The sequence below is a fragment of the Amphiura filiformis genome, chromosome 17 (genome assembly GCF_039555335.1).
Source record: "Amphiura filiformis chromosome 17, Afil_fr2py, whole genome shotgun sequence".
NCBI classification, from domain to species: Eukaryota; Metazoa; Echinodermata; class Ophiuroidea; order Amphilepidida; family Amphiuridae; genus Amphiura; species Amphiura filiformis.
The window spans coordinates 55,542,127-55,614,215 of record NC_092644.1 but is presented as its reverse complement, the minus strand read 5'-3'; the positions used below and the strand labels follow the sequence as shown (position 1 = coordinate 55,614,215).

At 35.8% G+C, this 72,089-nt stretch overlaps 1 protein-coding gene across 1 annotated transcript; it reads right to left on the bottom strand.

Annotated features, from left to right (window-relative positions):
• Window positions 1-63,111: 63,111 nt before the first annotated feature.
• LOC140138477 (phosphatidylinositol phosphatase PTPRQ-like) lies at window positions 63,112-67,075 on the bottom strand. Its single transcript, XM_072160361.1, has 5 exons — window positions 66,942-67,075; window positions 64,941-65,090; window positions 64,217-64,519; window positions 63,465-63,758; window positions 63,112-63,337 (listed from the first exon to the last, which is right to left on the bottom strand). The coding sequence occupies exons 1-5, from the start codon at window positions 67,027-67,029 to the stop codon at window positions 63,264-63,266; spliced, it is 909 nt and encodes a 302-aa protein (XP_072016462.1). The 5' UTR covers window positions 67,030-67,075; the 3' UTR covers window positions 63,112-63,263.
• Between the last annotated feature and the right edge of the window lie 5,014 nt (window positions 67,076-72,089).

The window sequence follows — 72,089 nt, the reverse complement described above, 5'->3', positions numbered from 1 at the left end:
GCAGAAAGAGTTCATGAGATAATTCAGAGATAACTAAAAGGTAGCAAGTATTGAAGTTGGAAGTTGGAAGTCGAAGGAGTAACATAAAGTAAAGTTCATGGTTAAGTAAACAGAGTACATCGGTGTCCTTTGTCTCGATTTTGTGGGTGTGGGGGTGTGTGTGTACACGACGAACGCATTTGGCTTGTGTTGTTTGTGACGAAGGAGAGGAAAGGTGGACACTCTCTGTGAAGGGTGTCTGCCTTTCTCGTCAAAACCTCATTTAGAGGCATTATGCAGCGCGTATCAAAATAAGGTAAATAGTTTGAAAAATTCAATTAGATTAACATCTTGTCCTGACAAGATCACTGGCGTGTTACCATTAATTAGAAAGTCAATTAAAGTCAATTAACTCCATCCTTTGTCTTGATTTTGTGTGGGTGGGTGGGGGTGTGTGTGGGGGGGGGGGTGTACACGACGAACGCATTTGGCTTGTGTTGTTTTTGACGAAGGAGAGGAAAGGTGGACACTCTCCACAAAACATTACAATATAGTGGTCTTGCAATAATACATTTATGTACAACTGCCTCTATATTTGCTCAAACATGAAATAATGTTGCTGTGAAGGGTGTCTGCCTTTCTCGTCAAAAACTCATTTAGAGGCATTATGCAGCGCGTATCAAAATAAGGTAAATAGTTTGAAAAATTGACGAGATCACTGACGTGTTACCATTAATTAGAAAGTCAATTAAAGTCAATTAAAATCAAAACAACATGGAAATCACATTTTAACCACTTTCTTTTCAAATGGTTGACAGGTGGAAGACTAAGACTATGACATGACCACCATTCATTCCTCTGTTTGCTGATTTCAGCCGTCCTCAACATGGCATTCACACCACGTCTGATGAGAGGTCTGTCTTGCCTTAGGGTGTCAAAGTCTATGAAGTCCATTCATAACCTCATTAATAAACGCAATGTGTTTAATCCAATCAGAGACTAACAGAACAATAACTTTAATATATAATTTACGCGGGTGTTGTCCGCCGTATCTGGACATCGCCTGATTGAGCGTTAGTGTGATTGGTTGCTAGCGGAATTTCCCTAATGGGCTATTCGATTTTTTACAGGGAAAACGAAAGATACAGTAAAAATTTTGTTTTCAAATTTAAAAGAAGAAAATGTGACATAAATTGAATTTAAAAAGTGAAAAGTGGCGGTTATGAATGATGACTTTGCATCAGTTATTTTTCGGGTATTATGAAATATCTAAACAATAGGGCTTACCCTCAAAACAACTGATGCGCAGTCATTAACCTCTAATCAAAGTCGGCGGGTGGACTTGTTAAAACCTTTGATTTCAGATAGCCCACAAGAAGAAATTTAGTGGTGTACGATTTTGATATCTTGGGGGTCTACGTGATGATTCAAAGCAATCACCATGATCACGTGATTTCCAAACAATTCTGCAAGGCGTTCTGTCATTGATTTTAATTGACTTTGCTCAACTGCATCTTTACTCGACTCACAAAAATAGCCACTGTCACAGGCCAGTGATTTTACCGTTGTGGGAGGACAAGATGTTGATTCAGATCAATTAGAGGATTTTGTCCAAATATTTTTTATAAATCTAGTTGCATGTTTCAAACTGTTTAGTATATTTTAATACGCAATGTACTTGTAGATGGGATTAGGGGATTTGCCATTTGGTCTAATACCATTTGGTCTAATATCCGGTTCGTCTACATCCATTTCGTCTAAACCCATTAGGTCTATAACCACTACGTCCAATACTCATTTGGTCCTTTAACCATTTGGTCCGATAACCATTTGGCCCGAAAACCATTTAGTCTCATTATCAATAAGTCTAAAACCATTTAGTCTAACAACTATTTAGTCTAATATCCATTTGGTCTACAACCAATATGTCTAATAACCATTTGGTCTAATACCCATTTGGTCTACAAACCATTTAGTCTTACAAGCATTTAGTTTATTAATAAATAGACGAAATGGTATTAGACTATTAGACCATACGAGTATTAGACCTAACGGTTATTAGACCAAGTGGTTATTAGACCAAATGGTTATTAAAGAATTATTAGACCAAATGGTTATTAGACTATATGGTTAGTAGACATATCGGTTATTAGACCAAACAATATTAGACTAAATGGCCATTAGACTATATGATTATTAGACTAAATGGCAATTAGCCTTTCTGGTAATAGACCAATTGAATATAGACTAAACGGGAATTAGACCAAATGGTATTAGACCAAATGGCAATAGACCTGGAATTATACGGTATATTTCTCTATAAAGCTCAATCTTGTCTTACCCATCGCTATTACAGGTGCAATGTCCAAACGCCTTCGATTATAATGCATCATACTTTACCTGTTTCTTACTACCTTTTGCTGTAACTGGAAAATTACAGTTAGGATATGTTTTGACAGATAATAATCATTTTCGAAGTATTCAAAAATGTCTGCTGTCACTCGCATCAATACGACTGTCACATAATTGAGATAACCTACACCTATGCTGTTTTCAATATATCATCTTTGCATTTGGAAATGCTGATGACAGACAATGGACATATCGATGATGGTAGTAAATAAACCTAATGCCAATCATGGGTGATATTTATACTAACGTCTGTACATGTACATCAACTGCCCAGTGCCAATCTGGGTTGACATTAATACTAGGGTCTTGTAAATCTGCATGCATTAACCCGCATGTACTACGAGCCTGAACCATTATTATTCAACACCGTACCCCTTTAATTAATATGGTCGTATAAGAATCTAATTCACTTTGTAACCTAAAACAAAACACTTTCTGAATACACATCTCCCGACAAGAATAGTTAACATTTTCGACAAGAGATTCATTATTTTCCATCATGCCATTATAAACCGTTTCTAAACCGATGAAGAAGGAAGGAGAAACATGATGAAAGTTAAAGAGAAGACAATGACGAGAATGCGAAAAAGAAAAAGAAGAGGAAGAAAAAGGAAGTTTAATAATGGAATGAAAAGTAATACATTGATAAAATAAATATTTTGTTAAACTTATAATTTGTATGGATGCATATGGATTTATAGGAAATGAACCTAAGAAACAAATAATCGCAGTTAAATTTCCATTGGTCCTTAGGTTAACGCCAATAATCTAATCTAAATTACGTTGGTAATATTATGACTACGTTTGATACCTTTTGCATCGCCTCCTTTAAACATTTAGTTTTACTTTGCAGCATGTTCAACCTTGTAAATGTCTCTATACAATATGTCATTCTTATATACAACATGCTTTCATGTTTCAGACATACCCAACAAGCTCAATGTACAAATAGAATGTTAGTTTTCAGTTACATGATTACTTACCGGCTTTGACATTAGTTTCACAGAGTCCCGCATAAAGTATTTCAACACAATTTAGTATTACACGCTTTCATATTTTTTCAAATAGAGCATTTTCACTTCAATGGAACCAATTTAAAATATAATTACACAAAGATCGGTAATAATTATTATGCCGTATCCGGTGTTTTAGATTTTGAAATAATGTATTCATCTGTTAGTTAAGTAATACGTGTTTGTAATTTGATTTTTCACCTGACTCACGTCATTTAGTCATTATTAATTTAAATTGAACTTTAGTATCGTTGAATATTCTGTGCAAAGTTCTATTATTTTCTTGGTAAAATGATAAACATGAATATGCTACAACCTTGTCATATTTGTGATGTGATCAAGCAAAACAAGTCGGAAGTCGGATATATTGATTTTCAGATATCGCCAAACAAAGAAAATAAAAATTAACAATGCTAAATGGAGTTTTTTTGCAAAATTTAGCTTTGCAAATGCTTTATACAATCATGTAAAAAACAAATTGAATATGCCCGACTTCAGACTGATTTTGCTTCATCACATCACACCGTATATCACATCTTTGCTATTATTTTTTGCTCATTCAATTACCTACACGCATGTTGTTGTTGTTGTTGTTTTATCTTGATTGTTTATTTGTGGACATTTACCATAATTATGTGTATTTAACATCCCCATTACAAATCTTAGTAATTAGTCCATGCTTGTCGAGAATCAGTAAAATTTCTTTGTCGACAATGTTGTCGACAACAGCCCAACAAATCTGTTAGTTCTTGTGCTATGGCTAAAATGGGTTTTTCATATAAAGCATTTTACCCGTACTTGAACACACACAGACTATGACATTTCTTATCAAACTGTTTTGCTAACAACTATAAAAAAACCACGAACTCTTTAGTAAGTGACCTGGTTTATACAATTGAAGTATTAAGCTGGAGCAATTTACAACGGATCGTAAGCCGCAAATTACGCTAATTATGAAAACAAAGTATATTTGATGGTAAGACGAGTCAGAGGAAAGTATATGCCAGCGGTGTTTATACTCATATATTGAGACAAGTCCGGGAGACAAGTAAAACTGATACACAAGAGGTATAAGATGGTGTAAACGAGATATCAATGCTTGATGTAAGCAGGGTTGTCATTTTCATACAATGTGCCCTCGCCTGAAGAGGAAGACATTGTGTAATAGGGCGTACTTGAATCATATTTGATCACAACAATATTAATTTACTTTCAGTTATTTAACTCATCTTATTTTAGTTTATAGAAATCTTGTTTACAGAAGTTCCAAACCCTACTGTATATACACACTGTGAAGCGGATACTAAAATCATATAACTTCCCACAGGACTACCGCATTTGGCGAAGGTCATGTGTGTATCAAATTTGTGAATATCCAATGAGGGTTACAAAATTACTTCTTCCAACAACCTGGTCTCTCAACTAAATTGCCGTATAAAATGAGTTAGAGGTTAAAGGTCAACTGATGTCAAATTTTAAAACAACCTTCAGATTCAACAAACAAGGTGTCAAATTGCTCGTGTTTGCACATAGATTACCAATATGGTTAAATATTTCCGCCAACATCTGCATTCAATTTTGAGTTATAAGCTTTTGTTTCAATCCGAGCGCAAGAAGGGCGTAAATCAAAAATGATAAATCGATCAATATCGATCACTATCACATTTACTTGGTTGATATACAAAATGATTCTTCTTGCCTATACCCATGTACCTGAGAAGTATCAATATTATGGGTTTTTTTGGTTTCCAAATTATCTTATTTAAAAAAGTTTAAACGACCATAAATGCCAAATATGGACTTACGGAATTCTTGCGCTCATGTCTTCAAGTTGTCTCAAACAGCTTGATTTTTGTTTAGATCGGCAGGGATGGGCTTCTCCAAAGGCGTTCCAGTTTCCGGAAAGCTGCCCACGCTAGTGCTTTTCTTCTATTTAGGTCTCCAAAACTATGATAGCCTTATATGATGTGCTTTAGAAAGCGAATTCTGTTACTTTCAAAAGCAAAAGCAATTTACTCGGGCGCTGGCCGCCATATTTGGACATCGCCTAATTGCGCGCTAGTGTGATTGGTTGCTAGCGGTATTTTACTAATCGGTTATTCGATTTTTTTACAGGGAAAACGAAAGATACACTTAAAATTATATTTTGTTTTCAAATTTAAAAGAAGAAAATGTGGCTAAATGGAGGTTTTTTTGCAAAATGTAGCTTTGCAAATGCTTTATACCATCTAATCATGTAAAAAAGTAAATTGAATATGCCCGACTTCAGACTGATTTTGCTTGATCACATCATACCGTATATCACATTTGTCGTTGTGGTGGTGGTCGTCGTCGTTTTGTTTTTTCCATCAAACACCCTTTTAAGTTTCCCATCTCTATCGTTGCTATTATTTTTTGCTCATTCAATTAATTCAATTACCTACACGCATGTTGTTGTCGTTGTTTTGTCTTGATTGTTTATTTGTGGGCATTTACCATAATTATGTGTATTTAACATTCCCATTAAAAATCTTAGTAATTAGTCCATGCTTGCCGAGAATCAGTAAAACAATATTTTCGACAACAGCCTTGTTGATAACAGCCCAACAAATCTGTTAGTTCTTGAGTTAAGGCTAAAAAGGGTTTTTCATATAAATCATTTTGCCCGCACATGAACACACAGACAATGAATTTTTTTAAGCTAACAACTATAAAAAAAAAACCCAACACGAACTCCTTAGTGAGTGACCTGGTTTATACAATTTAAGTATTAAGCTGGAGCAATACACCGTAAGCCTCAAATTACGCCAATTATAAAGACAAAGTATACTTTATGGTAAGACGAGTCAGAAGGGAGTATAAGTAAAGATGGTGTAAACGAGATATCAATACTTGATGTAAGGATGTCATTTTCATACCATGTGCCCGCTTCAATAGGAAGAAATTGTGTTATAGGGCGTACTTCAATCATATTTGATCACAACATTACCCTAATGCAAAATGTAGTAAATGTAGCTATTTCGTCAATATTATATTAATTTACTTTCAGTTATTTAACTCATCTTAATTTAGTTTATAGAAATCTTGTTTGTAGAAGTTCCAAGCCCTACTGTTCATACACAAAGGCTTGCGAATACCTAAACCATATAACTGCCTCCAGGACTGAGGCATTTGGCGAAGATCATCAAAATTTTGAGTATCCAATGAGGGTTACAAAACTACTTCTTCCACCGACCTGGTCTCTCAATTAAACTGCCGTATATAGTCAGTTTAAAAATGATCTTAACTGAATTACATGACATTGAATTACATTACAAGTTAAAGCTCCAATCGATTTTTTCCGGACCCTTTAAGGGCTTCGATGATTTTCGAACGCTCTCTTCGGAAGATTCCTTGGGTTTTCTGTGTATTGGTTAATTTGTTGTATTGACAGTGACGACACTTTATTGTGAGCAACTCGGCAACGGATTTACATTTATATTTACATTTATTTAAGACGGAGTTCCAATATATTAAAGGCCCCGCAGGGCAAGAAATCAGTGCGTTACCTTAAGTTATCAACAGCCCGTCGACTTTTTAAACCCCTTAATCTCCCTCATTGTTTTAGACCCTGCCATCTCTCGGGAGCTAATTTATTTATTTAAGCGTCCGTGCATTCCTGTTTGTCAATTTTAACTTGTAATTAAAGTGGTCCAAATCGTCCTAAACAAAAGAGTATGGGGTCCTAAGACGCAGACGAGCAAGAATACGACTCTAAGGTCATTACCTTAAGGTTGCTCTACGGGGCTTTTAAAATATTAAGTCAAGAACTCAACTATGAAAGTGTCTGTCCTTGAGGTTTTTTGTCGATACTGAACAAAAATATCAAGGCCGCAAGGTCGGAGACTGCCATAGTTGAGCTCTTTACTGACGGAGTTCCAATATATTAAAGGCCCCGCAGGGCAAGAAATCAGTGCGTTACCTTAAGTTATCAACAGCCCGTCACCTTTTTAAACCCCTTAATCTCCCTCATTGTTTTAGACCCTGCCATCTCTCGGGGGCTAATTTATAGTTTAAGCTTGTTGGCAATTGTTTTTGAGCGCTAATTATTTCTGTGTAGCCCTGCGGGGCAACCTTGAACAATATTGTTTTTGAGCGCTATTGGTTTTTTACGGAGTGAGGGGGAGGTTAGGAACCAAAGAGATTTTTTGGAGTGAATGCCCCGTGCGCCCTCTTTAATTGCAGATTTGCTATTTTTATATTTCTCGTCGTTATACTCATCAAAGGAATACAATTTTACAGTATAAATTTCCTTACTGTGACTAGAACAATACGACAATCACTGCGTCACACTTAAAACAAAATATTTTTAGCTAAGCTAATATATATTTGATTTGTCTCAAATAAATGCATTCTATATTCCAAATCTTGTGATTCCCAAACATGTTCATTTTTCTTTTAAAACTATTCAGCCATATTAATAAGACGAGAAAATGCACGTCCATGGGGTGTGACACGTGCAAGAAAATTTGACGGCTTAATGAAAAACAACACAATCTCCCTATCGTTGCCTTGAGTTTCGTATAGTTAGGTATGGAACTGGTGTTTTTTTAATTCAATAATACCTTGGTGTGTCCAGATGCTTCTACGTTTTAATATGTAACGAACAAGTAGAAGTATCTTACTGAATATCTTTTTAATGAAAACCCTCCGACAGAAAATAAATTAGCCATACAAAGGCCTATTGTCAATCCTGATTCCACTTGTAAAATTTTGTGACCTAATTCTAAAACTCATTACTTTGCGATGATAAAGGAAACGAGAGACATGAGTGATTGATTTCATATATCAAACCTCTTACATCTCACGTTTGGTAATAATATTGGGCAAATAAGATTCAAACGTACCTACACATTTAAAATAAATGCCTTCCTGTACTTTGTTCAACTTTTGTTCAAAATTGATTTCAAGCAAAAAAGACAAAGAGTATAGACGATGAGAGGACACTTGAGAGCCTGATTTCATATTAATAAAATCTCTTGCATTTCGATTTGGAAATGTATTGAACAAATAAGATACCAATATACCTACCCATCTCAATAGAAGTTTGTTTCATGTACTTTTTTACAACCTGATAGAAATTGATTTTAAGCAAGAAAAGACATTATTAAGTTTTAAAAATAACATTCTGCTCTTTCCTGGGTTTTATTTCGTTTCCCTTTTTTAGCTACATTAATATGGCGATAATACTATCCTTTGAATTGCCTTTGATAAGCGTTGAAAAAATATATGCCAAGTGATTCGTAATTTCCCATCATGTTTCACAATTTACTACTATTCATTTGGGTCTCTATCGTATTTTGCTATCATGTAAGCAAATTTTGTTGTCGGCACCCTCTCATTTTTGGTATTATTCAGTATAGGGCCTATTATAGGCCCACTATTTCTACATTTCCATTGAGCAGCATTTTGGCTTTAACTTTTTGCTTTTCACTATTTTGTACATTATTATGCTGAGTGCATGAAGTTTGTACCACTCTGAATTTTTACCTTGTATAATTTATTATTATTTGTAGTTCTTTGTTTCCAGTTGTAACTTTAGGTCGAGGGCACTGCACCTCACGCTCTGCGTTTAGCAGTGTCCTCATCCATCATCTTGCCCATGTAAGTTTTTCATTGATATTTACCTTTTTCAATGTACACTGTGTATATATTTATATTTATAATTTTCATAATTGTACAATTCATTGTTTATTGTAGCTTGATGAATATTGTTGCTTGTTGCTTGATGAATGGATAAAATAAAATTGATTGATTGATACAAGAAAATATTTGACGAGTTAATTTGAAAATAATTATAATAATACATGTAATAATCTTCCTGTCGGTACCCATCATTGCTTTTAAAGGTTAATTACTTATGGCGTTTTAATGATAATCACCTTTTGATGAGTATGTTTTTTAAGAAAAACCGCCGTTGTGAATGCAATGATTGAAATTAGCCTTACAAATGCCTTTTGTAAATCACGTTCTTACTTGCAGAACGCGAATTTGTGACCAAAATGAAAACATAATTGCTTCACGATAATAAAAGAGGCTTATGCAATTTTATCTCATCTAGATGATAATGCGACACATGAATGATTGAGCTCGTATTAATAAAAATCTCAAGATATGGAAATATATTGAGCAATAAGATTCCAACTCCTTTGTTAGCTACATTAATAAGGCGATAATACGATCCTTTGAATTGCCTTTGATAAGCGTTGAAAACATACAAAAATATTTGAAAATAATTATGATAATAATAACGATGGGCACCGATAGAAAATCGGTGTACATCGTTGCTTTGAGTTAAAAAAAATGTAAAATGTATGTTTTTAAAGAAAAATCGCTGCTGTCAATGCAATAATTGAAATTAGCCTTACAAATGCCTTTTGTAAATCACGTTCTTACTTGCAGAACGCAAATTTGTGACCTAAATGAAAACATAATTGCTTCACGATAATAAAAGAGACTTATGCAATTTGATCTCATCTAGATGATAATGCGACACATGAGTGATTGAGCTTGTATTAATAAAAATCTCAAGATATGGAAATATATTGAGCAATAAGATTCCAACGTAAGCATTTCTTATATTTTGTTCAACTTCGTAAAAATTGATTTTAAGCAAAACAATGGTTATTTTTCTTTCCCCTTTTCTTTGGAATCCATTCAGCCACATTAATCAGATGATTATTTCATTCTTTAATGTTTTTTCATAGCGTTGAAGACGTGCAAGAAAATGAGAATTTGAGTTAAAAAATTGGTGCCTTGGGTTTCCAAGGGGTAGTTACGGATGGAGTTTTTTTTAGATGCTTCTATATATTTCAATTTATAACAATCAAGTGCAACTATTTTAATAACTACGTACGTAGGAAAAATCCAATAAGTATTTGATATTTGACAAAGAACTATTGTCAATTATGTTTTCAGTTGCAGGAATGCAAATTTTGTGACCTAATTCTAAACATGATTGCTTCACAAGAATAGAACATACATACATTTTTATATCATGTAGATGATGATGAGAGAATTGAGTGATTGATTGTTATTAAAAGCCATTGCCTCTCGATTGGAAAATATATTGCCCAAAAAAGATCCAAACGTACCTACACATTTTGATAAAAAGTCTCTTTTTGTACTTTTGTTCAACTTGGTAGGAATTGATTTTAAGCAAGAAAATGATCGGATATTAATAATAATGCGCTGGTTTTTGCTGTTACCAGCCGCAGCTGCGCTTATTTTTAAGGTTACCTAGAAGTATATGGCAATGTAAAAAAGTATGAATTTTATTTCTGACAAGTATTATTATAATTTATATATTTTTAGCATACATTAGTTATATTTCCTGTAAAAGTACCATGAAATTCTATGCAGACTTATAGCGCTAAGTAAATATATGCAACTAGAGTTAGTTTTCAATGTATTCAATGAAAACATTTCGCTGTGAGGATTTCAGTAATAGCTTTGTGAATCAATTATTATTACAGGACTGTTTACAAAAATACGAGCTTCGGGTATCTCAAAACAGTGTGCATTAATGGTATTTTCATTCTATATTATCGCTCAAAGTATACAAATACGTTGGCATTAATAGGTTTTAAATGATTTTACATTCAAACGATACGCTAAAGATATGACCTATAATATTATTAACCAAGCGAGAAGTTGTATCTATTGAAACGTATCGCACAAGAGAATTTCAAAGTCAAATTTCATTAATATTTTAACTTATACCCAACGGTTATTTATATAAATTGACCCCACATTATGTCCATCTATAACCACGTTTAGCTGTATAGATGAAAATCAATAGCCTGACGATTTCTTAATTTCAGTCGTTTCCTGGCGACTATTATATGAATAATTGAATATAATTTACAATTACTAATTTCAAGATGCTAAGTGTTATTATCAAAATATTAAGTTATATATAATGTGAAATATATATACTTCTTAAAGTGTGAATGTTTTAAAACGTTCTTAAGCACTTTACACAGGCTTCTGAACTGTTTAATTTATAATGTTTATGATCAGGTTATTATTAAGAATAAGTGTTCTGAGTCGATGAAGTTGTAGATTGGAAATAACGTTATTTTGGTTCAAACAACATTTAGTTCACCATAAGTATTTGATATTTGACAAATAACTATTGTAAATATTGTTTTCAAATACAGGAACACAACTTTTGTGACCTAATTCTAAACATGATTGCTTCACAAGAATAGAACAGACATACATTTTTATCTGTATATGTATAGCTTAAATCTATCACGGTTTAATTTTAGCCTGACAAAATTTATACTTAAATAAATTTGTTTTCTTCATCTCAAATATCAACTGACAGTGGACACAACCGAATCTTTCGGCAATTCAAAAGACGTAATACAGTAATTGGAAAGCACAAAGGGATCTCAGATTACGCATTATATTGCCTCTGTCAGTTCCAGAGCATATGTGTTACCTATGGTGGTATTTTATTATGCGTACAGTGAGCGAACTATAAACACAACAGCGTAAGAACGTAGTACTCGCAGGTGTTGAAAGTCAAAAATCAATGGATAATTACATTACATATACGAGCACTTTTAAGGAAGTTTATCAGAAACATATTCATGCTGTAGCAAGTTCTACAAGAAATATAATGTTTTTAATTATTGTAGCATGCATTGGATCAGACACTGGTGTTGATTTACATACCTTTCGAAGCAATCTTCCTCAACTGCATCTGTTACTTCCGTTAATTCCCGATCTATTTCCTCGGCAATACTGGCCATAGGCCACATAAAACACATTGATTCCTTGACAAAAGCTTTAAACTGTGGTCCCAACATGCTTGCGGGTTCCAAAGTTTTGCTTTTTTGCAAGCCAAATCTTCTTCTACTTTTTGCCATGATGCTGGGTATGTTTATTTACCTTCTCTGCGTGTTTTTGATACACTACTTGACCAAGAATAGAAAAAACGACGACAGTCTACATGTACATATATAACTCCATCGTACTTAATACTTGAAACCTGTAGAAATATTCTTTACATGCAATACAATTGACAGCTTTTGCAAAATATTCCTCTGATTGTTGTTTTATAACATCAACGCAGTGCTCATCGGCAATCCATTATTGATTCCATAGTTATATTCAGATATCAACATGTGAAATTGAGCCCCGGTGAAGATGTGATCTCCCGCCAAAAATACAAATCCTCACGTCGAAAAAAGCAGACGACGTATGCGAAGCAGGTGTCACTTCTTCCCAGGTGTCACTCACAAGAATATGCGTGGTAAGTAAGCTACAGGGATCAAAAGACGAGTAGCTGTGTTTATTTTAAACATCCAAGTAATTATCTTCCACCGTATTAGAAAAAATATATAATCCTGACATGAGAATTATAGTGTGCAGAGCAGAATGATGTTCGTGCACTACGTATAGCGCGCTATTCTGATATAATCGCTCTCTGTGCTCAACAAAGCATTTAAAAATGTTATGTTCATGGCGCCATTGGATATTTTACAAAACAAAGTCAACACTGACCTGGTTTACACGATTATTTTCTTGATCATCTCTTGATTTTTTCTTGATTATGATACGAACCATTCAAATAATATGAACGTTGGTGTCTATAATATAATTTAATATTATTAGCTTATCATCTATTACTGATTCTTTTAAAGAATTTCCTCCAAATTTAGAGAGCGAAAACAACGCTCCTCACGAATGAAAACGCTTTTAATATATTTGAAAACCTGCTCACGTCCTTATTGTGAGAGGCGGAGAAAGAAAGTACAAGGGTTTATTTTTACAGTTCTCTTAAAGGATCCAGTTGTTCAAGACAACAGATCCGGGAAACGTAATATTGCGTCTTACTTAGATACAGATGTCAAATATGTCTTATTACAGTTTTTCCTTTCGTAAATTATTCTAGGTGAGCCGACATTATTACTTAATACAGTTATATTCTTCTCACAATTTTCAAAAGTCATTAGATAATAAATAATTAAATGATTACCCGTGGTCATAATTATGAGTTTTGTTCATTTTGAAAAACTCCAATTTTTGCATTCCATGCAGAAAACACAGAAATGCAGCCTGTCTTTAAGAGATCCTTATTTTAATTGTCAGGCGATGGATGAAGGTACTCAAGGCACGCCTTGTGTTCTAGGCTTTAGACGGCTACTTCGAGCTCTAAGAGCCATAATGTGTGATTTCCTGCACCAACGCCCACAATTTGTCTGAATTTTCTACTTTTTGCATGATTGTTATGCCCTTATGGTGTAGTCAATACCATGTGAAAAAGTCTGAAGTACTTGAATAACAGTAAAATAATAAAAATTGTTGTAACTTTGTATCCAAAGGTCCTATTGACACGGGGTTTTCACTAATGTGGAACTCTGAATACGCTAATAATGTAAGAAACTCAAAATTGACCTGGGCCTACTTCAGACCGATTTTGCTCTATCGCATCACATATTATCGGAAAACGGTAGGAATTTCTTTCAAAGATCTAATTGGCCAAAACATTGTGTTTTGTCTTTTGTTCTTTAAGTGTGTCTTTCTTTTAGAAAATTGAATTATTTTATGTAATATTATAGTGATATTCTTCTCCATAAAGGTTTCTGATGTCTCATATGAAAATATCATTTTTTTGCAAATCACTAGACAATAAATGATGATCGGGGCCCGGGGATGAATATGAGTTTTGCTAATCTTGAAACACATTAATTTTTGCATCCAATGCAGAAAGCATACACCTGCAGCCTGTCTTTTATCGTAAAATTCTTTCAAAATCTTTCAAAATGAATTTTCAGTTTTTGTTTGTTTTGTTTTATTTCTTCTTTAACCTGGGACACTGAATCAGTTGAAAACACAATTAATCATCTGTTCTTCCTTGAGGCCCAAGGATGGATGAAAGCTACTCAAGGTACGCCATATGTTCCTTCTTTAATGGGTTAACACGGCTACTCCAAGTTCTTAGCATAGTTGTGTTTTGAAAAGCGAGTGGGCGTAAAGGCGTAGGCATCACATAATGATAATGAAGACAAGTTATGTAATCCATTAGCCCAGGAGGTGTAAGAAAAAAGTAGATTTAATCGTAAAAGGTATTCCATTGCATGGGAAGCGAAAAATAGCACGACTGGTATCTCAAGCATTCAACCGTAGAATACGAGACGTTAGCAAATGTTGCGAAATAGTAAATAATAATAATAAAGCAGACATCATTTTAGATATTGCAATATTTTATTTTATGCTACACAGGCGGCGAGTGACATGATAGAGCCGGCAACTTGTGAAACCGCCCGGCCGTATGGCATTTTCCACATACTCGGTTAGTTCTGTGGGGTTCATTATCGAACCCCACCGGTTTTAGCTTGTATTTATATTATTTATTAACATAGAGGCCTATTTGTTTGTGATATTTCAAGCGTTTTAAAATTTCAAAATAATCCCATTCAATTACACGGTTGACGATGAAAACTTACTGAATTTAGAGAATGCACGGCGACCACCACCTGACGCAACACTTTGTCTGTTGACTTGAAAATGAATGGCAGCATAATGATGGATGTATTTGTTTGAATTGTAGATTCAAAAGGAAGCCATCAGCCAAGATGGTGAGTCTAAGGCTAGCTTCAGACTCCGTATTGTACGTACAATATTGTATGTACAATACTTTTCGTGACGTCAAAAAGTATTACACGTGCAATAAATATACGTGCCACGACGAGTTGAATCAGATTAAATAACGCGCTATAACCCTGACGGTTCATTGTTTGCTAAATCCAAGCGAGGTCACCAGAAAATCTATGCAAGAGAAATTTCTACTGCTGCTGATGAAAAATCCTAGAGTGCGTTTGGAGGTTCTTTCTGCACTTTACCAGTAGCCTAATAAATTCATAAAACAATAAAAATCAAATAAAGATTTAGGGCAAATGTTTTTACTCACTGCTCATCTGATCCACTTTCCCAGGAAACTAAATACCGATACTCCTTAGTTTTTCCCTGACTTTCCAGACATAATTATGAGTAAACATCAAATTTTATGTTTACAAAACAATCAAATATATATACATTCTTTTGCATTTTGTACATAAATATTGATATCAATAATGTAGGCCTACAAACATTAAAAAGGGGGCCTAAGAGTATGTCTATTTTCACTCAAATACTAATTCCGCCATGCCCAAACATATCTTATTATGAAATCGTGTAATGGAAGTGGAACCCAAATTCCAATCAAAAATAAAAACAAATTTGTTATCAAATACACTAGGCCTATACATTGTATTATAGGAATTTAATAGATGGTTCATTTTAATAAATAAATAGATTAACACGGGTAATGGACAAGAAATATTTGACAATACCGGATTTACCAGAGAGCCATTGGATAAAGAAATTAATTAAAATTAAAACAAATTAAATGAGAAAATGAAAGCAAAGACATTTGGCGAAGTATTGTTTTAGAATTCGAAGGAGTCCTAAATGTTATCCTGGCCCCAGGACACTGATTAATGTAAATTCGACCCATAGTTATTTTATCTACTTTTGCCAGCATTCAACCTGTTCAATGTGATTTATGCCTATTTTAATAAAATTCCGAAATCTGACGTATCAACGTTGTATCGTGCACAAATTATGATTCGAGACTATTTCATTTGACACGGTTGTATGGATTTCAGAAGATCGGTCCTATAATAGATATCGATTAGAGAATTACAGCAAGAGGCTTTGAGGATGCCGTAATCCTCTTGACCATCAACCAATCAGAGAGACATATTTCAGAATTATGTTCGTATATTTGAAACTCTTTCAACTCTGAAATATATATTTCAAGTAATCTCGTTTCACATTAACACGTTTATGGATGTATTGGGATGATCATAAGTAGGTCTATAACATACACCATCATAACATGCCTCAACGATATCAACATGTAAAAAGCTGTTGCAAATTCATAACACAACGTGTTATAATGTATAATGTTATATGCCAAAACTTTAAAAAACAATGAAAATATCAGTATCAATCAAATCAAAACCAGAATAAATACATAGGCCTACAAATAATACTTAAGAAAACTTAAGACTAAATCAATATATGACTAAATGTCAATATAAATGAATCGCTAAATCAATTAATCAATCAGTAATCAATCAATCAATCAATCAATAAATAAATAAATAAACAAATAAATAAATAAACAAATAAGCCTGAATGGGCCATTTATATTATTATTACAATTTTAATATTATTAATATCGTTAGTATTAATAGGCCTTTTAATATTAAGTACAGTTGACATGAAAGACATGAAAAGATGTTCATCATTCCGTGCACGAACACTCACTAAATTTACCACTCTTAGAAATTTGGCAACTACGTATCAATTAAGCAACCAATGATTGTAGCACAATATATATTTTCCCGGTACATACTATTTATTGCACGTGTAATACTTTTTGACGTCACGAAAAGTATTGTACATACAATATTGTACGTACAATATGGAGTCTGAAGCGCGCTTAAATATTGCAAGTATATTGCGGATAATTCCAACTTATTCTTCATTAGCATACCAATCAGACACTACCGCTGAATATTATTGAAATTTATACGGAAGTGTGTAGTTTCCCTCTCATTTAAAGGGAAGAATTTGAGATGCACTTCTAAGATGGTACTATATTGAGAAAAAGGAAGTCTTATGTAAATTGAATAAAGCTAGACCCATTCCCATGCAATATGATTAAAAGATGCTCGTTCTCATAAAACGTGTTTGGCACAGAACTAAATCTCACTTTATGAAGAGGAAAATGTCAGTATTTTGGGAATTATGCCAAATTTTGTAGCAATATCTTAAACCAAAGGTATCGTTGCTAAGTTGATAATGTGTTTACATGTATTTTAGATGTGCTAAAAATGACTTAATTAAAGTACTCCAACTTTGAACTTGATTTTCTCCGTTTCTTTCTTCTTAATGTACCGGTATTCAAATTGTTGTAACTTTGTAACCAAAGGTCGTATTGACACGGGGTTTTCACTGATGTGGAACTTTGAATACGCTAAAAATATAGAATCTCAAAATTGACCTGGACCTATTTCAGACTGATTTTGCTTGATCGCATCACATATTACCGGAAAACGGTAGGAACACCATTTCTTTCAAAGGCTTCTGATGTCTCATATGAAAATATCATTTTTTTGGCAAATCACTAGATGATCACCCGCGGATGATTATGATTTTTGCTAATCTTGAAACACATTAATTTTTGCATCCAATGCAGAAAGCATACACCTGCAGCCTGTCTTTTATCGTAAGATTCTTTCAAAAACGAATTGTCAGTGGATGGATGAAAGCTACTCAAGGTACGCCTTTATATGTTTCTCCTTTAATGGGGGTTTACACGGCAACTCCAAGTTCCTAGCATAGCAAACGAGTGGGCGTAAAGGCGTAGGCATCACATAATGATAATGAGGACAAGTTATGTAATCCATTAGCCCAGGAGGTGTAAGACAAAAAGTAGGTTTAATCGCAAAGGGTATTCCATGGCATGGGAAGCGAAAAATAGCATGACTGGTATCTCAAGCATTCAACCGTAGAATACGAGACCTAAGCAAATGCTGCGGAATAGCATCAGTGCTAATAATATAATAATAATAATAATAATAATAATAATAATAATAATAATAATAATAATAATAATAATAATAATAATAATAATAATAATAATAATAATAATAATAATTTGTATAATAAAAGGAACAAGTAAACACTGCAATGAGATAGACGAACAGGATTGTTAACTGGTGTAAAAACACTGATTTAACTGCAAAAGTTAATTATACATTATTATACAAATAGCATCACGTAAAATTCACGTTGAGGAAAATACAACAATATACAAACGCCTTGATTAAATATATTACAATGGACAATGGTGGGAGCACTATTTCTTTCAAAGATCTAATTGAATACATGAATTCACAACCCACCGAAGTCCATGGGAAGTGATTTTGAGGGAAAAAAACTGTGTATCATTTTAATTCCTTCAGTTAGATTTACCTGGTCAATATGGTAAGTTTTACGTGCAAATAATAATAGGTAGGTTAAACTGTATTAGGTGTGACGATTAGCATTTCAGGGACTTCGCGGGGGTTCAATTTAAATGCTGGACTTGGGTGGTTTTTTGAATCATATACAAAGACAACAATGTTGGAATGAGATAATACAAAATAAAGCACACAGGTATGTATATTGTTGATAAGCATACTGCCATGTAATATAAACCACGCACTTTCCTTGATTAAACCCTTTTTTTCAAAAGCAACTCTCCAGCAATGAATGTGTTACAAGTGGACTTTTATACATACTGGATTTAAATCAATGTGTTACAAGACTCAAATCATGGATTTGGGTGGTTCTTTCATACATGCTATTTTCACATGCTCAATAGACACAGAGGATGAATTTGAATTGTTCTTTCATACATATGACAGGCCTATGTATAGCAACAATTTCCCATGCTTAACTCAAATTTGGCCAAAGTATGGACTTGGGTGGGTTTTGTATTCATATATTCAATATTGGTAACAACATTGAGTTTCGTCTTCTTTTGTTGCATAAGCGTGTCTTTCTTTTAGAAAATTCAATTATTTGATCAAATGAAATTTAAAAACAAACGTCCAACGCAAAGCAGACATCATTTTAGATATTTCAATATTTTATTTTACGCTACACTTTGTCTGTGGACTTGAAAATGAATGGCAGCATAATGAAATGGATGTATTTGTTGGATTGTACATTCAAAAGGAAGCCGTCAGCCAAGATGGTGAGTCTAAATATATTGTGGATAATTCCAACTTATTCTTCATTAGCATACCAATCAAACACTACTGCTGAATATTATTGAAATTTATACGGAAGTGTGTAGTTTCCCTCTCATTTAAGGGAAGAATTTGAGACAATTCTCTCAAATGCTCTTTAAGATGGTACTATATTGGAAAAAGGAAGTCTCTTAAAATTAAATTGAATAAAGCTAGACCCATTCCCATGTAATCTGATTAAAAGATGCTCGTTCTCATAAAACGTGTTTGGCACAGAGCTATATCTCACTTTATGAAGAGGAAAATGTCAGTATTTTGGGAATTAAGAAGGTAAAAAATTGCATGTAAAAACAAGGACATAATAAAGTATATAAATTAAAAATAAATAAATAAAAGATAAATAATCTGCGAGCACATCAGACACACCAAATTGCATTCTGAATGCAAGGAATGTCCTTTTGATATCAATTTTTAAAAAAAGCGATACAAATTTTATGGTCGATTACCTAATGCAGCCATTAAAGAGTCGGTTCGAATCTAGCTACTCCAGCTATTTGAGTATATAGATGTATGTATCTGAGAGAGTCAAGATAACGCTTTTGGAGGGTCAATATAAAATACCGAGGAGAGTTTAAACTGCCTCACTTTTGCTATTTGAGTATATGAAAGTGTCAAGTATGTATCTGAGAGAGTAAAGATCGTGCTTTTGGAGGGTCAATGTAAATGCCTCACTTTATATCTTAAAGATGTGCAAGTATTAAATGGGGGTCTAGATGTCTCCCTCAGAGGAGTCATGACTCATGAGTCCTGGATGGTGGACCCCTCAGAGGGTCAAATAAGTGGAATGTATGAGGAGTCATGTAAACACTCTCTTAGGTGTCAGGAGTTTGTCCTCGAGACGACTCCAAAAGAGAGTTTCCTATATTGGACTCTTGAAAGAGTCAAGTGGGTAGACTCATGTCAATTCAAATTGAGAGTCGTCTCCAGGACAAACGTAGACTCTTTTGAAAGATCACATCAACACTTTTTCTCTGTGTGTACTTTTATTTTGTGTAATAGTGTATTATTTTTCACACGAAACTCATGTAAATCCTCACACATCTATTATACAATATCAAAAGAAATAACAACAATTTTATGTGCAAAGTAAATACAAAAAGACTTCTTAATGGAATAAATAAAAGACAATTGAGTCTGATTTTGAATATCAATTTTTGTAAGACGGCTAAGCCAACACATCCAATTTCGGCCTATAGAACTATCGGTGCCCGATTAGGTACCGATGACTCTTTACGTCACTCCCTGGAGAAATAACAAATTGTATCAAGCATAAGAAGTAGCAGTTGCATCGTGTTATTGTTTTCATTTAAATAAAAAGCAAATGCACTGTACAAATGTTCAGGGTACAGAGTGTATCAAAATGATTGCTACCCACCAGTTTCAAGTGATTATGGACAAGGCTACCACATCAAAATGCAACCCAGAAGCTACCTTCTTTATAGATGAATGTTGTGGAAGGTCATAAAACTGCAAATTCTGGGCATTTCAAGAAGATCCAATGTTACATATTGAAGAAGCTAACTTGTCAATAAACACAAAAACTGATGGGTACCAAACATTTTGATACACCATGTACGATAAAAAGTGTCATCTGTACCTCTTCAAGCACCGATAGCGCTATAGGACCAAAATGATGTTTTGCCTAAGTTTGATTCTGAGTATTGATTTTTGTAAAAAAAATTTGATTCGCCCACCCTGCCCGGGTAAGGCGGTAGGCCAATTTGTCCCTGCTACAATAAACACAAGTGACGGCCTTACGTCGATTATCTGAAGTCATTTATTTCAGCATTTTAGTGAACCGGGAAACAAATCTGTGGGGTGAGGGTAAGATGAGGGTTAAGATGAGACGAGGGTAAAATTTGCGCTTACCAAGACAGTTAGCATCCTGGACAACCGATTCTTTTGTTATGCAAGGCTCACTCAGTCATATAATGAGGCAATACAAACGATCGAATTTGGTGTTGAAATGAGCTAAATTTTTAGTTACACCTTTTCGATGTAAAATTAATTTTCTCGGCCAAATGAAAAGCAATCATTTTCATTTTTTTCAGTAAATGTCAGGAAAAATTGTAGTGCTTGATACTGTATTTTTTTTCAAATTCTAGTGTTAAACTTAGGCGTGAAATTTAGTCATTTAGTGTACGATTTTAGATTTTGATAGGCTTAAACTCTGCCCGCGAGCCTTTTTTTGGATCAACCTTTTAGCTTTTCAAAGTAAGATAGTTCGCTAATGAAGGATTTTTCCCAACTTTCTAACGCACATCACCGTGAGCGATATATCATAGTTTTGTCAGAATTTGCGTTTTCATTTCACCATTTTTACTGCCGGCTGACCATTTTTCAAAATCAACTCGTGAAATTTAAGGCTAATACTAGCATTGTGGATCGATATCCCTGGGTTTAATAGGAATACCGGCATGGCTACAGTGTTGCTAGAACTTCAATATAGCAAAGAAATTCCCAGGCCTATAGCGCTCCTACTGATCATGTTTAACCAGAACACTCAATTGGGGATTTGGGCTACCAAATCGCTGGTCGGGCAATTTGCTTTCAATGGAAAAGTTTGATTCTGAGTATTGATTTTTGTAAAAAAAATTGATTCGCCCACCCTGCCCGGGTAAGGCGGTAGGCCAATTTGTCCCTGCTACAATAAACACAAGTGACGGCCTTACGTCGAATATCTGAAGTCATTTATTTCAGCATTTTAGTGAACCGGGAAACAAATCTGTGGGGTGAGGGTAAGATGAGGGTTAAGATGAGACGAGGGTAAAATTTGCGCTTACCAAGACAGTTAGCATCCTGGACAACCGATTCTTTTGTTATGCAAGGCTCACTCAGTCATTTAATGAGGCAATACAAACGATCGAATTTGGTGTTGAAATGAGCTAAATTTTTAGTTACACCTTTTCGATGTAAAATTAATTTTCTCGGCCAAATGAAAAGCAATCATTTTCATTTTTTCAGTAAATGTCAGGAAAAATTGTAGTGCTTGATACTGTATTTTTTTTTTTTCAAATTCTAGTGTTAAACTTAGGCGTGAAATTTAGTCATTTAGTGTACGATTTTAGATTTTGATAGGCTTAAACTCTGCCCGCGAGCCTTTTTTGGATCAACCTTTTAGCTTTTCAAAGTAAGATAGTTCGCTAATGAAGGATTTTTCCCAACTTTCTAACGCACATCACCGTGAGCGATATATCATAGTTTTGTCAGAATTTGCGTTTTCATTTCACCATTTTTACTGCCGGCTGACCATTTTTCAAAATCAACTCGTGAAATCTAAGGCTAATACTAGCATTGTGGATCGATATCCCTGGGTTTAATAGGAATACCGGCATGGCTACAGTGTTGCTAGAACTTCAATATAGCAAAGAAATTCCCAGGCCTATAGCGCTCCTACTGATCATGTTTAACCAGAACACTCAATTGGGGATTTGGGCTACCAAATCGCTGGTCGGGCAATTTGCTTTCAATGGAAAAGTTTGATTCTGAGTATTGATTTTTGTAAAAAAAAATGATTCGCCCACCCTGCCCGGGTAAGGCGGTAGGCCAATTTGTCCCTGCTACAATAAGCACAAGTGACGGCCTTACGTCGATTATCTGAAGTCATTTATTTCAGCATTTTAGTGAACCGGGAAACAAATCTGTGGGGTGAGGGTAAGATACTTTTCTGAACTCAATATCTACTGGCTGGTGTAGGCCTATACTTCAGCATCATAAGTATATTGGAAGACCAGTGTTACTGTATCAAAACTCCTCTGTTACTTATAAACCTGAATTACTTGCATGTGGTGACATTCAGGCCAATCCCGGTCCAAACAGTGAAAATGTTCACCCCCCTATTCCTACCAACTGTAAGAAGGAATATTCAAGAGAACAACTCCTACGACTAAACACAAAACCAAACCAACATCTTCCACTGCAAACATGGTCAAACATAACTGCTCTTAATCTAAACCCACGCCCTGTACGTAGAGGGTGTCGTGCCGGTAAGCATGTAAAAGAGCGCTCACAATTACAACCGGAACGTAATGTTTCTGTCCCAGCTCAAGCAAAATTGTGTCTCATTAATACACAGTCCATCAGAAACAAGTCCACTGAGTTTGTTGATCTTGTGCTGGAACATAAGTATGATATCGTTGCAATAACAGAAACCTGGCTGAAAGAAGGAGATGATGTAGTTATTGGAGACATCACTCCCGCAGGTTATACCTTTACTCATATTAGACGTCAAAACAAAACTGGTGGTGGAGTTGGGCTCTTATACAAATCCACTTTTTCAGTTAGTAAGGTCCAGAATGCGGGGACATTTAGATCATTTGAGTCCCTTCAAGCAGAAATCACAAATAATTCTCGTTCACTGAAAATTGTTGTGGTTTATAGACCTGAAAAAATCAAAGACACAAGTGGACATCAGCTACCTTTCAAGGTGTTCTTGGAGGAATTCAGCTCCATGGTTGAGAATTACCAGTTGCATCCTTCAGAAATAATCTTCACTGGAGACTTCAATGTGTGGGTTGATGATCCTGACGACAGCGAATCTAAGCAGTTTATGAATTTACTGACATCTTATGGGTTAAAACAACATGTCACTGAGCCCACTCACATACATGGCCACACTCTAGACTTACTGATTACACGCGAGACTGAATGTGCTTTGTCTAGTGTAGGTGTTCATCCTGCTCTCCGTCTTTCAGATCATTTTATCGTAACTTGTAGTTTGATGTTACAAAAGCCACCTCTTCAGTGGAAAACATTCACAACACGTAATCTAAAAGCTATTGACTTTAATTCTTTTGGTCAAGATATATCTAAGACTCTCTCACAAATTGACTTTGAAAATGATACTGTTGATATTTGTGTTGATAAGTATGAATCTTTGCTGAGTTCCCTTCTTGACGAGTATGCCCCTGCTAAAACGCGTCGTGTTCTTGTCAGGCCTAATACACCGTGGTTCAATGGGGTGATTCGTGAGGCAAAATGTTATAGAAGGGAACTCGAACATAAATGGCGAAAGTCAAAACTTGAAGTTGACCGTCAAATGTATTGTAAACAAAGGCAAGTGGTCAAAGGTATGATTGAGAAGGCAAAATCAGATTACTATTCGTCTTCTGTTGCTCAATGCTCTGGTGATCAAAAGAGCCTTTTTCGTATTGCTAACAATCTGTTGCACAAGAGTAAAGAACCTGTTCTGCCAAGTTGTACTTCTGACCAAATCCTTGCCAACAATTTTTCTGATTTCTTTGTTGGGAAAATTGAAAAAATTCGTACTGGTTTTGATGATCATTGTGAGTTACCAAATGATAACTTAGATATTTCTCAATGTGTTACTCGTTTAACCGAATTTAAACCTACTACCAATGACGAAGTGTTAAAAATGTTGATGAATGCTCCTACAAAGTCATGTGAACTAGACCCTGTACCAACATGGTTGTTGAAAGAATGTGTTCATAAGATTGTTCCTGCTATAACATGTATTATTAATAAATCTATTGTTTCAGGCATTTTTCCTAGTGAACTTAAAATGGCTTACATCAGACCTCTCCTCAAGAAGTCTGGTCTAGATAAAGAGGACCTTAAGAACTTCAGGCCGATTGCTAATTTGCAGTTTCTAGGAAAGATGATAGAACGTGTCGTTTCATCTCAGCTTATGTCTGTCATTTCTGAGCAAAATTTACACGACCCTTTCCAATCTGCCTACAGACCCAATCACAGCATTGAGACTGCCTTGTTGCGTGTTAATAGTGACATACTGCGTGCAATGGATTGTGGACAGATCACAGCTCTTGTATTACTCGATCTTAGTGCTGCATTTGATACCGTAGATCACAACATCCTTTTACACAGACTTGAGAATAACATCGGGGTATCAGGTGCAGCACTGAGATGGTGTGAATCCTACTTAATTGACAGATCTCTTCTTCTAAAGCTGTGGCACTTGACTATTCTGTGCCGCAGGGATCTGTGCTTGGACCACAGTGGTTTTCTATATACACCTCTTCGGTACGTCACATTATACACAAATACCATCTCCAGTATCACATTTACGCGGACGACACCCAGATTTATATTTCATTTGAAGCATCACAGAACGCAGCTGAAAGATCCATTCATCTTCTGGAGTCATGTATTGAGGAAATCCGTCAATGGATGAGAAATAATTATCTCAAGCTTAATGACAACAAGACTGAGTTTATTCTACTTGGCTACTTGGCTCAATACAACAACTCAATAAGATCACAGACTTACAAATTGGAAAATTGACCTGGATAAACAACAAAGGAAATATCGACTATTTCTGCTGGTTGCTCTCGAGATAAAAGTACTGAGTTAGACATTTTCGGAGCATGAAGGGAAAAAGGGTAAAACAAAAACGGAAATTCTGACAAAACTATAACATATAGACCCACACGGTGTGCCTTACAGGGGTGGGAAATATCTTTCTTTAGCAAACTATATTTAGCAAACTTTGAGACGCTAAAACATGAATTCCGTAAAAAGCTCGCGGGCGAATTCAAGGCCTATAAAAATAAAAAATATCACACTAAAAGACACAATTTGATGCTTAATTTTAACACCAGGATTTTAAAAAAAATGTATATCCAAGTACCAAGTTTTTAACTGACATTACTGAAGAAAAAAAAAAAATTATTGCTTTATATTTGACCGAGAAAATTAATTTCATAGCAAAAAGGTGTATCTCTGAATTGTGCTGATTTTAACATGTATCGATCGACTTTTAGCGCGACTAAGCATTTCTAAAGAATCGGTTGTCGAGGTGGCTGACTGAAGAGACAATTGAACACACTGATCAAAGACCTTCAACACGGTCTTTGCTGTGATAATACATGTGTTAATCGGAAGGGATTAACAATGCACATTTGGTTTACAGCATTGAAACAAACATCTTTCAGCACCAATATTTGACTTGACGGCCTCAACAACAATAGAAGAATAATATTGCGCGCCAATTATCTCACTTCTTCTGACATAATGATTACAATATTTGGGTGGGAATCACTTCTGAATCGGTCAATATATTTCAAATGTCTGTTATTGTTTATATTTGTAAACGATATGGCTCAACACCGTATCAACGGGTTTTCGTATTTACATGAAAGACATAATGTTAATACCTCACAAGCTGCGACAAATTTATTGGCTCTACCGCCTTGTACGAATGGTTATGACATTAAATCATCTTTTGAAGTAAGTAATGAAGTAAGAGGTGCAACAAATGTGCAGACTTTCAAGAAAAGATTCAAGGATTTTGAGGATGTACTTAATCTTCAAGAATGGGGGTCTTGAGGGAGAATCAAAGGGGAGAATCATGAGAGGGGAATGCTTAGGGGACACGAGGATCCCCCATTCCCCCAATCCTTTATTACGTGAATAGACGTGATATGTTTTGTTGCGTTTATCTCGCACGGTTCTGTGCATGGCTTGCTTTTTCAAAATCACTTGTTTATTTTAATTCTCTTTTCAGGTATGCTAAATTACTGAGCGATTCTTGAAAATTGCTGATTTATTAAAGACGTGGCTCGTTCCTCAGTAACTAAGGAGTGAAAATTCGACTTTGTATGTATCTTCATTGGCTGACTCTGTAGTGCTGATTCCCCCCCCCCCCCGGGGGGCACTCACATAAGTGGTTGGTAGGCTTACGCATGCGTGACCGAAAAACAAGTAAAAAGGGGTGTGTTTAGGCAAGGCAAGTTACGCGCGTGACGCATTTAGGGTCTAAAAACACTGATTTTCAAGAATACGGGTAAATTTCTGGTAAATTACGAGTCCAAAAAGGGTACACCTTTTTCATTTTACTAGCCAAAACCCATTAGGGGGTAAATTCTTTAGTGGTGTAGGTATTAGGGTGTGTGTGGGGGGGGGGGGGAATTATGGCTTTCAAAAGGGCAATTTTTGACGCATATGAACTCTATATCAAAAAAGTGATTATCATGCAGATTTTAAGGCTCCCACTAGGTGCTTTCTTTACTGTTTATTATAATGGCAAAATTACAACTTCATTGTCCATGCAGTGATGTAATTAAGATGGACAACGTATTCGTAATGTACATAAGACGGTACTTAAGTTTCATATGTCCATTATAGGTTCTTGACCTGCTATTTGTTGCCAATGGAAAGTGTCATTATCGCTCTTAGAACAGGTCAACACAGCTGGCGTAGCCATAACCGCCTAAGTTCAATCATGCACCGTGTACCCTGGTTCAATTGACTAGAAACATCCTGATCAAATATAAAATAAACACCCTTTAAAAAGGGCAGTGTTGTTGCCAAAGTGGTAAGTTGTGGTGGATGTGAAGGGCTGTTGATACTAGTATTTAATACTAAGAATATGCGACATTTAATATTTTATTGACAAGGATATTTTGTGGGGTTTTCCCGTTATTCAATAAAAGCAGAGAGTTCAAGCGTCTCCAGAGGCTCTGCATTAAAGCTCAGGATTAAAACCGAGGATTATACGGCACTATTATATAGTCCCATCGGCTTGTTGCTTGGTGATAATGACCGAAGTCAGATCACCAGCAGAGGCTCTAGCTCTGAATCGAATCGCTTGTGAACATAGGGCATGTCCATTTGCTTTGAAGCCTTTGTAATCATTTGACTCATCTGAATATCCCAATGGAGATTGTTCTGAATTGTGACTCCCGGAAGCTTAGAATCAAGTCGTCTACATAATATGTCCACCGAAGTGGGCATCAATATATAGGAGAGTCATTTGCCACAACATAAAATATTATTGGGCCACAGTTGTCCCCCTGCCGAACTCCACCCCATACAAGGAGAGATGTAAACGACTTAACGTAGATCCTTGCTGTCTGCGTACGATTATTGATCAATTAGTTTGGTGATAGCTACATTATGGTTATACCTGTAGAAAAATCGATGGCACATAAAGAAGCATAATACAATGGCCTGGCTTATCAATTCCCTAAAGGTACTTTGCCAACCAACCAATTAATTCGTGGTGGAACTATTATTCAGAATACCATGTTGTTCGCTTTAAATTATATTCTATTACCCCCACGACCCATTATTCAAAATCGCGCACTGTGTTAAAACGCGTCACGTGAAAGACCATTCATACACTCTTAGCGCGAACTAATCAGAGCAATCGTTAGAAAAATCCAAACCATGCATTAGGCTTGATTCATTCTTGGGCGGATTGATGCATTTATATTTGGTTCTATTTTCCAATACTTTTAGTGATAATTTTGTTATAAAAACAGCAAAAATCACGTGTATTTTTCTTCTCGTGTATGAAATAGGTTAATGAACGCGTATTACCTGTTTCTATAATTAATTAGCAATCAAGTGTCAAGGACAATGAATTTTATGTTCTTCTCGCATCACAGCGCACAGCAAAGCGCGATGCAGTATATTAGCGTCGTTACGCATTCTACGCAACGCTTGGTTACGCGTTCTGCAATACTCGCTATCACTTACGCTTTGGCTGCGCGCAGGCACTCTACCTTGAGGTAAACAACTTGAAAAATGTGGGCAAAAATGTGATATTTTCTCTTTAAATCGCACTATTTTGTGGTAATAGAATAGAAATAAAGGGTTCGGCATTATCCTTTACACGCAAATAATGTGTCCTCGGCAGTAAAAACGTTTAAATAATGGGTTCGGCTGCGCCTCACCTATTATTTACGTTTTTACTGCCTCGGACACATTATTTGCGTGTAAAGATAATGCATTACCCTTTATTTCTTAAATATAAACTACGCAAAAAAGGTTCTTTGTGGTTAGGAAATTTACCCAGAAATAATTAAAATCTAGTAACTAATTTTGTACGTGTGCTAAATAATCGCATGCGGGGGATTGTCCTGCGCATTTTGACACCTCAATCACTACCCTACGATACTCCTGAGAAAAGATATGAATGTTTAAGTACCAAGAGGTCGACAAATAAAAATGGCAAAGAAGCCTATTCAATGGTTTTAGAGCTGTTGCGGACCATGCCGTACAAAAAATATCATGTTATCAATTGGAAAGATGCCCAAGTCCTGGAGAAAGAATGTAATTCGGCAGCCCGCCGTATCCGTGAAGCAATCTGGATAAGGAAGAGAGCAACGAACACCATGAACAGAGACGAGGGGGCCCATTACCTTAGTCATGTGTACGATCCACTTCTGGACGCTGGTGCGCCCTCTGTTGGTGTACAGAAGTCGGAAAAACATCACTCTGAAGATGACCATCGTCTTAGACCGTCGAAACTATCAGGTCAGTAAAACAAATTGGTTTTGTCAAGATGAAATATTGTATTTGGTTTTAGAGCTGATTCACTGATCCAAGACGGTTTCATTATTCCCGCCTTTTCAATTTGAATTTAAAGCATTTTCCTTGATGCATGTTGAATAATCATTTGCTTATTGTGCAGATGAATGATCAAAGACAAAGGGGAGTGGGTACTAAGACATTTACGTTTTGAGAGATGGGTTTGGAAAAATGATTCAAAACAGGTCATGATTACAGCAGTTTGGAAGATACTGTATGTTCAATATGTGATCAAAACAGAAGGAATTGAAACACTTGAGTGGCCCTCCAGAAGCCCTGATCTTAACCCCTTGGAGAACCTTTGGGATCAGGTCAAGAGACGAGTCAACAAGAAGATAATGACTGATACAACTCTGGTGGGATTGCGTCGCATCGTTATTAACAGGTGGAATGGGATTGAGCAAGGTAACATTCGACGCCTCGTTAGGAGCATGAGACGCCGCGTGGCTACTGTAAGGGAAGCCAACGGTGGAAACACAAAGTACTGAAAGAAAAAGGGATTAATCTCAAGTTAAGTTGGAAGCCGCAGTACGAAATGTGCTCAGCAAGTAAACAAAAAATGTTATCTGCATGTTTGTTGTGTTTGTTGTGTTTTTTATGCTGAAAACTTGAATAGGCCTTTTTGCAATTTTCATATCTTTTCTCAAGAGTGTCGTAGGGTAGTGATTGAGATGTCAAAATGCGCAGGACATTCACCGCATGCGATTATTTAGCATATGTACAAAATTCGTCGCTAGATTTTAATAGTGGGTAAATTTTCTTACCATAAAGAAACCTTTTTTTCGTAGTGTATATGTAGAGAAGTCTCCTAAGGTCCAGTCAGCCAAGTGTATTTCACAAATTCGTGGCAAACAACTTTGTGAGATTTTTATGCACCTGTTTATCAAGAGTCTAGGCATTTCAACCTCATGGACTAGTTTTGACAATTGAGGAAGTTTTCAAAATTAAAAATTGAGGAAGTTTTCCGAACATGAATTGAAAATGTAAGTAAGTGGCATTGTTTGTTCAAGTGCATTTTTTTTTACAAATTTGTACGAGTCTCGATCTAAGTTAAGACCTTTCCGAGCTATACTTCGATATATAGATGGGAAAAAGTTGGGACAATAAGACGGCAAATGTACAATATTTTAATAATTCCTACAAGATCCCCTAAATCTATTATAGAAGATTATGTTTTGGTCCTAGTAAGATTTTAAAACCTGTATATGTCCTTTCCCTGTGTTATTAGTTCTCGAGCCTTCAATGTTGTTTTCATGATATATCTGCTTACGTATTTTGCGTTTTATTCCATTGCGAGTTGTATCGTACCTGGTCATCACGCTAGTAATCTTTACCGCGTTCATCCTTCATGTGTTTCAACTGCAAGGTTTATCATTTAATGATAAAGGTATGGAGTGCGTGTTGTACTCCAACAATAGCGGCCCGAGGTCTTGCACAGGTCACAGTGAAACAAGCTTGATAGGAAACGGCGATCTGACGGGGCTGTTATTTTTATTGGAAGGGGCGGGACACAGTGTCCACAGCAGATAAATAATTATTTTTTCCCAGCACGAATAACGTGGAATTGTGTGTGTGTAATAACGCCACCAAGTGCCACTTTACCAAATATACTGAACTACAGGTATATACTCCGTGGGTGAGCGACGGTAGCTCGCTTTTTCGAACGCAAGAAAAGAAGTCCTATCTGATTGGCTAGAAACCGATCACTATCGCTCAGCGATGTGGTACAAGCTACTTATTTAATTACATTTATATCAATATCCTATTATTGACACAGAAAATAAAGAAAGTTGTATAGTGAATGCTACATTGTACTATAAAATTGACAACCTCATTTAAATACAATCTATAGCCAGCGAAATCAATGCTGTTAGCACGTGCGGTCTGAATGGACTATTTGACTTATGCATGGTGGTGTCTTTTGATATAACCATATTCCTAAACAGTTGAATATATCATTATTATCGTAGGATTTAAAAACCTTTCGGTGGAATTGCAGTTAATATATGTGTTGAAAGAACACGATAATCGTATCTTAGTTAATTAAAAATAATTATTTGATATCAGAAGGACATTCTTCGTATTCAGAATGCAATTCGATATGTCTGATGTGCTCTAATGTCCCACAACAAATACTGTCCAAAGGTTCATACCTCACCCCTTAATTGAAAACCCAAACTGGCAACAAATTGAATTTTCTTGTGTTGGCAACATCAAAGAGGGTAATATGACTCATAAGAATCAGCAGATCGTAAAAACGTGTCAGCTAATAATTGGAAACGCTTTGGTATCTCATAGCTTCTCTTATAGTTCCGGTGATGTTCTTAGCCTGTGTCGCTCGGCCTACCTCAAACAAAATCACCGTGCGCAGCTGTTGAAGAACTAAAGGATCAACCTATTATCCCGGCAATTTGTGACACGAAGATATAGGGATGATGACGCTGTGGGGGAGGGGTTCTTGAATATTCCCGACTTGTCACTATTGTAGCGGAACCGGCCTTCGGTATTAGCGATCGGCATATTTAAGGCTTATGATGCGGTGGGTGAACTGACCATAACGTACATGACATCGGTAAATGAATCACACTCATGTTCACACGGATATTGAGAACAATAGGTTCACAACATTTATTAGGCTGGCTCCGGGATGAGCGGAGAGCGACGGTTTGGATGTGTCGGAGCGAGACAGAGGCTCAGTGTCTAGTCATCAATCAACCACACTCACTGCTACAGACGGACTGGCCACACTTTGTCTGACTGACTCGAACAGACGGTCGGGCCCGGGCGGACTGGCCCGACCGATCTGGCCTGGGGTGCCCTTGGACCCCGCTTATTCGCTGTCGGAGACGTGAAGTCACATTGGTGACCCTGGACCGTTATCACGCTTTCATGAGAACCATAATGGCGGTATTAAAGGGGCATTTCGTGATCCACAGCCTCATCCCCCCACTTTTCCCAAAAAAAGTTGAGATTTTTACACCACTGGATACCTCTGGCTACATAATGTTTATGTACCAAATATTTCTTGCAGATTAATTCGTTTAGCAAAAATATCGCCAAATTTGAATTTCGTTCTGGTGCACCAGAACGAAATTACAACACATTGTCTATGGAGCAGTGTAATACACATAATCATGCATAACTCGCAAACGCAAAATCGGAATCAACTGAAATTTTGGAAATAAGCTTTTTTCGTGGATATCTACTGAAAAATGTCATAAAAAGAGGATGCTAGGATCACGAAATCCTCCTGTAATGTGTAGAATTTTTAGATCAAATTTTTAAATTACCAGTCATATTGAAGACCTACAACCTCATGATTTCAACAAAAGCTTACTAGCAGGTGAAACCCATAAGAAATGGCGGAAACTCTTGATTTTCAAACTGCAGAACATCGACGTGTACAGTGTAGATAGCGTTGTTATGCAAACCACTTGATCCATCACTACGGAAGTAGTTTTTTATTCTTTGTTTATATATTTCCGTTTTGTCTATTTTTCTTCTTTCTTCCATTCAACTTAGTCCCGCATAATTATACATTTTCCAGCTTTTTTACTCAATTTAACACATATTTACCGGTGAAGCAATCGCGTCCATCGCGAGCAAACCAGTGCGTCCACAGCCGTTGTGTAAAGCCAGTCGCAGGGCCATTTAACTTTGACGCGTTATTATTAAAGTGTACGCTATATAGCATGTATTTTGATAAATACCTACAAGAAAAGCTTTTAACATAATATAAAAACAAATACTGTCCGTAACTTTCCAAAATATATGATAAAGGCCCATAAACATACTTTTTTGTTATGAATTGAGATAAAAAAAAAAAACATGTAAAAAAAAAAAAAAAAAAAACCCAATATTTTAAGACAAAAACTTGCCGGGATGAAAAGGGTATTTTACAAAACAGAAAAAATACCAACAAGCAGGAAGCTACGTGACAACCATCATTAAACCTTTTTAATTTTAATCCTACTATTTGGCACAAAGAGAAATCGATAGATAAAGGTTGTAATTACTTGTCTGGCTAAAAATGAGAATGTTTGACGCGTTAAGGTATGTCACACGTAAAAAGCACAGGAGTGGACAAAATGGAATTGTAAAGATATTTTCAATCCAATTTATTTGTAAATTGCCCAAGATGATTGGCTGCATATAATACCATACATTTCAAATCCCAAGTTTTACACGGGAAAGATATTAAGCATACCCAAGAGTGCGACGATCACTTTTGTACAGGTAGCGTTAATAATTTGACCTTTACCGGAAAACGCGTATGTTGGCCCTCCGACTGTAAGAACGAACAAACTAACGAAATGCAGGGCAGAGGTATTGCCTGAGCCGCTAAAAATAATATGTAAATTCATGTCAATTCTGGCGGCGCGCTGAGATGATAGATGATGATTATATATCTATTATTAGGCCTCTTTTAATCCCATACTGAACTATTTGGCATTTCAATGTGTGAAAATTGTTTCAGTAATGACCAGAACGACTGTTTAAATGTAGTCTAACTCCTGCATCTGTTATTACCCTTACCCATGTTACTAAGGAAATCGACGAGAGATGGATAGTTATCAACCCGGTTCTGTTAGACTATGAATTCATCAAATATTTGTGGTAAATATTATATGTCCCAATCGGATTGAAACGCTTCTCCGCGGCACATCTAAACCACACAAACGCATAAGTTAAAGACACTTAAGAGTTTTAAGAGCTCTATATTTAAAAGTAAATAGTTAAGTACTTCTGTTGGCGTTGAAAGGGTTCATGACACTCCATCCAAATACAATTTATTTCGTATTCATGAATAAAATTATTTATTTAAGAAGTTATACAATAGTGAATATTGTCCACACGCGAAAGTGTTTACCTGTGAAGTTCAAGGATTAAAACTTGTTGTTGTATTTAACTGATTATTCAATCTAACGTCAATGCGGATGTATTGTGCAATAATTGCACGCCATAGCAGTGATATGTTGCAGTTATTGAAGGCCTTTGCACAACAATAGCGCAGTTCTTTGAAGAGACGTGCAAGGGTATACGAGGTTTATTTGGTTGAAGCAGCCAAAAATCGATTTTCATTATCTAAATCAACATATTATTGAAAAATAACACTTTGATGTTTTGCAAAAGTTGACTCTGCAAATCATATACTTTGAAAACGTGTTTGATTTATTGTTGTAAATGAGTTATGTACGTTTTACAAATGTGTTGTTGTTTCAGCCCTATTTATAACATAACTCAAGAACCACCTACAAAAGTATATCTGTGATATTTGAATTATTCTACACACTCGCTACGAAATGATCAATAACATTTTTGCCAAAGCTCACTACCATTTGCAAGATGCTGTGAATTACCAAATCGCAACAATTTAAAATAATTGAATGAAATAAAGATGAATGAATAAATGAATGAATGAATGAATGAATGAATGAATGAATGAATGAGTGAATGAATGAGTGAATGAATGAATGAATGAATGAATGAATGAATGAATGAATGACTGAATGAATGAATGAATGAATGAATGAATGAATGAATGAATGAATGAATGAATGAATGAATGAATGAATGAAATAGTCGCTAACCTTAATATAAGAATAAACCTGCTCTGACCTCAGGTGGCAGTTTCATATCGATCATATTTTTTCTTCCATACTATGATGGAAGTTGTAATAAACTCCGATAGAAACGATATCTTTACAAAAAACATTAATTATGAACTGTACCAATGACGATGCATAATTTATTATGATGCCACTATACTATGAATATTTCATTACATTGGTAAAATATTATCGCATGTACACTGAGTAATTTAATTTGGTCATTTTACTTTGACCAAAAATATGTCGTCTACCCTTAAGATTCAACAAACCTTGCATATGTCTTCGAAGCACTACACTATTGTTGTGCAAAGGGCTTCAACGAGGTAATCATGGTAGTGGCGCTTTTCCCAACAAAAAGCGCTGTAGCTCATTGGGTAAAAACCAATCGCTGTCGCTCAGCTATGTAGTGTTTATTTAGCTTTAGATGTTATGATTGCTTTTCCTTTTTTTAACCGTTGATTTTTGGCTTCTGAACAAAAGAGAAACGAAAACATAACTTGAAACGAGCGACTGTTATATTTTGATACCAGTATATAACTACTCAAATATATCTATTTTGAGTAGTTTAATAACGAAACACGATATACTTTGCTACACACAACCAGGATAGCAAACTCTGTGAGTATAGTAGGTAATCGTTATTTCATTATTCACACTATGATATGAGCAGATTAGTCGTGTTATTGGTTGACGATAAGGTTTAGGAGACATCGAAAGAGAGTAGAGACCTAGATTAGAAGTGCGTTCTTTGATCGTGGAAAAAGAGACGGATGAATATGTTCTATGGATTAGTTTACCAGAAATGTTTATTTATTTATTTTTAATCTTCCAGCTTTAAAATTCATTATTGAGATGAAAGCTATTAACGGTTTACATTACACTACGACTGATTTTTGCTATATTTGTAACACTTGTTCCAACTCAAACTTGATTGGAATCAGGCGAAATTTGGTGTGCTTGTATGTCAACAGACCAACTTTGAATTAATGCCTGAATTAAGACATTAGAATCCCAAATAGAGCTCAACAGTTAAGAGGCCAAAAAGCTTAGTGGACTTTCTTTCATTTGCCACATTATTTCGGTTTTGGCAGCTTGAATTTGTTCAGTTCCCTTCAGATTTTGCTCTTTTCTACATAGGCCAGCATGCTTTTTGTGTTAGAGGCTTTTAGCCTGGTTTGAACATTTTGCTTGAGCCTGGTTGTAGCTAAATTTGTCGCCGAGTGGAGCGACCACATAAGTAATCAAATAAACAACATGATTTTGCAAGAGGGAAAATAATATTATATAACCCATCCTTTTTACATATTTCTGATACAAGGTGTCCCAATAAAAACAGAACCCTCATTGCGCCCTCTTTTTATCCTATTTCTAAAAAGTTGATCAAATGTATTTTGGCATGTGAAGAAACATTAAAACGTTAGCTTCATTCTGTCCACGGATGAGGTTTGGCTATATCAAAGATTAAAATGAAACACCCGGTTAATGACATGGAAAGATAATAACATAAAGCTTTGGAACGCATTCACAAAGATCATCAGCTAGCATTCGCCCAGTAACATGGTAAACGACGCACAAGGAGGGTACGTTGTGCAATTGATGCAATTAGGAACATTCAGAATGCAATTCGATATGTCTGATGTGCTCTAATGTCCCACAATAAATACTGTCCACACGTTCATACCCCTTCCCTTAAAGCCATATTATAACATTTGCTGAGGAGGACGCCCTCACTGATTTTTTTAATTCATTTTTTACACGATTAAATTGTACTTTATTAAACCAATATAGCCTGCAAAAATCAAGACTCTAGGTGCTGTAGTTTTGTCAAAATCCGAGATTTTGAATAAAACGCCGGATTCGGCGCTTTATTATTACGATGGAATTATTAGTCGAACGCACACACGATGTTCATAACACACAGTACGTACACGGCGTGCGGGACGGTGATATACACAACAAAAGGTCGTACTATAACATGACCGAAGGAGTGGTACGTATTGGCGACATGTGCGCTGGTAGTAAATTCCAATTTTCTTTGCTTTGCCGTAGTTGTTCGGCTCAAAAATAAAAGGGGATATATCTGACAGTAAAAGCTAACATTTTATGGAAAAAAGAAATGCTAATCTATTTTGTTTGAAAATGTTATAATATGGCTTTAAGTAAGACAAGGATTAGGGGTAAAGCAGGATACGACAAGGATACGGCAAATATATGAAGGGTTGAAAGTCCAAGTCCAGTTTTCATCAAACGAGTTTAAAACTTGATTTAAATGAAGACACGGGTTGATTGGATTTAATGTGATGCGAATGCGATAGACTGTCAGTTGAGTTCCTGCTGAAGGGAAAACTAGAAATGTCAATGAAATGGGAACACTTCAAAAAATGAACAAACAAAAAGATTAACGACAAATACATCCAATGGACATTTTGCGCTGAAAAAGGACAGAGGCTACAAGGTCACATCCTTTGTGACGCTAAACGTCTAGAGTGTCCATTAATCTCATTCGCGCGTCCATTTTGGGAACAGTTCGTGTTCTAGATCTAGATTAGAGAATGAGCGATATTTTTAGAAATCGTTTTGAGATTTAGGTCAGATTAAAAGATGCTGCAAATTGCATAATATATGTCATGCCTTTCTTCATCTTTTAATATATACTAGCGGGATACCCGCGCTTCGCGTGGGTCCCGATAGATGGGAGCGTTCACCATAACAGGAATAATTACTAGACTGAACAGGTAGAATCATTGAAAAGGTACATCTTATTTTTCTAAACCTGTCTCTTACACTTTCTTTTTTTATAGTTTCCTTTGCTTAGCTTGTGATTTTCCGTTTCCATGTTATTAATTTATTTAACCTCGTTCCCATTATTTTCTAAATCTGTTCTTTCTTACATTTCCCTTTAGCTTCTTTGTTTATTTGCTGCTTGTGATTTCCCGTTTCCATGTTTTTTATTTAATTCTGTTCTCATTTTTTTAGCTTCTTTTTTCTTACATTTCCTGATTAGTTTCTTTCCTTCTTTGTTTCGTTCCCGTTTCATTTAGTTACTTTAACCCGTTGGCCTATTACTCGTACTTTTTTGTCCTCATTTTAATTTTCTTTTTCTTTATAGTACCGCTTCATGTTGTTTATACAACAAACATCTTTTCCCGTATTTATTACGTCCTCTCATAGCGTGTCTGCGGACGTGTTCACCCGTTATCATAATCCCGTGACCCGTCCATGTACCTTTTTGTCCTTTATTTTTCCTTCTTTCCGTATTATCATGTCCACTGGTCTCTGGCTCACAGTAGCGTGGCTCTGCGCCGTTTACGCGCCCATTGGCGTAGTTCGCATTACGCACGAGGCGCCGACGCGCTGCTGGCCAGCTGCAGTGACGCGTAGGCCGACAACCGATTTTCATAACAAAAAACCCGTTTTTGCCCATATTTTCACTGTTTTTGCAGCCAATTCTTGACCGTTTTCAACCAAATAAAGTTTAACACGTTCCCGTATATTCTTCGATCTCCCGTATGAATTTGGCGACATTTGGATTGAAACTGACGGAGCCTTTATAGGCATACATAGATACATAGATACATACATACATAGATACAACATTCCCCTATTTATAGTAAGATAATTATTCATTTTCAGGTCAAAGGTCAAAAGGATCACGACCTAAGGTCAAATGGATCACGACCTGATAAAGTCACTCACTCGCTGATGAAAGATGGAGTACCATCTGAAAATTCCGAGATAGGAATTATTCCTTGTGTTTGGATCAAAAGTTTAAATCAAAATCATGATATAATTATATTATATCAAAGTGAATGCGTGATCTTGTAGAAGACTTTATTTGAAACATGTATTATAGTATTACGTAGTAGCCAACTTTTAGAACGGACAAATTGTCAATATGGTACAAACTATCGCCGGGGTGTACGTGTGAGGGTATATGCGGGGTGTATGTATATATTTTGAGGGTGCGTCGGGTGTGGGCTGGGGTTTTTGAGTAAATGTTGTGGCTTACTCCACCATATGTAGTAGTAGCAATTACAAAATGATGATTAAGTTAAGTGCAGGTCAATTCTCGTGGTGCGATGAAATTTTATGGTAGGTGAGGCTGCAATATGCATATATATTTATTATTAGACCTCTTTAAGCCCCGTACCCAAACATTGATCAACTATTTTGCATTTTAGCGTGGGAATTGAGACGAAGACGAATCAATTCGCATCTCACTAAAATGGTCTTTTAAATGGTAAATACACAATAGGTTGTCCCAAAACGTATGTTTAAGTCAATAGCTGTTTGACATTACAAATACTGATATGCTTAAAATTAATAGACAACCATTCTCTTAGCACCCACAACGTATACATACGACTTCTTGTACACCTATGTACATATTTGGGCTTTACACATCTCGATAAATATGTTCTAGCGAATGGCAAATATGATATATATTCAAAAACATCCATCTTCATTCAAACGCTGTTAATAATGTATATAATGAACGGAAGCAAATTCCGTTTAGGTACTTCAAAAAGATTTATTATTTCTTTTATATCGGCTATCATTAAAGCATTATAGCATTATTATATTTTGTCAACTATTTTGGACCAGAAATGGTATGAACTTCAGGTAAGCAATGGTTGCGGACATTATCAGAAAGAATATTATATATATTATGTTCAGGGGTTTCATTTACCTACTAGTATAACTCCTGGATTATTTATCATACTACTCATGGTAAAAAATGGAAACAAAAGAACGAGAGATGAGTTCAATACGCTCACTTAAGTTTATCATGTTCTTTCAACACATACATTCAAATGCAAGCCTTACAATTGGTTTCTTTAGAAACCAAAAATGACGGGAGCTATTCATCATTTTCTACCCCGGTATTCAAAGATCTATCGTCTGAATATCAAATAGCAGATACACCACTCTACGCTAGTACACAATTCGGTCGCCCAATTTCCCTAGCCCACCTGTATTAAAGGAAAAGAGCGCAAGCGGTTACTTCAAATTATCTCATATTTTATTATTTTATTGTCCGCTCAACAATGTAGGATTTTTATTCTGTTTGGTCGTAATAGGGTAGTTATCATTGATTAGGAGCGAATAGAAATGTCAACTCAACTATTTTGTATATTGTTACATATCCGCGTGCAAAGCAGATACACGTGCATTGATTTAGTTTCCCTGCCTGTCCAATACAATTATTTACCAGGCGTTGTCGCTGTGCTACATTTGTTGTTTCTTGTTTCGTTTAATTTGTCTACTTATGCACATCGATTTTCATCACTTAATCAAGTGTATTTCTGGGTCATGTTGATCCCTATTGTTCTTGCAAGTTTAACTCTTTGGGTCTTGGAATTCGTTATATTTAGCTGTCAAACTCTGCATTTATTTATTATGTATATGTATATTGTAATAAAAATTATCATTTGCTTTCTTGGACTTGGGCTTTTTAAATGTGTTAAAAATAACATTTATGTGCCACAAGTTGAGACCCTTTTTAATGACATACTGTTTTCATAGCTGAAATCTTATGTACAGGTATGTGGAAGCATACATTGATGGTAAGCATAAAGAACATATATATATGACAATGACCTGAACCTAAAGTCAATATTTATGGTGTACTAGAAGATATACATGTGTAACAATTAGTGCCTATTTTCTCAATCTGAGGACCACAAAACCAAACAGAGTTTGAAAAGGCTTAATTAGTGCTAATAGAGGCCGTCAGCCTTTCGCCATCTTGTGGGTACAAATGATACGCGGGATTCTGCGTCGGACACTACGCGCAGGGCGCAGCTTGCCACGCAGCTGTTATCACGCATCACCACAGTGATTTTGCTGTTCACGCATGGAGATCGAACGACCATCGCAGCCTGTACCCACAAGATGGCGGTATATGACGTCATGCTGACGGCCTCTATTAGTTAATTGAATACTTGAATTGAATACTTGCTATACCTGTTTTCAGTCATACATAATTATATATTCCAAACCAGGAAGAATAGAATATCTCTTTGTTTGCCACTTTTAGACTACCCAGCAAACACAAAACGTTTTCGACATCATTCGCAAAAGGTTATAAAAGGTTGTCAGAAAACGTTTAAATGTCGGGTTATATAAAGGGTATATTAAGAGTATAAAACGTTTTCTTTACCTTAAAAACATTTTTGATAATCTACTGCTCAGCAAACAAAAATGTTTTACAGAAAACGTTTAAATGTCGGGTTATATAAAGGGTATAAAAACGTTTTAATAACATTCCAAAAACATTCTTGAAAACTTGATACAAAACATTCTAAACAGAATGTTATTTTGGGGTTGAAAAAATATTTTGCGAAAAATGTTTGCCCAAAATATTTGCAATAACGTTTTAAAAACGTTTTCATGACCTTTATATAACCCGACATTTAAATGTTATTAAAAGGTTTTGAAAAGAACATTTTAAGAACATTTCTGTGTTTGCTGGGTTCAAATATTTTAACATAATGTTATTTAAGTATTGACAAAATATTTGGTAAAAATGTTTGCAAAAATAGTTTACAATAACATTTTTTGAAAACATTTAAAAAATATTGTTGTAGTGTGTTTTCATACAAAACGTTTTAAAACGTTATCATGACCTTTATATAACCCGACATTTTAATGTTATTAAAACGTTTTACCTAAACCAAAAGCCAAAATATAACTTATTTAAAACGTTTTTAAAACGTGTTTGTGTTTGCTGGGTAGTTGATTGCAATTCTGAAAATTGACTGTATTACATAGAAACATATGCAAAAAGGTATGAACGAGCCTGTAAAATAATCATGGATTTTAGTTTCAAATCAACATACAAGAAGAAAAAGTATGTCATCAAAATGTTTATGAACTTTTCCACAGACTTTCTGTACCGTGTCCACACATTCCTGCAAGTTCTTTAGCTTAATTGATCTAAAATTAATCAGCATCATTGGAAAATCCTGGTTTTGGTGTAAAATTAAAAAGAAAGAACTAAGCTATAAGACAAGGTGTATAGGTGTATTCATCTTCATTTTGAAAATATCATTATTTCATTTTTTCCAAGAAAAATATCACACCGTCACCTTGTTCCAAATATAAGACACATGGCCATGTATGTATTCGTCGTATCAAAAAATTTCTCCTTGGAGTACTGGCTTCAATAGAAACACGATATACTTTGCTACTCACAGCCAGGATGGCACACTTGTTGAACACATCAATTCGTTATTTCATTATTCACACCATGAGCCGTGTGTTATGTTGACAAAAAGGTTTAGGAGACATCGAGGGTTTGTAGAGACCTACATTTCAAGTACGTTCTCTGATAGCGGAAAACAGAGACGGTTCAATATTTTCTACGGTTTAATTTACCAATGTTTATTCATCTTTTTAATCCTAGCGGAGTCTAAATTCAACTTAATCAAATTCAGATTATAAAGTTGAAAGTGATTAAAGGCATAATGAACGATTTCAATCAAATTCTAATTTAGTTATTCCTTTACACAAAATGCTGATAGTAATAACTGTCAGGAAATGTTTCTGTCCCTATTGATAAAGCCGAAATAACAAGGTAGAGTGAAAGAAACTCCACTGTCTATGTTGGCTGTTGAATATGGAGTGCTATGGGGGACATGTGTAAACATTACAAATATATGTTATACATTATGGCTTCAACGTTTTGCTCCGATCGAGACAGGACCTCTTAACGTTAAGAGGTTATCCGTGTTCTATAAGTTGCATATCCTATCAACGACTGCTATACCTTGTTTAGGACTTTCAAAAGAAGTACCTGCATGTGCAACCATGACTGTTTCAAAATAGCCCGTCAAGAGTCATGCAGGTAACTCCGAGGTCATGCATTGAATTGTTTTGAATAAGGAATACTACGGGAATCAGTGCCTCATTTCAAATATATAGTTTTAGTTTTGGTTTTGGTTTTGGTCACGTGGTTTCCTATTGTCCTGCCTAACCACTTGAATCATAAGATATCGAACTCATTGTTTCTACCTTTTGTTTAAAACCGAACATTTGTGTCAGTCAGTTTCGGTTTTGGTTTCAGTTTCTTATAAGTGGTGTGGATCGTAAAATTATTTGATTTGAAGTTACCTACTCTAAGTATACAAAAGAAATGTTTAAATTTCGCAGTGCAATATTCACGAGCAGAGAAGTCGAACAAAGCAGTCTACATTTGAAAGCATTGATTTAGTTTGAAAGCATTGACTTGAGACTACGAATTAGCCTAAGCTGATTTCACTGTGAAAATATATAGACCATCGAAATATTTCCACATACATTACAATAGGCACTTGACAGATTATGACTTCAGTGTTATAAACACTATTATACACAACTCTATTTATGTGCATGTCGCATGACGGAAGATCAATATCATAGAAAGCTGGTTTAAACTAACTTGTATTCAATTTATTTATTGGAGAATAGAGAGAGAGAGAAATAGAAGAGATCGCCAGGGAAAGAGGGTATGTGTGTGTGATGGGGAGGTGATGAGGGAAAGGGAGAAAGAGAAACAGAGGGAGAGAGCATTGGAAGTGGGAAGGGAAGGAGGGGGGAGGGGGGCTCAAGAGTGGAGTGGAATAATAGGGAAGAGTCGATATCGAGTGTGGGGAGGGGGAGGAGGAGGTTATATATAGGTGGCGGAGGAACATAGGTAAGAGGTATGGGTTGTGCTTTCCGGGGAATAATCTAATTCATAATCAAATCATCTACATCATCATGCATCGTTTATATTTCAGACAAATAAACAAAACACCCCCACCCCCACCCCTCAATATATGCACATGATGTCTATGCATAACTTATCAAACGAATCTCGGAACTCGGGTGTAATTTTATGGTGTCATGGAAGTGTGCCACATACGGCAGAGAGCATCAAAAGTCGTCCGCGTTGATAGATATCGATAATGAAAATGTTAGCACAATAGGCTATTATATACGTATGGTTATAGGCCATTATACTTTGATTATATATACCCTCTTGTGTCCTCCCAGCACAATAGTGTTATGATTGCATACCAGTTCATCTCCACATTTTAATCCCTTGATTTTTGGTTTCTGAACAATAGAGAAACCAAAACTATATATTTGAAATGAGGGAGTGCCTTTTGTTAGAAGTCACACATGAGTAAAGTGGATAACCTCTATTATGTTTTCTTAGGATAGTACACGTAGAAAACGCATGGTTTCAGTATTCATAAATTATTCAATCAATGCCACAAAAAAACACAGTGAGTCTCCGGTGAATGATTCTTTGCTGTTAATGTAATCGGTATGGGAACAGCAGGTCAAGAAATCAAATATACATGTATAATACTTGAGTGCTTCATCCTATTACGATATTTCAAGTTTAACCTAGATAACACGTTTATTGAATGCAAGTGCAGTTGAAAGAGTTGCTCGGTAAACAACTAAATAAATAATGTATACATCATATCAGATAGTTTGGGTGATTTTCTTAATTAGCATGTTGTGGTATACTATAAACACCATTATTCTATATTGGCCTTGGTATTGGTATATGCGTCTGTTCTATCCAGTGATATCAAAATAAGTATATATTTATAAGATGACCCATGCGCCAAGACGGCGAAATGTATATGGGGAGGGGGGGGGCATCAAAGTCGAACCAGATCACCAGATGTTTTTCCGTTGGATGAAAAATGTACATGAATTTCCTTTCCCCTTTCCATATTTGTTAGCACGCTTATAGAGACTAGGCTTGTTTGAGCTTGTCCCGTCAGGACACAAGTGTGTGACCGCTCGAAACTACAATAAAAATAAACAAAGATACAGGTGAAGAGCTTTGTTGCAAAACCCCATACATCCACTTGCCCACTAAGGAGGGGGAAATGGGAGTGCCCAGGAGTGGGATATTAAAGTTTGAGAGAGCAAGGATAGATTGAGGGGAGAGGAAGGGCGAGAATATGGAGATGGGAGGGGAGGGGAGAGAGAGATAGAGAAGGAGGGTAATGAAAGAAAGATTGGTGTTTCATTACCGTACGCTTTGTGTTGTAAAATAGAAATATGAAATTGACAAAGCTAACGTTAACTTTAATAATTGATCATTTATTTAATAATATGGGCCTAATATCATAAGAATCTTTAATCGAAACATTACATCGAGTTTAAAAATAATATGATAAGGGGATTAGCGCTGGCTCCCGATGTAGCAAACTCTCTATTAAATACTCGTAAAATCTTGCTTCTGCTTTATTACAAGCTCATAAATACGCCCAATAAGATGCTACGATTTGTTCTAGATCTCGCCTCAGTGGTGCACATCGACTAGACTTACCTCAGTGTGTAAGAAAACCAACTCCCTGTTATAAAACCAGGGATAGCCAATTTGATATTATTCTTCCAATGGTCGAGGAGCCACAACAGACAGGGGGCGAAGCGATATTTGGCACAGATGTTTTTGGGCACCGTTTCTATTCAAAAGCAATAATATGATTAGAACTAATTCCAGTTCCGTGAAGCGGCCAACATATCAATTTGTTAGCGCTCTTTAAGCAAAGTCATTGTTCATTGAATTTACAACCGTATGACATAACAGGCGAAACTAGTAACTTTTCACAAGATTTGCAATTTAAAGAGAATTGGTCATTGCTCATTGAATGAAATGAAGCTAGTATAATGAATAATGCAAGTGTGCTCTTTCATTTAATGACATAAAATCTAAACAATATTGTAAGGATCACTCGGGGTTCTGACTTTGACATACATTTTGCCCAAAAATTGTGCTTGAATAGGTCGTTTTCAACAGATTTACCACATTCGCCTTGATATAAACATTGAATTGCGTTATCTGTTGACGTAATGAAAAAAGTGTTTTCAGGGGAAGTGTTAGCTTTCGTTCGGTATAAAAAAATCTGATTGAATAAAGAGAACATTCAAATCACAGATCCACTAGTCGCCAGCTAGAAGCTTATACAGCTCTTATGATGCTATGCACTCAACCGTGTAGTGTAAACAAAGACTGTGTAGAGACAATTCATTGCTTGCTTGGAAGCTCTTGGACGAAATTGTGTGCTCAGGTGTATCGAGGTGGAAACTGTGCATAGATGGTTATAAGAGATAAGGGGCAGGGGCAAACGATTTTATGCAGAGCATTTTGAGAATTCAAAACCCTTGGGTACACATAAATATTGCACAGCCCCTAATTATTCCTATAATTGTAAATGTAAATTGTGTATTATGTATTATGTATGTTATAAAGCTTTCTCTATGCAATATTAGATTTTTTAATTCTAAATTTTTGATATTCATGCATACAAGTGAATAGAATTGAAGAGATCAGGGTGGAAAATCATTTGGGTGTTACCAACCTCCTTCGTTAGAAATGGATTAAAGGTAAAGCAGGCTGCGACACTCGATTTCAAGTGTTATTTAAGGGCTGGGGTATGAACGTTTGGACAGTATTTATTGTGGGACATTAGAGCCCATCAGACATATCGAATTGCATTCTGAATACGAAGAATGTCATTCTGATATCAAATAATTTAGATTTTTGAAATTCGCAATTTAATACACATTTTATGGCAAATCATTAAAATTGATATTTTTGATATTTAACAGTACTTGAAGTAAACTTTATAAATCTGATGATTTATACTTAAAGTGTATGTAGGTGGGATGAAAAGCCAACGATCAATTGAAAATTTTGACCTTTCATATTGAAGATATGGATTTTTTCCCAAAACACCAAAAAAATTAGGTCTTTTGGGAAAAAAATCCATATCTTCAATATGAAAGGTCAAAATTTTCAATTGACCGTCGGCTTTTCCTCCCTGCTACATACACTTTAAGAATATGTCATTAGATTTATATAATTTACTTCGAGGACTGTTATATATCAAAAATTTGACAAATATCAAATTTTTATGATTTGTCATAAAATTTGTATTATATTGTGATTTTAAAAAATGAAAATTATTTGATATCAGAAAGACATGCTTCGTATTCAGAATGCAATTCGATAGGTCTGAGGTGCTCTCATGTCCCACAAAAAATACTGTCGAAACGCAATAAACGCTCATTTTAGATCCCTTAATTCGTAGTGACTTTAAATTTTGATCTAATTGCCTGAAAGGGATTAGTGATCCTTTTAAAATTTGATCATTGATGAAAGTGAATATCTCGGGCAAAAAAAAAGAAAAAAAAGATAGCTGAACTAAACCGTTAACACTCGTTTAATCAATTCTATGAAAATAAAATGCTAATGATATAATTATTTTAAATTTCAAACACACGTCATCATTAATAATGAAGTGCCAGAAAAACTCGTCAGAGCTCAGTATAATTTAAAATTCCCTTTTATACTCTACACAAACGCTTAAAAACAACACATCACCAGTTTATTATCAGGGAATATTTATCGTGAAGTTCCTTTTGGGAACAGATTGCTTGTGTGAAAACGTGGGCAAAAGAACGAGATGACATTGACACCTTTTTCTGACAGGACACTAAAACTAGCGTAAACCACACGAAAGTTGGTAATTTAGGTGAGGTAGGTTTGCAATTTCAATTTGTAAGTTACATGCATGTTGAGGCACATAGTATAATGGCAGGAGACCTGTGCAACAACGTCTACACAGTAAAATCGCTGGCGGCGCCAGGATTTGCTTGGGTTGTTTTTGGGTGGGGGCAAAGTGAATTTAGGGGGAGGGGGAAAAATTGTGGCAAAAGTGGACATTTTTGTTATTTTAATGCGGGAAACTGGGGGGGGGGGAGGATTCTGACTGGAAGGAATCCTTTCTTGGCCTGCTTGGCGCTGCCACTGAGTAAAATAAATGTATGTCTTAATCAAGTTGTTTAAAAATGTAAACAACCTGTGGAATTTAAACAACCGCTGATTAACGGATGAACTAAAAAATCATGATTTCAACAACCAGGGTTGTTTAAGAAAGAATATTGTATTAGTTGTTTAAAAAAAAGGTTGCTTAAATTATATGCGTTGTTTAAAAAAGAAAAACAAAAGATTTTTAAATTGTCTGGGTTGTTCAAAGATGGTCGTTTAAATGTTGGGTGTTCATTGATGATTGCTTAAAGTGGTTGCTGTTGATGTTGATTGACTGTGCATTAGATTTGCAAGTGCACACTGTTATAATTATGCTGGTCAGTCGGGTTGTCTGTGCCTCGCACTTCTTCATCACCTATTGTGGATCATCCCGTATAAACCAGTATCTGGAATTGTACAAAAGAGCATAACATTTTTTATTTTTTATTTTCAGAACTTACTCAAGCTAAATATTTTTTCTATGAATCTGAGGTTGCATGACCTCAAAAGATTGTTTGGGATGTGCTTAGTCATACCATGCTTACCAAGCACCCGTATTTAGCCTGCAAAAACACATTTGACATCGTACCAGAATTGGCTCAGATCATCGAATGGTGCGCATGGCTGTATTAAAAGCTGCCATTCTACATGTTCTAGCCCGCCAGGAGGCCCGCTGGCGAGTAGTATTATTGACAGAGACGGTTTGTTAATCCAGCACTGGACCAGTGTTAGATCGTACTCAAGCTCAGTGAAATGATAAATATTTATGAAATTAGTTATTTATTTGTATACCGAGCAACCATAGTCAAGTACTACCTTTCAACAAGTGTTGTCTAGCTTTATTTATTATTAATATGGAATATACTGATTGCATGTTGAACACAAAATAATACTGCAAATTTCTATTTTATTATTCACACCATGAGCCGGTTTTGTTAAGGAAAGAGACAGCGAGGGTATGTAGAGACCTAGGACGTCTATTAATTCAAGTGCGTATACTCTGATAGAAGACTTGTAGATAAGGGATTAATATAATATAATATGATTCTTTTCTATGACTTAGTTTACCAGATGTGTTTATTTATTTATTCCTAATTTGGCTTTCAAATTCAGTTGATTGACATTAAAGCCACGAACGTTTCGCGTTTTAGACATGTTGTCTTCATTTTAATCTTCACATCAGATATTGCTTATAATTATAGCAATAAAATAATCCGATTGTCCTCAATACGGATTTCTTGAAATGTGGTTACCATTGGTTACGGATTAATAACATGTGGAAACCATTTGGTTTCAGTATTTATAAATTATGGAATTAATCACATCAAAAACCCATAATAACGTTGAATGATTCTACTTTAGTACCGACATTATCGGGTATTTTTTGAATGTATTGATTGACTATAATACTTTTGCGTAGTTATTGTGCATAAGTAGAGTTTAATGTCAAATATTATAGGTCCTAAAAACTTTATTGAAGATTTTCATCTTTGACAAAACAAAATGTATGTTTAATACGTATATTAGTTATTTCATTGATAACATTTTCCTTAGTTTTTTTATCCATAAATAATCACAAAGTATTACTTGTGTACAAAATAAGCGTTCGTATGTCCAGATTCAATTAATTTATGTAAAAAAAAAAAAGAAAAAAGCGCAGTGATTTATAGTGCTCTACGCACAGGCACAACGCCTAGACGTTGATCCACAAGCTTCTGCACACTTTACAGGTTGTCGCTGACCACTATGGTCCCACATCATTCCATAAACCATTAACAACAATTCAGGGACTTTGCTGCTACAAATAACCTTCGCAACCAGGATCAGCTCCCCGAGACAACGAGACAAGGGAATTTCAAGCTAACCCAATCTCATGGATCTTAATAACAGGAGGAAATATTTGTTTTGCTTGCCAATGTATTTCAAATTCTTATGCATGATGCAGTCATGTCTACAGTAGAATTCATCTCGACCTTTGCAGGACTTAACCCCATTAAAAGCTATTAAACCAAGATAACACTCATTGAAACAGCTCAACTGATTAAATCGGATCTTCTCTGGTTGTGCACAAGTGACTGTTTTCATGTGTGATATCGCAATAAAGCTGGTATTCATAGCTTCAGTTGGGTAACCGATTATAAAGGAAACGTAAGGAAACAATGTTATGTGTGGCTTTGTTCACGAAATCAGACAATGTCGTGCTTTTTGTAAACCAGCATTCTTGAAAATGAGCAACATAATGATTTTTGACTTAACACGGTTTAGAAATAATTTCTTCATATTTTTGGTGTTATCTGTCGTTTACATGTCCTTCCTAAAACACAAAAGTACGACCCTCTCCAAACACCTAAATTAGCTAAAAATTTAGGACATGTTACAAAACCTTATTTTCTAGAACCTATTTAGAATAATTTAAATGTAGCTTTTACCGGTTTTTTTGTGGCATCCTTCAGAAGTGAGCGGTCCGATACCAATATTTTCGGTCAAATCTCCATTCAAATAACACGGGGAGTTGGCTAGCTATGCCTTGCCCTCACTCATATTTTACAAAAGTACGACCATTTCTGAACATCTAACCTAGCTGTAATTTTAGGTCATGTTAGAGAAATATATTTGCTAGAAGTTTTGGAGAATAAATAAAATATTGGCTGGTTATTTTTCACACAGTGATGTTAACTAGGCAAGTGTCCATTCTCCCAACATACATCATTTGTAGGGGTCACGCGTCAATGGTGAGAGCACTGTGTATTGTGTATAGGAAAACGGACAGTAACTGCAGTATGGTCTTTCATTTCAGCAATTGGATTGTAAACACTCGCCATCTTGACAATTTGCTTTTTAAAAATCATATCACCCCAAAAACCGATAGTTTTAAATATACCATCAGTGTCAATTTTCCCTGTCTTTGGAATGCACTTCCAGCGTCCATCAGGGATCAGTTTATTATGCATAAAAATACGAGTCCATTCAAAAGCCACCTTAAAACATTTTATTGAAATGACTATGCAAGAGCTGGAGCTGGACTCCTAAATTTTATGTTATTGTTGATGAAATATGTGTAATATGGTAATTATTTATTATAAATGTGCAATATTTAATACTTATGTTTTGAGTTCACTTGTCTCGGTGGGTGGAGGGTCATAACGCTCGGGTGATAGTGTTCGCCGCTCCTGGCTCGCCTACCGGGACAATATTTTATAATTTTTATTTTATGACATGCTTTGTATGTGTATTTTTGATGTATTTTAGTCAGTTATGTTGTGTTGTGATGTGCCCTGAGTAATTTAATTTGATTATCTTTGTTTACAATTAAAATCTATTTCATGAGACATTTTAGGGATTCCCCTCTCAGCAAATTGAATGGATAGCTGGGAATTCCCCCTTTTCAGTGTGTTGCACAATTGGAAAGTCCCCTGAGATTGTAAAGTGAAAGTGATGTCATGGAATTCCCCTAAGGAAGTGATGTAATGAGAAAGGTTAATGTTATAATTAAGGCTTGGGAATACCCAAGATCACAATTGGCTATTAATACCCCGGAGGGGGTTCTCCCTGGTTGAAGGTATACGGGGATGTGCCACGGTTTTGGGGTACCTTTTCAGCAATTTTGGTATATCGATGGGTGGGTTTTCAGTGGAGACCAATGCGCCCAATTAGGCGCATTTGGGCAAAAGTGCCCCTAAAAGCACCCAATTAGGGCAAATTTGGGTGCTTTTTGGGTACTTTTTGTGGAAAATTGGTATACTGATGGGTGGCAAAAACAACAAAAAGTAGGTATAGAGAAAGTCAGCATCCGAAAGTCTGCGTGGCACATCCCCGTAAAATTTTTTTCGAAGAACCCCCCCGGATTAATACTGGGGTTTTCCCCGTGCTTGATATATAAGAGAATGTAAACATAATCTTCACAGTTGATAGTGTTGATCTGGGCTAGCTAGCTAATATGCTTACAGTCTAATTCCTTCAACGAAAGGAAATTTCAAACCAGAAATATATTTTGTAGTTAATGTACTACTACCTGCCAGTGTTGTCGGAGAAGATCTAGAATACGTCAAAGAACGTACCTCTTCCAAGAAAGAAATATATATTCTTCTGTCGACTTGTGGAAGTCTGGTTTATGCATAGATTATCTAAATATGATGATCTATGGTTTTTGATCTTCAAGAAGAAGAATGCTGGCTAAGTACTAATAAGTTAAATTAATCATTGTGATCGTGTGATTATTTTATATGTGCATTTGTTGTCATATATTGTACCAACCATATACTACTTTCAATTAAAGACTTAGATTTTGTTAGCTTAAGGATACGATACATGATTTACCGACAAGTGACTCATTTCGGAATGCGATCATGAATTTTGAAGAAAAAAAAAGTTTCCACAGGCTTCGTTGGGATTCGAACCACCGATTCGTAACTTCCTTTGTTTACGCGTCTAGCGCTTTACCGCTCGTCCACGGTGGCAGTTGAGTGGAGGAGTGTAATGATAAATGATAAATCTCATAATACCATCTTTAGCCTTTTGTTTACTAAAAAAAGACGCGTTTTGTAAAGATAGATTAGCCGTTTTGTGCATAAAGAGCACGAACGTTTGGGAAAGGTTTCAAACAAATAATAAAGACACTGATGTGATGATGAGATTGCGTAAGTCGGGAAATATCTGCGTCGCAATGTTTTGATTTGGTTTTAGGAATGTGACCTTAAAATTGACGACTTCATGACATTATCATTCGAAATCAACAAAAGATATTTAAACAGTATATGGCCTCATTCTTTCTCTAGAATGTTTTGTACATGTATGTGAAATAGCTTCAACAATGGTTCGCCGCATGACCTAAAAAAGGGCGAGAGGTACCATATTTACCGATTCAGGGTAAATTTAAAATTGATATAAAACGTTTGTTTTTGATCGATTACAAAAATTAATTTTTGTCATATAAAGAAATTGTGTCTGGCGTGAATTACACTACAGTTTTTTATTCTTAGGGCTCTTTAACTTCTTTAACTCACTCAATCATGTATATGACCAGCTATTACAAAGAACTACACCCTCTGGAGATGAGAGTAGGAGTGTTGCTGGTTCATCACATTACTGATGAAGTCTTCCGTAGGAAGATAAAACGTCTAAAAACGTGAGTAATCAAGTGGATTTGTAAAGCACAATTTACCAATAATACAGGGGGTATTGTTGGTTGAAGCAGCAAAAAAAAAATCGATTTTCATTATTTTACTCAATGTATTACTGAAAAATAACGCTTCGATGTTTTGCAAAAGTTCATTCTATAAATCATACAATTTGAAAACGTGCTTGATTTTTGCCAAAGCTCACTACCATTCGCAAGATGCTGTGAACTATAGAAATGTGTTTTATACTCTACCCATTCAGTACTTATGAAACATGATTTTATGCGAGCTTATTATCAGGAAATGTGTCATCGTGAAGTGTCCTTTGGGAATGGATAATATGTGTGAAAAATGTGAGCAACTGAACGAGGCGACATTGACACCTACTTTCCTCATATGCATGGACTCGTATGGTAAATGCGTCTCGGTCGACACAAAAACTAGTGCAAACCACATTAGTCTCGGTCCCAGCCGATTTATGCTCCTTCGTCGCTAAACAAACCGGTTGGCGACAACATCAACTCATTAAAAAACTGAGTTAAATTTTGGCTGTCAATCAGCACTGGACTTCAGCGCATGCAGCGGTTGATGGACAGCTATGCGGTTACATAAATCCACCATGATGCACTTATGGTCCACGGCAAACCCGATTCGACCTTTGTGGCATTAAACCCAGTTAACAGGAAATTAATCCAGTAAATCGATTCAGTAAAGCAAAAAGCTCATGCATTCGATCACTAAGGCTGCGTTCACATAGAAGTATACTATTCGGGTATACGGTGCACGTTTTGCAGGTGCACGCGTATAGCTCAAATCGAGCAAGGCAATTTCATAGCACCGGGTCACATAAGGCTACGATCAGATAGAAGTATACTATTCGGGTATACGGTGCACGTTTTGCAGGTGCACGCGTATAGCTTAAATCGGGCAATGTAATTTCATAGTACCGGGTCACATAAGGCACTATTCGAAAAGGCCGTATACCATGTATACCTGCGTATAGTATAGTATAGTGGGAATCGTGTGTGCTCGATTTTAGTGCAGCGTATACCGTCCTAATTTTAAAACTAAACCATATGTGGGTAAATTCATTTTCATCTAATTCTGCACATTATGACACCTCATTCAATGCAATGTGACCTCCAGAAGTAAAGTTACAAGCATTTGATTAGACGAAGAAAATTGGTAAACTGACCTACAAATGTATACTGCTATTAGCTATACGAAATACGCTCATTTGACCAGGCTGAGTTCACATAGTATACTCCTATATGAACTCAGCCTGATCGAATGAGCGTATTTCGTATAGCGAATACCGTATACCGTATACTTCTATGTGAACTCAGCCTTACGGCAACCAGCTTCGAGCGATCCCCCCAGCTGCAGCGTGTTTAAACTTTAATTTGCATAGAGGTTGTGCGTGAAATTATTGATTGGCTCCAAACAAAGGATTTGAACCGGTGTCCTTCACTGTAAATGGCGCAGTGCAGTCCATTCAATCAAATGTTGTCATCAACCTATTTGATCGCAGTGCATTGTTATGTGTGTGAGACGAACTGTCGCGGTTGATTGCAATCAAACCAACGATGTCTTATGTATTACTTTGTTCCGTGATGAAAATAGTGATGTTTTATTTAATCACTCTCGAAAAATTTATTTCTTTCGTAGGCCTATTACTTTGTTTTGTGATGAAAATCGTGATGTTTTATTTCATCACGCTCTAAAACAAACGATTTCTTATGTATTACTTTGTTTCGTGATGAAAACCGCGATGTTTTATTTCATCATCACGCTCTAAAACAAACGATTTCTTATGCATTATATTTGTTTTGTGATGAAAATCGTGATGTTTTATTTCATCACGCTCTAAACAATAATTATAGTTGTTACATGCATTTTAATAAAAAAATTTTATTAAAACAGTATGTTGTTTAGAAAAAATGTAGAAAGTGATGATGATGATGATGATGATGATGATGATGATGATGATGATGATGATGATGATGATGATGATGATGATGATGAGGGTGGCAAAATCACCAGTTCGGCAGAAGTTTTGGAGGGATTTAGGGTCCGATCCCCGGGTCCGATCCCCGTTCGTTTCTCTATGCGTTGTGGCCGGTAATAATCCTGCAGGCGTCTTATGTACGATCGTTCGACGTCCGACAAATGACCGGCGAATCCGTCCAATGTGGCGCAAGCAGGGACGTCGAACCTATTAGAAAAGTTGCGGGCTGGTGTCTGAAAGGGATGTGGCCCCCGCAGTTAAACATAAATAAAACAAATATTATGATATTATAAACCAAAATATCAAAATCTGACATTAAAAAGAAAAGAAAAGAAAAGGCGACCCTGGTTTTTTTCAGATTTTTGTGTCGGTCGATAGGCTCTAAGGGCAAGTCATTTTTTTTAAAAACCTGATGCAAGACGGGGTTCATTACCTACACGTCTCAGCCACAGTGCATTTGCGGCAAGGAATTCAAGTACGCCAAATGTCTGAAAATTGACATTGTTTTTATGGGACACATTGTATTACGTGCATAAAATAGTCAACATGGTCACGTATGCTCAAAGTTACTATTGCGCGAACATGCATACTTGCCCAAAAGGTATTTAAAAATATGCATATTTTCATTAGCCTGAACAAATTATGCATGCTTTCATAAGCCTGCACAAAATTATTATAATGTTATTCGCATATCGTATCCGTTCTCTTCACCAGTTAAAAGTTGATACAAACATTTCCACAAGAGCTTATGAGACCTATTCTACTTTGAAAAGGAGACAAAACAAACGGCTAGAATAAAACCCGCCCGTTTATATATCATAATTATGGATACATGTGATGTTGGTTATTCAAAGTGGATTTGAATTTCGAAATTTCAAATAACACTAAAACATTATTTATTCAATTGGTGAAACAACGCACTTTATTTGCTAACCAAGCGTCATAACCCGGCATAGATTTTACGGCTGCAATCCCATTAAAGTAAATGCAATTCAAAAACAATGCAAAGAAATAGCATAAACCACAATAAGGAGAGGCTGGACTCCCTATACCGTTACGTGTGCGCATTAATGGCGTGGACAGTTATGGGGAATATATTGTGGGGTGATATTCGGGTCCTTGCCGGCGGTACGCCAACGAACGAAACGTGATAATCGCAATGAGTGCATGGCCAGTCTCTGGTGCATGGCGCCATGAAGCGTGTCAAATATCTCGCAAGCACCGACTAGCATCGGGTGCATTTCGAGAAACACACGAATATCCCCAATTTTTGCCCCAAGCATAGTGCAGTTATGTTGCACAGCAAACATTATTCGACCTTTGCAGTACTTAAACCTTGTTAACAGGAAATTACTCCAGCAAAATCAATCAATAAAGTCTAGCCCATCCTCCACAATGGTGGACTGCACTTATGCCCAGATATGGCACTTGCCAATCAATAATCACCCACTTGAAATCCCCTGGCTCGCTCCACTGACCAAAGTTATGGACAGATATGGGAGCAGTTTTTGCTGTTATTTGTCACTTACATATCAGGGAGGTACGAACATTTGCAGATGCCCCACCTAGTCAGTTTTTAGCCTACATGTAATATATACATTATTCTTGATTGACAGCAAGTACAAAAAATATCCGTCAAATGGTTTAGCTTTAATGCCCTCCATGCTCTTCGGAAGAGAGCGGTCCACAAGTGAGTGAAAGACACTAAAAGTTGCATTCGATTACACAGGGAATTTTGGAGGCCATGCGTGCCCTTTCTTACTAAATCACCAAAGTCCGGATTTTTCCAATCATCTAAATTAGCTAAAAATTTAGGCGATCTTAAAAAACCATATTGTCTAGAATTTCATAAAGTACAATAAATATTGGCCGGTCATGTTTACACATTGACGCTAACTAGGCAATGCCCTATACCTATAACATTCACTGTTTGTAGAGGTCACGCGTCAATGGTGAGAGCACTGTGTATTGTGTATAGGAAAATGAAGAGTAACTGCAGTATGGCGTGTATCAAGACGTTGGTCTAGTGTGCATGTAAACTACCAATAATTTCCCAAAAAATTAAATAATCAAAACAAACAAAACACATTCGATCAAATGAATTTAAATAAATAAATAAATAAATAAATAAATAAATAAATAAATAAATAAATAAATAAATAAATAAATAAATAAAATAAATAACAAAAGACGACAAAATAGTTCGTCATTCATGGTAGTAAGTTTATCGGGGAGAGATAATTATTGATAACAAAATAACAACGTATAAGTGGGTAAACCAAACAAAGAGAGCCAGACATCTATCCTCTGTCAAATGATCGAGAATATTGCCAAAAATCCAAATGCCTATGGTTTGTAAACGTACTGAGGGCGCTATTGCAAAACACGTTAAAAGTCAGGCGGCGTAGGAAGCGCGACACGTGACGTACGAGGCTGGCGAAGATACAGGGCTGACAGCCCCATTCAAAATACACGGTTAGCAATTGCAAATGGAAAATTAACATACTTGCAATGTGGTACATTGTCGTACCCCAACGGTTTTAGAGTCAGATAATTTTGCTTTGACACCACATAACAAATTTAGAATTGTTTGTCAAGATTTCATGATTATGTGTTAATCCAATGGCGAACTCAAAATTGGCGATATCGCTTCCTACGCCGCATGTTAAAAGTCTGATAACAAGGTTGCATAGTTCTAGTCCAATAAAACAGTACTCGATCTCAGTCACGTGACTGAGATTGAGTCAGTGAGTACTGTTTTATTGGACTAGAACTATGAAACCTTGTTATAATTTTCAATAACAGTACTGATGAACATGTTCAGTAACGTTAAAAGTCTTCAAATAACTTTGAGCATAAGCAATTAAATTTATCTTGAACAAGATAACAGTTATGAAATGTTTTTAATGTCGGGCAGTTTTTGACAAGAATGAGACTAATAAAACATTACACATGTTATAAAACTACAGAAAATTTGCTATGTATACGCTTTAAGGTCATCTTAATTAATTTAATAGTTTGTATCAAAGCCGTTCCCAATTTGAAAATCTGAAGCGGAATGAGGGTTTGTTAAAGGACTGTTTTTTTGTTATTTTAATTTCTTTTTATCTGTCGGATGATCTTTTGAAGAGTTATATTGAGATTTACGATTTAGGCTATATCCACGTCTGAGACGTGATATTTTTGTGTCAACTAAAGAAACTAAATTTACTCAATCCAGCGGGAATAACCCAAAAGTGGGCGATTGTAATAATGTGTGCGGGAGCTGTGAGACAAACTATTAAATTAAGATGGCCTAATATAACAAGAGAACCTAAAATAATTTATTTAGAGGTTTGATATAACACCAATAGAATAATGTAAAGAGCTTAATTTAATATTTCCACCCGCCCAACCTCATGTCCTACATTTTTAGCACATTGGAATCCCCCAATGTACAAATTACGTGCTCACGACCTACAATAAGTGCAATACAATGACACACATATACTTATTCTGTGACTTTCACGGAAATAGCTTGATGATATATTGGAGAGATCCTACATTCTTTTATAGGAAATACACCAAATTAGGCACAGATGTACAGCTTACAACGCTGAATAATTCTTGATATGGGATTAAGTAAAACCGTTGTTAATTTACCGCCGGTAAATTAAAATTGGCGGTAAATTGCCGGCATTTCAAATGATGAAATTCGCGCACCGCAATAATTATTTTCAAAACTGCCGCCAAAGAAAGAATAGTTTAAGGTCACTCAAGCGTAACAAATCCTTTATTCCATACAAGGATATTTTTGTAACATCATAAATAATCGATAGATATCGACTATTTAGTAGAAGTAAGAGCAGGACACAACAAATATACTGCATATAACATTTTTACAAATAACGTTGTGCAGAACGGTTAGTAATTTTACATGTTTTCAAAATAGGTAGTTTTGTCAAAACCTTTTTACGCAATATCCTATAACTTCTATTAGGAACGTCCAATCTCTAAAATCTAAAATTCCTAAGAAAGCTAAATATATGTAAATTTTGTAATTTAAAACAATACTACCAATAGTACTGCTCTGTGTACCTAACAAAATTCCACTTTGCCGGTATAAATCATTCTAGGACACCCTGTACTATGAATCCGTGCTAGATATTGCTCGCGTACAAAACGCACAAAGGGCCTAGTAACAACTAGCAAGCAGGTACATTGGATTTTTGCGTTAAAATGCTTAACCCTAGAATTACGAAGAGGGTGGGAGTAGTACCAACAAAAGCAATATACGGGATATAAAATAAAAAGGTAAAGAAAACCAAAGTATATACAGCTCACCATATCCTTAAAACTTATGTACGAAACTAGTGATTGTAACACATTAATTAAAACAAAGACAAAAACAACACCAGATTACGCCAGATTTTAAAAGATTTCACACCACCGAATAGAAATCTAGTTGGGCTTTGGTCCGTTTGCTTTACGATATACGGGCTAAGTTAAGAATTACAATAAGCAGAAATCGGCATGATTTTAGCGTTCAATTGAAAGATTTAAGTGATTTGGAACTGTATTGTTAACTAAACTAATTAATGTCTATATATGAAATTATTATAACTATCATTTTGAGGCAAAAGCTGTTTACAATTTTTGCTGAACCATGAAATGGTATCAGCCTATATGAGTGAATGTTACTTACTAGCTTACTAGCTTACTTACTAACTGACTAACCATTTGGTCTGAAATGGACATATCTCTAAATGTTACGAAGGTATGACCCCATGAGTGGTGTCATATGAAAGAGGAAAACATAAAGAATATAATAAAAAATATTTCCAAACGTCAGAGGTCATCCAGGGGTCATAGGGGTCAAAAAAGGTCATTTTAGCCGAAAATGCTCTGATTGAGCTTAAATTTAAATGCAATGATCCTTATGACATTCTAAACATGTTTAAAACATTTAAAAGTTATTTAAGGTCATTAAGGGGTCATAAAGGGGTCAAAGGTCAAGGTTTCCAAAATGCTCCAATTGAGCTGAAATTTAAATGCAATGATCCTTATGACAGTGTAAACATTTAAAAAATATTTTAAAATTCATTTAAGGTCATTAAGGGGTCATAAAGGGGTCAAAGGTCAAGTTTTTCAAAATGTTCCAATTGAGCTGAAATTTATATGCAATGATCCTTATGACATTCTAAACATTTTAAAAACATTTAAAGATTCATTTAAGGTCATTAAGGGGTCATAAAGGGGTCAAAGTTTTCGAAAATGCTCCGATTGAGCTGAAATTTTAAAGCATTGATCCTTATGACATTCCAAACATGTTTAAAATATTTTAAAATTCATTTAAGGTCATTAAGGGGCAATAAAGGGTCAAATATCAAGTTTTCAAAATGCTTCAATTGAGCTGAAATTTAAATGCAATACTGCCGAAGCCACATGGTTCAGATATGGTGCGGTTATCGCTCTAGTTTCTCTTCATTGATATAATGGTTGTTGTAAAGCAAATCTGCAAACAGAGAACAGAAAAAGAAAAGTGCTTAAATCATACATTTAAAAAATGAAGTAACGTTGTTAAATGTTAATTTAACGTTATACTACATGGGCCTAAGCTACTTGTATTCCCCCTTTAAATAATGGCCATTATTCAAAAACGAGCTCTTGTACAGAATTTATTTCTGCACATTTTGACACCTCATTTGTAGCAATTGACTAAATATTGACGTCACAACGTATATTGAAATCAATGTAACCCAAGATTTGAAAGTTGCTGTAAATTCTATTGATTTGTATTCGGTATAATGGAAGGAAATCTGTGTAGTGGTAGCTGAGTGTTTTTGTATTGTGTTAAGTGTAACTTTCAAATCTGGACCTCACTACATTGCATTGACCGGTGTTTTATTGTGAGATAATGAGGTGTCAAAATGTGCAGAAATAAATTCTGCTTCCAACACATTTTATAGATTGGTAATACAATAACCTGTGTTTGAATAATGGCCATTATTTAAAGGGGGTAATTACTTTTTTTGAGATGTTTAACAGAGTGCACTTTAATACTAGGAAACATGTTTAACTTTTTTTAGGAGATTATCTTCAAAAGGCTATCAAAATATTGTCACATTTCAATTTCAGCTTTCATTGTATCAGAAAGATGATGGGAGATGTGTGCGAAAGCAACAAAGGACCAAAAACAAAAACGGAGAAAAGTATTTACATCTTTAACAAAGGATGGATCAGAGGTTACCAAAACATACAGGCACTATTGCAGAAGTATTCTGATAAACTAAATTGGAGAATATAAATGAATTTTGGATTAGCATGGCCATGACGGCAGGGTCATTTAATTTGGGAAAAATTTGATAAACTCAGCTATGTTTCAACAAGCCTGGGAACTTTTACTAACATCAACGAAACATAGCTTCAATCAGTTACAATTTAATGGAACACAACATAATTGCAGGATATCATACCAACATAAAGGATGGGCATGTCATCTTTCCAGACGATAAGATGATACAGAACAGCAAAAGAATTAGGTACTAGTTATGATTACCCCTGTATATCCTAAACATAGACAAATATGTAAATATAAAACCAGCAGCCAGTACCTTGTACCCTTTAGCACTGTTTTAAGATCTCATGTATTAAAATCGGTTGAGAATTAAAAATTATAAGAACTAAAGTAACTCGGACAAAGTACTGACGCCATTTTTTCGAGGCAGCCAAATGGACTATTAATAGATAGATTTTTCCATAAAACGATAGCAACTTACTGGTTCATATCAATAGGAAAAGATTGCGGTGGTTGGGCATAATTGTCATAGTACCCTAATTGCCAGGATGGATTAGGGAACGTTATCTGGGGCTGGAAATTTTGTGGACGGGATTGCTGAAACCCACGGCGCCGACGAAGACACACACAAGCAGCAAAACCCACTCCAGTAGCTGTCACTGCAATTACTGATGCAATGAGTGATATAGCAATAATTATAACTCCACCATCTAAGGAATGAATACAATGAAATTAGAATAACATTAGAAATTAGACAAACAATTATTATATTTAAATTATTTTAATATTTTAAAAGAGCGACATAATATCGATAACGTAACCTCTTCAAGTTAAACCTCATTTTTACAAAGTGAATTATTTCATATAAATATGTACCTAAGTTATCTTCAGGTTCGGGTTGAAGATCACATCTTTCGCCACCATATCCACGTTGACATCTTTAAAAAATAACAAGAAAAGAGAGTTTAAGAAAAAAAATAACGACTTTCTAGAATAAGCTGGGACAGTTGTCCAAATTATCTGCTATACAGGTACCAACCCATTCTGGTCTATTATACCACTTTTACTGTTGTTTATCTGAGGAATCAATAAATGTCAAGATTTACTGAAGTTTAACAGCTTTAGAAACAAAAACGGGATGTGAATGATGAGAATAGCTGACTTGCAAGACGATGATCGTAAAATTGATACTAGTAGATAAAAAATATTTAAGAAATTGAATGTGCACTCTCCTTACCTGCAAAAGCTTTCGGCAATGTAGATGTCAGAATAACAAGTACCTCCATTTAGGCAAAATTTATCTGGACAGAGCCCTAAATTATATAAATAACAGAACAGTACGACAGTGAAATTAGAATTGCATAAAAAATTCTTATTTTAAATATCTTAATATTTAATTGAACGACATAATATCGGTACCGTAATCTCTTCAAGTCAAAGCTCGTTTAAAATAAACTTTCATATGTACCTAAGATATCTGCAGGATCAGGTTCATTATCACATCTAGCGCCACCATATCCGGATTGACATCTTTGAAAACACAAGTCAAGAAAGTTTGAACATGTCATATATTACAATGTTTAATATTGCATTATTATAAGGAGATATTGAAGTTTCTGACTTTCCCCAACATCACTCTGGTCTAAAGTGAGCTCGGTTAATAAAGGATGTCAGAACTACCAGCTATGCTAAGTAGAACCACTGGGTCTTTCTTATTACCCCTTTACGTTTTACTGTTGTTTATTTGAGGCAACAATAACTATCGAGATTTACTATTTTTAACAGGTTTAAAATCAATGACACGATGTGAATAGCCGAGTTGCAGGACGATGATCGTAAAATTTCAAAAAGTGAATTGAGACTCTCCTACCTGCAAAAACATTCGCCATTGTCAGAATAACTAGTGCCTCCATTTAGGCAAAATCTATCTGGACAAAGACCTAAATAAAATAACACACAGTTCGACAGAGTTTATAATCAATTGAATAATCTACATGAATTCGAAAAGTGATTCTGATTCTGTTTCTTTTGTATATTTATAAATTCTATACCTTATGTAAAGCTTACCATCATCATCGATAATTTGTGGTACAACATTGATGTTATTGCTGTACACAAGACCAACACTATTTTTTGTTGCAACCCGGAAAAGGTAGTTGACGTAACCAGATGGCGGAATGATCTGGATCCTTGGAACCGTTGTGGTACCTCTGATTACTGTAAGATCAGACACCGTCACCAACTCATACTCGTAACAAATAACACCTCCTCGTGTTCCACAAGGTGGAGCACTCCATTCTAAGACGAGATCAAATGGGTTGTAATACACAATGCCGATGTCTGTTGGGCGTAATTGTGGGACTGTATAAAAAAAAGGAAGATTAAAACAGAGAATGCATCATTTTATGCCCATAGACATAATAAATACCTAGTAGCAATCACGGGTCAGGGATTTGGACGAGCTAGCTAAAGGAATGGCGGCTATATGCAAATTAGGAGATTTATATTTACTTCAGTGACGTAATTTTTTAATCCAAATTAATTGTTCTAAATCTAAATCATAATTTATATTACACTTATTTCAAATACCATGGAAAATAATTCGTTCTGTATAGTAAGTGTAAATTGCAATCTCAGTCGCTCACGTGGTTTGACCATGGTTTCCGAATTCGTGAGCCTCACCCCGTGTGATTATTGAAATACTTTTATCCTTCATTTTTAATGTAAAATAATTGCCTTTACTCAGATTTTTTTCACGTTTACCATTTGTTCGATTTTTGTTTTGTTTTATGTAACTTATAAGAGCTTATAGAGTTCACCTGAATCGGGAGTGGTCCAGGTTTCTTCTAATACAGCATCCACGCCAGATGATGTCTGACCAGTAACAGATACCATGTACGTAGAACCACCGTTAAGATTATTTAGCATGATTTCGCTTTCACGAGTAGAAATGCGAGTCGAAGTATCGAGAAGCTGAACTTGACACTGCTCTAGGTTTAATAATCTATACTCAACAACAAAATCTGTAGACGGACATACTGACAAACTGTCTCTCCATGAAACTACCGTAGTAGAAGATGATACTTTCCTGATCATTAGTGATGACCCAGGACTAAATGGATCTGCAAATTATTTGATAAAAAGAAATATTATCACAATATTTATCAAATAATTTATTCAAATATACAAATATAACAATAAATTCATTATCGCTTTATATATGAATGTTTACTCAATTTTATCAAGGGTTAAAAATTATCCCCAAAAAAAGTTTCTTGTAAATGGTAGGCTGAAGGAGTTGTAAAGATCACGAGCGACGGCTCTCTTGGATAAAGCCGTATAAGTCAAAGAAGTGACCGTCAGACTTTGGTTGAATGACGAGGTTAGATGGCAGCATATCCACCCAGCCTCTAAACTGCAACCAATTTTTTGTGGCCATATCAAGATTATAATTATTACGCCTTTTTTTTCAAGAAATCCATCACTTTAAATCATGTTGCAATATGCTTCAGTCTATACCCATTAGAAATAAGTAATGCTTACTTGGTGAACGTTCAGTTGAGAAGGTGAAAACAGTTTCGGGTCCAACACCAACCGCTGTTTTAGCATCAATTGATAATTCGTATGTCGTGTCGCATTCCACATTCAATATTTGAATTGTGGTAAGTCCGTCTTCTACTGCTTCAACCTCGCCTATATAACAACAACAGGTGACATAAACAAAATGACGCAACGTTGCATCACGTGCATGTTATTTGACTATTCAAGTAATGATATATTTAGTTTGATTCAAGAATTGATTAAGTTCTCGTATAGTTTCCGTTTGGTTTTCTAATTCGTAATTACATTAAATGTGCTTTCCAGATTACACAACACTTGAGCTGATCAACCCTATTGTTCAGAATTATGAAACACTTGGACGACCTTCCGTAAATCATGTCCTTCTTGAAGTTGATTGACTAATTTCCACCCCCTCAGCAATCATGGACCGTCGGTACCGGTACGTCACGGGACCACGACGGTCCTCGGGGTCGACGGTCCGGGGGAATATCCATACTACACACATCGTTGATAAAAGAAAAAGTCGGCAAAATGTAAGTTTAAACAATCAATGACCTCAGTTTGACATTGATGATGTTGATTACGTACTAGATGGCAATGTTCTTTGCATGAAATAATTGAGATCAGGCTAATCAATGGGATAGGAGTTGTCGACTGTGGTAACAACATGCACCTTTTCCAGTGCCACAAGATGTCTAGATGCATTTAGAAAGGTGACACCTTCCATCCCATTGAACGGCCTAATCTTATTATTACTTATTTCATGCAAAGGCCATTGCCACGTAGCACATAATGTGAAATTGACACGATATATATAAAATGTTAATTTTACAGTTAGCCTAATTCGTATCGTTCAGTGATCATGTGATGTTGGAATACTGGTAAATATTAACAAAAATGGCCAAAAACTAATCAAATTCTAGCACGTTTAAGCGTTATACACAATTCTCATTCTAAATGTTGGCACTGAGCGGTGTAGTTTGGGAAGGTTTTGTTGAGATTACCCGGGGGTCACTCCCATTGTGGCCTGTACACCATCCGCGATAATGAAAACGCGTAAAAGGGTCGTTTTTCGTGGGTAGGCACGATACGCGCGTATCGCGTTTAGGGTATGAAAAACATGAAAAATTGGAAAAAAGGGTATGAAATTTGATGTTAGGAATGAAATCCCTGTTTAGGGTGTCGTTTTAGCCAAGGGTTAAATCCTTGTTTAGCGTGCTTTTCAAAAGTTGATTATCGCGGATGGTGTACAGGCCACAATGGGAGTGACCCCCCGGGTGAGATTATTGACGTGACATGCTTGACACAAGAACACTCGCGAAAGTCGGTGATACCATATCTTTTATCGGTGCATTCCCGGGGGGGGGGGGGGCACTTAACTTTGGAAGTGACGGTATGTGCCTGTCAATAGGCCCCCTCTTTTGAAGTCGACTATACCCGATGGCCCCCTTTTTTTAAAAGCCAAACCCGATAACCCCCCTTTTTTTAGTTGCGGCAACCCAATGACCCCCTTCTTTTGGTTGCGGCTACCCAATGTCCCCCTTTTTCCTAGAATAGCATCATCAAAATGCAAGAAAAAAATGCCGAAACTGTCAAATTTTGCTCCATTTTTTCAAAATTTTCTACCCGATGACCCTTTTTTTAAAATCTTATACTCGATGACCCCTCTTTTTTCACAATATTGTACCCAATGACCCCTTTTTTATTTTTTGGTACCCAATTACCCCCTTTTTTAAAATAACTTTTTGTACCCGATAGGCCCCTACTTCGCGACTCCGGTAGGCACATACCCGTCACTTCCAAAGTTGGGTGCCCCCCCCCCCCCGGGGTGCATTCACAAATGTGTTATTAATTTGTTACACGATGTAATGTTATGAGTGGCGTAGGTGTACGTTATAATTCCATAAACATGATAAATGGATAGGCGATATCAACGGAATCTGCATTTGAGTGACAACTTAAAACTTAGGGCCAATGACTTACCTGTAATTACAATGTTGTTTGAAAATTGTAACAGTCTATACACATACGATAAGACCACTGGTTCATGAAGGACACACGGATTGTCCATGATCACAACAACCACTTCATCAAAAGATGCACTGTAGGAAATGATCACTGGCTCTGCGGCTAAAACCCAAATTTAATCAAGGCATGTTAGGTTTACTCTTTTTATATACCATTTTATATCTGTTATTGTTTTCATTGTAGCTGAAGCTATATGCTGACATAATCAGCGCCATGAAAATATTAGTTTTAATAAATATTAAATATCCAAAGTGGAATGTGGGAATTCATCCGATATTATAAGAACAAAATACTGACCTAGACCAGCGTCACCTCTGAAATCTTTCTGCGCATAGGGCCCAGTACCGGCAGATGTTGTCACAGCGACTTCAAATGTATAGCCTCCATCACAGACTGGTATGTTAAAGGCCATCATTAGGTCATTTGTCTCCCCAGAAGTACCGGCAATAATCTGACCATTAGACAACAGTCGATATGTGTAGGATTGTGTCACTCCTCCTCGTGTTCCACAGGTACACTTCTCCCACGCAAATGTTATGGATGAGGTGCTTGCTTCTCTTATGATAACGTTGCATGGTGGAGATGTCGGCACTTAATTTAGAAAAAAAAAGCAATTGAGGGATAATTGATTTGAAGGCACTGGTGGTTACTAAAGTTCTGTTAAAATGAATGTTGTGCGGAATTTTGAACTGGGTTTGCATAAACCCAGAGGATGATTTAAGGAAGCCCCATCATGCACTGCAAAAGTGTTATCACTAGACTTTCAACTGCCACTTTAATTTTCAAATCCCATTGAACTCTGTGCAAAAGATGTTGTTTTAGAATTGTGCGTGTGTAATTATTACTTGGTCGATTTCAGAACAAAAGTGATGTGTGTTTAAAGGATAATTCACACCTTCTGTAGATAACATAAAATGTGAAATCGACCAGCATCTTCACAGCGCTTTCGATGTAAATATATTAAACTCTACAAATTCAAATTAAACCATGCACGTGCAGTACGTCTATATGCAATGGGCGAGTAGTGGTGTCATGTTCGCTCACACAGCTATAAACCAGAACAAGTGTTATTAATTTTTTTTATAAACCCAGAACCTCAAGTTACCAAGCCAGACTCTCTCAATTCTGTTATCGTATAAAGGAAGAAGTACTCAAGTGCGTTTAATTTAGTAGAAGGAATACTTGTGTTTACCAATTTAATAAAAGAAGTAGTAATGTGCAGAATGTTAGAACATCATGTTACTGCAAATATGAATACACATAAAAAAAAATGAATTGCATTGCAATGATATGCATACCCCACTTTGCAAAATACGTGTGATTACCCGCTGCAGAAATGCAAACCTTTATGTCGGCTCCTTGTATATGTAGTAGATTGATTTTTTAATGCCACCTACCCGTGGAAATGCTTCCATCGACTACAATCTCAGCATAAGGCCCAGTTTCCATATCAGTAGTAACAGCCGCAACATAACAAGTGTATTGACTATCGCAAGATAAACCGGTCACGCTAACTATCGGAATGGCTACCGGTGTCGTCATAGGAATCGTCGATGTCACCCCGTTGCTGCAATAATAACTATATGAAACGATTTCACCATTCCGGGATCGACATGGAAGTTCGGTGATTGCCAGGAAAACAGAGTTGTCCGTCGCAGCGTTTATAGTGAGTTCTGGGGTCCCTGACGGAGCTATGGAGAAATCGGCAAAAGTCAATTGAATTAAACGTTACTGATATCTGTTAGGCCTAATTGTTTAATATATTGTCCGAATTTCATCTAGGTAAATTCTTAAGATTCAAAATATGACCATGATGACGATTATGTCGGCCTAATGTCGTGCACAAGTGCACAGAAGAAAAACAAACAAAAGCAACACAAAATATGCAGTTCAAACATAGCGCTATAGTCTATATATCTACCTCCAGTCACCGGCACTAGCTTCAGTGAGTTCTGTGTTAGCTGAGCGTTACTTGGTGCGTGTACATACTTTTAAGCGAGCGGTCAAAATAAACCACGCTAAGCCAACGCAGCACACGCTGAACTTCAAAGCTAGTGCCGGTGACTGGAGGTAGATATATATACTAGGCCTATAGTTGATAAATCTATAAATATTCCACTTGTTCTTACCTTATTAGCGAATGTTAAATATGAAGCTTAACATCAATAAAAAAGCACCATTTTTTCTATTAGAATAATAGTTTTCTCCAATCAATATTATAATTTATGTAGGCCTAACCAGTTATGAATGCTGAAATTTGTATCATGACATCTGGAACTCCTGCACCCGCAACATATAAATTCGGAAATTCTCATAAAGGTACACTTACCAGCAGCATCAGTTGTATGTGAAACATCTAATGATTGACCAGCATTAATAACAGATGAATCTACCGAATCAATTAGTCCGGCTGTCACGGTGATAGTATAGTCGGTATTCGGCAACAGACCAAGATCTGCGAGTTGAATACTATTCAGATTCTGCCAGTCTATCGTCTTGGTATCGCTTCCACTTGCAACGCCGTTACATTGGCCTATATTTGAAGGAACAGCCGTAATTCTAAAGACATCCGCGTTGCAGGCAAATGTTGATGCATCCCATGTGACTGAGAGCTGATCAGCTGAGATTGCTACATTGCTTATACATGCTGGGCAAGTGAGACATGCTGTACAGTGAAGGAATAATAAAAGAAACAATGAGAAGACGTGATGAAAACATATATGGAGAAAGCAGAAATTATGAAAACAATCTCAAAATATTTGTAAGTCTATATGCAAGTGATCAATTGTCAAAGGGGAACGGTACAAATGTTTCTGGTGACATTGCGACTAAATCAGTGCGACCAAAGTTCAAATCTTACCGCCCAGTCGCCAGAAAATTGTCAAGGATAAAATGACCAAAAATGTGACAAATTGGTAAAATTGATAAAAACTCAAGGATTTTTTCACGTATCTCCTTGCACAGTATTTGTTTTTGGGATCTGAGATCATAAATGACACACCAACGTGCATTCAGAAAACGAGAAATATTTTTCTGGTATCACATAATTGTGATTTTTTTTTTTTCAATTATTTACAATTTTTTTCTATAAAAAGTGAGGGACACAGACCTTTTACCAATAATAACCTGGTCATACAAACTTATACCCTGCACTATTAAATTAGAAATAATCATGAGGGATTCTAAATTATTTACTAATAGCCTATATCATGTATATATTGAAACCTTATCTTGGTTTTAAAAAAAAATATACATAACCAAAGTGGTTTAAAATATTCAAAAATATGAATATCTAAGCTAAACGATTATACTTATCATGCCTGCCCTTTTGTTAAGTTTGGTGGCTCTGAAAAAGCCGTTCATTGAGTGGTTAAAAGACCATACCTGTCTCTTTTATAGAAACTTGGTGGCTCTGAAAAGAGGCGTTTATTATTTGTGATGTACCCTGAGTAGTTTAATTTGATCATCTATCTTTGTTTACAATATTAAAAACTACTTCATGAAAGTTGGGAACCCCCTTTGCCATGTAATAACACTAAACAAAGTCATGACTATTTATGGATTGGGAATTCCCTTCTATGTAAAGTGAATATGACATCACTTTGGAAATACCCCAATACGTGTTCTAATGTGAAAGGTTAATAATTTAAAGTTTTTTCAAGCATCTGTATCTCAGATTATTTGTATATATTCATATCGTGTTGCATATCAATGGATATCTTGTACAATGACACCACATTTGAAACAATCACCTATTTCACGCCTGAGTATACGTCTTGTGAATGTAGCGAGGTCTCAAACCGAATGTGCCAAATTGACCAATAGTATTCTGTGCAGCAACCCAGCAAACACAAAAACGTTTTAAAAACGTTTTAAATAAGTTATATTTTGGCTTTTGGTTTAGGTAAAAACGTTTTAATAACATTAAAATGTCGGGTTATATAAAGGTCATGATAACGTTTTAACACATTTTGTATGAAAACACACTACAACAATATTTTTAAATGGTTTCAAACTTTTTTATTGTAAACTATTTTTGAAAACATTTTTGCCAATATTGTGTCAATACTTAAATAACATTATGTTAAAATATTTGAACCCAGCAAACACAGAAATGTTCTGAAAATGTTTTTTCAAAACCTTTTAATAACATTTAAATGTCGGGTTATATAAAGGTCATGAAAACGTTTTTAAAACGTTATTGAAAATATTTTGGGCAAACATTTTTCGACAAATATTTTTTCAACCCCAAAATAACATTCTGTTTAGAATGTTTTGTATCAAGTTTTCAAGAATGTTTTTGGAATGTTATTAAAACGTTTTTATACCCTTTATATAACCCGACATTTAAACGTCGTCTGTAAAACATTTTTATTTGCTGAGCAGTAGATTATCAAAAAATGTTTTTTAAGGTTAGGAAAACGTTTTATACTCTTAATATACCCTTTATATAACCCGACATTTAAACGTTTTCTGACAACCTTTTATAACCTTTTGCGAATGATGTCGAAAACGTTTTGTGTTTGCTGGGAAGCTGCAATCCCATATCGTCACAATCTGTAATGGCCTGCCATCAGCCCTGACCTCAAAGCGATTGAACACTTGTGGGACCAGCTTGGTCGTGCTGTGCGTGCAAGAGTAGCCAATGTGACCACATTGAATGACCTGCGACGAATCCTGGTTGATGTATGGAATGCCCTGATGGAATGTCATTCCACGTGTGACCAGGCTGGTGAGCAGCATGAGGGAGCGGTGTCTGGCTGTTGTGGCTGCGTATGATTTTGCCACCCGCTGTTTAGGTTAGTGACTAGAGTTGTTTGAGCACAGAATATTGGTCAATTTGGCACATTCTGTTTGAAACCCCACTACATTCACAAGACGTGTAGGCCTACTCAGTCGTACAAAAGGTGGTGTCATTGTAAAGGGAACTAACATAGTTATCTATGATATGCAACATGATATTAACATGTCATAAACAATATGAAATATAGATGCTTGAAAAAACTTTCCAAACTTTTGTTGAGGAGTTAAGTTACGCTTGGGAATTTACAGATTATATCAAAGGCCGCATCATTTCACATCTTAGGTGTGATGGAGCCGACG

Excerpts from the sequence above, each read along its gene's own strand:
- LOC140138477 (XM_072160361.1), bottom strand. The coding sequence starts at position 67,029 with ATGGACAATCCGTGTGTCCTTCATGAACCAGTGGTCTTATCGTATGTG. Across the intron at positions 63,759-64,216 it reads CTGGACCACTCCCGATTCAG|TCCCACAATTACGCCCAACA; the intron begins GTGAACTCTATA and ends TTTTTTATACAG. Across the intron at positions 63,338-63,464 it reads ACAAATTATCGATGATGATG|GTCTTTGTCCAGATAGATTT; the intron begins GTAAGCTTTACA and ends TATTTTATTTAG.